Source organism: Melopsittacus undulatus, chromosome 6, assembly GCF_012275295.1.
Source record: "Melopsittacus undulatus isolate bMelUnd1 chromosome 6, bMelUnd1.mat.Z, whole genome shotgun sequence".
In the NCBI taxonomy this organism is placed as follows: domain Eukaryota; kingdom Metazoa; phylum Chordata; class Aves; order Psittaciformes; family Psittaculidae; genus Melopsittacus; species Melopsittacus undulatus.
This window is the reverse complement of record NC_047532.1, coordinates 15,541,258-15,594,843: the sequence shown is the minus strand read 5'-3', so window position 1 is coordinate 15,594,843 and position 53,586 is coordinate 15,541,258. Positions and strand designations below refer to the sequence as shown.

The window sequence follows — 53,586 nt, the reverse complement described above, 5'->3', positions numbered from 1 at the left end:
CACCTAATCCAATTGATCTTTCATTAAAAGAAAATAGGCAAAAAGATTTGGGTTCACTTAGGCAAGTGTATTAAAACCTAGAACTACTGTCACAAAAGGATCATGGCAGGGGAGTTGGACTAGATGATCTTAAGGTCCTTTCCAACCCTAACTATTCTATGATTCTATGATCAAAAGACATGTGGAAAATGTTGCTGGAACTCCTAAACACTAAGCACTCTGTGACATGAAGGAGACATCATGCTGACAGACATATTTAAGAATCCTATATGCTGGGTTAAAGTTCTCTTAAGCCCTGTATGTTGACAGCAGCCAGTAGAGGTGACTGCATAGCTTCACAGATAAATCTTAAGTACCTGCTCTGTAACCCTTGTGCAGGCAAAAATCCTTGGACAAGAGTAGCCTGAGTTTTCTTTGAAGCTGCCACAACTCCTAATGGAGGAAGTGTCAGCTGGGATTTAGTGTGCACTTCAGCTAACTCAACATTCAGGCAACTCCTTCCTCTGCCAATTTACTCACTCACATCAGACTACAATCTGAACACTTTATATTGTTTGCATGACATTTATATGTTGTTTCACGGCTAACAGCACCATTTTGACAAAACAGGCAAACAGTTCACGCTTCTGTACTTAAACTTTATTTCTTCATAATTACAGGCTATTGTTAGAATTTTTAACCAAAAGGGAAGTCTATAAATAGAGGCTAATCCCACCTGAACAAGGTTTTCCTTTAAAAAAAACAACAGTTAAAACTTCATAAAGTAATGCCATTTAGCTCACAGCAGTGGTTTGTTGGTAGTCTGAGTAAAAGTACTATAGTCAGAGTCAGTAACATGAAATGTAACATCAAATGACTCAAAACTTTAAATTCCGTAAAGGAAAGCAGGAATATATATATAATATATACATATAATATTGTGTTGGTCCACTGAGTATACATTTTTTTAACAAAAGATAAGAAACTATGTAATCCAGTTAAGCATATGATTTGCAAGATTAGTGTACACTCATTACAAAGATGTATAGATAAGTTATAACTATTTAATACTTGCAAAAATTTAAGTTATTTTTCTGAGCAGGTGTTTAAATGCTCATTTCCCAGTGCAAAAAGAAAGAAAAAATCTCAGTCACGTTACCCATTTTTCCTGAAAAATTGAAAATTACCCTCAAATTCAAGCAACAGCAGCATTGACAGGTAATGGGAAGAGCTTAAATATACTGAAGCATGGTTGAGTTCTCCCCCTTCACCCAGTGTTGTGTGTTGAAAAGCTTCAACTTCCTCAACAGAAATACTACAGGCTGAAAGTGCAAGGAAAAAGACCCATAAACTTCTTGATGTTTATGCTGCTGTCATCCATTTTTCTTGGGGCAAAAGATTATTTTGGGGGCAATTACTTTAATGAAACTGATTCTTTCAATAGAGTTCTTTCAAAATGAACAATAAGTTATTTTCTTTAAGTTATTTTCATTAACATTCTATCAATCCTACTCTTGACTCAGTGACCATTCAGAAATCATTCAGTTTAAGGTGCAACTATCAGTTGGCATTCAATAAATTACATATACAGAAAACAACTGTGGTAAAAATAAAATAAAAATCAGACTACCTGTTTTCTTTCCTATTCTCAATCCTATTTTCAAATTGAACTTCATAATTTGCCAGTTCAGCTGCATATTTCACAGGCAAAAGTGGCTCAAATAGCAGTGGGGGTCTCCCAGTCTGACAGTCATCTTGGCCAACAGCAAACGCACATGAATCAACAACTCAACTGCTTTATAAAACAAAATAACAAGTCTGTCTTAAAACCTATGACCATGCAAGAAAAGCATTAAAGGTTTCAGAAAGACATACTCTTTCTGACTTACACTCCATGAAGATTGTTATTTCAAATCCAAACATAGAATCCTCAATGAAGTGAAAATCTATATGCATACATTAAAAAATAAAGCACTTCACAATGCTGGCATTACTAAAATCTCTTAAGAAGGATAAAATGTTTTGAATTACTAACTGCTTGATGGGAAACAGTCAGCCATGACAGAATAATTGTGGTGATCACTTTATGCTCAATTACCAACTGCTGACAGATTACAGCCAAACTACAATCTCACTATCTTCATTTTAAACTGATTCGGTTACAGCTGGGAAAAGAACTTTGTTCTCCTGAAAACTTGAGAGAAATTGAATGCTAAACTTAATAGTTATTCAAACAATAACCAAAAGGATTGAATTTAGCAGAAACATTCACATCACTTTCAGAAGTTTAAAACCTTTTGTGGTTTCTTGTATATATGTACTTTCTGATTAACATTAAAATAGGTTAGGTATTCAGGAAAAGGGACAAAACAGTTGACGTAAGACAGCATCTTATTCTAAACTTCATGCTTCTGATATTTCAGATTTACTGAGTGCAATAGCCAGTTCCAAGTCTTCTTGCTCTTGCTGTTTTAGTCTTGCCAATCTTTCTTTCTCTTCTCTCTCACTTTCTCTCTTAGCCCATTCAATCATGTCTTCCTCAGTAGAATACTGCATTTTCAAAAGACAAAAGGAACCAGATTAATAATACAATGATAACTACTACTGTCCAAGTCCTTGCTTTAAGTCACAATTAGGTTTTTTAAACAAAATACGTATTCTAGTCTTCAAATATTACTTGCTTTTTAATTTTAATATGCTTAAGATTAGCTTAGCCTAAGGTTTAACTATGAAGAACTGCACAAAAGCTATCCAACTGATGTTGTTTTAAGCAGTGTTTCAAAGTTCAGTATTAAGCTTCAAAAAAATTGTTAGCAGAAAGTGCCGTAATTCAAATTCAACCATATTTTGGACAAAAGTCTATACAAGAAAAATTTGGAATAAATAAGAACATTTTGCAGAATACATCCCTATCCACACTGGGGGACATCTCGATTTACCCTACTCACATCCAAAATGATTTTTCCCCCAGGTGACAATGACTGCAACAATTAGATGTAGAATGACTGTTTAATTGTGCAGATGAGAAATACTTCTGCCAAGAAGCAGCAAAATAATAAGGTAACCATACAGTCAGAAGCCAAGTAGTAATACAAAGAAAGGTCAGTGTGATACAAGAGATAAAAAAAAAGAATATATTCTTTCCACGTATATTGATGTGAACAGAATGTGAACTAAATTTCTGTGGCACAATGATTATAAATCAGAGACAGTTAAGGGTATTATCTTAAATAAAATACAAAAGGTTATGCTAAAGTTTGTTTCTAGTCAGCATGCAGAAAAACAAAGAGGTAGTTGAAGCCCATGTCTTCATGAATGTCCCAGTGTTACGTCTGAAAGGATTATCATAATATACTCCAGCTAGTTTCTGCTTTGGGTTGCCTCTTTGGGAAATAAATGTAGAAAAGTTTGATTTTTCTCCATAATTCACTTAGTATTTTCAGTAATTGTAGCTGGTAAAGAATACTTTTTTCCCTTCACAAAGATAACAAAGATTTTTGCATTCTCCTCCACATTTCACATTCTCTCCTCCAAAGTGGCTTCTCAGTCCCTCTAACAACTGTGATCACTAAAAGCATTTCAGAAATCATCATGCTACAAGACACATCAACCAGTGCAAGTCAACTTTAAGAGCCTGTCAAAACTCAGTTTACTTCAATCAAGCACATAGTTTATTAGGTCTGAAAATAAAATAAAGCAGTATGATCAAGATACTGTAAATGCAAACTGCATTTGACAGGTATCAAGCTTGCCAGTGAGATGATGCCTTTCAAAACTCCTGTGTGCAAAAGCTCAGAAGGAAAAAAACCCAAACTATATAAGCATGCACAAACCTTTATATTTGCTTCTACTGCTTGGACACCACGCCTTCTATGAAATGGATTCTGGTTATAAAGAGACACTTACTACTTTATATTTCATTGTACATATGACCGGAATTTACCAGCTATTCCAAACTCACCACACAACTGACATTAACATACACTGTGATGAGGCTGTTCATCAATATTTCTGGACATTGGAATTATGGCCAAACAGTTCAGTGACAGCTAAATTAAAATCACATCTTTTAACTGGATAGCTAACAGTGTGCCTGTTAGCCATATATAATTTAAATCTGCTACATGCCCTGATAAAATGGATAATCCCCAGAACAGAGAGATTTTGAAAGTCCTATTTTCTAAATAGCTAAGAGGCTTCCATGAAAAGAAAAAAATCACAAACCCAATGCAATTTAAACAGTAACTACAACATTTTGCAGTATTTTATGTTAGGACAGCCTCAGCTGTAAATGAAATGTAAATACTGTTACAACTGGAAGCGATATCCCTTCTGTACAGGGGATATGTTTTAATGTTTTAAATTAGACTGAAGACTTCAGTATGAACAATTCAAAGCTGTCATTATACTGAAACAAACGTAAAAAGGGTTTACTCACAGTACTGAAGTTTGCAAAATTGTTGGGGTCAGTCTCCTTACTGATGCTGGTGGGAGCAAATGGATCACTGAATAGATCTGCTTCTTGTTCTTTGGGAATGTCTGGGGTGGGGAAAGGCTGAAATGGATCGCTCGGTTTAAAGGAATCTGAAGAGTCTATTTGATTGATAGGTCTTTTCCCTTAGATTAAAATGAATTTAAAATGAATTTAAGATAGCAAGTAATAACATGCTAAAATAGCAAAAAAATAAGAACAAATTCAAAAGCTACTTGGAATGCAGTCTCTTGTAGTAAACTAGTGGAGTTTCAGTGACTTTAGAGGAAGGATTGCCGATTTCAAAACTGAGGGTACAGACCATAGTTTCTTAAAGGGTAATCAGGTAAAAAGGAGCACATATATGTTAATGATTCAAGAACACAGTCATAGAACCATAGAATAGTTAGGGTTGGAAAGAACTTTAAGATGGACCATGGGCAGGGACGCCTCACAGCAGACCATGTTGCCCAAGGCTCTGTCCAACCCAACCCTGAACACTGACGGGGATGGAGCATTCACAACTTCTTTGGTCAACCCATTCCAGTGCCTCATCACCCTCACAGTAAAGAACTTCTTCCTTCTATTTAACCTGAACTTCCCCTGTTTCAGTTTGAACCCATTATCCCTTGTCCTATCGCTACAGTCCATAATGAAGAGTCCCTCTCTGGCATCCCTGTAGGCCCCCTTCAGATACTGCAAGGCTGCTATGAAGTGTTCACGGAGCCTTCTCTTCTCTAGGCTGAACAGACCCAACTTATGTACTAATTAACTATTCTGAGAACAGTTTTGAGCCCCTACTCTATCAACACATTAGTTTTGTCTTCTGCTTCTCAACTGTCCCTGATCATTCCAACAAGACTCTTTCATTATTTGTTTGGAACAAGTTCGCACAGGTTTTGTTAGAGACCAGGCAAAACACCATGTCCTCTCACTATGCTAATACCAGGAATTTCTGGAGTTTTTAAACTAACAAAATGAAGGCGTATGATAACAAGCAGTCACAGGTTTAACTATTTTGTTAATCCTTGCCTTAGTAGCTGCAGACATAACAGAATCAGACACAAGCCCCCACTTATCTTGTTTGGTTTTTTAAAGCTTAATTCCAGTCAGCTTTTAACACCTTTGAGGACATTAACCCAAATATTTTCTGAACAGGTGAGCTGAATTTAATCCCACCATTCTCTCCATATGTTACTGCTTACAGAAAAGGTTTCATGGCAGCTTCTTGAATTCAACTAGTGGGTTCTGCAAGTGGCTCAACACTTAGAATGGTTGCATTTTAAAACTTGCTTCTGTTGTCATTTTAGCTTAAAACTGCAGAATTGAACCAGAGTGCTGATTATTCTGTAAATCAGCCTAAAAACTCTTTCACAGACCAAAAGAGATTCTAATTTGGCACTGAATCAGAAAATGCCCTCTTGGAAATATATGATTTAGACACTTCCAAGATAAGCTTGCCATGGCAGCTCTCCCTCATTGATGATGATCTACTGGCAAACAACGAGTGCCTATTTCTTGACTAATGTGGGAGAAGCACCTTCAAATGACATCCAGAAAATCTTATTTCTGCATGGGAAGGATTAGTAATTTTAAGACTTCCCACTTCCCATTATATTCCCATGTAACACCACACTTATGCAAGGCATAAGCATGAAATATACAATCTCCAATCTACCCCAAAAATCATGTAATGGGGGTGCTTATCAGCATCTAGAAAAGCAGTGGGTTTCAGAGGTAAGCAAACAGCCCTGCTGAATGCTTGCCAGTAATGTGAAGAATTAAAAGGAAGATTTGGGGGCATTTACTTGAAAAAGCACTCCATTGTTCTGGATCAGATCAAGGGAGTCATTAAAACCGAATACACTTAAGTATCCCTATTTATTATTTCTCTAAAGAAAATGATCTATTGGGAATGGTGATGAAGATAACCGCAGCACCATTTTTGAATACGTGAAAAACAAGCCAGGCTACTTCTAACTAGTCACCTATTGATAAGGATGCTCCTGTTTCGCCAACCAGAAGCATGCATTCTAAAAGCAGATCTGTGCACCACATCATAGCCACTCCCATACAGCGAAGTTGCTAATCCTTCTTCGTTTTAGATAAGGACCACCAATAAGATGAAACACTATCAAGCTTTAAAATTATCATTGTTCCTATCAGCTGTTTTAATGCTATTCACAATGAAACTGATTATTTGCAAGGCACTCACATCAATGTTAAACAGCTGAGTTTAAATTTTAGTATTAATACACCTGCATTTACAGTGTTCCCCTTCTTTTGAGGAAAATGATGAATACATGTTTAAGTTTTGTTCTACAGTTTTCCAAATCCCCTTCAGATTAATCCATAGTGTAATAGTGAAAAAGTGATGCAGTAGAATTTTTAAAGAAAGTGAAACAAAGGACAGAAACCAGAAATATTAGTGATATATTTTCCAAGCTATGCAAAAAAATTGAGAATGAGAAGTCTCTTGTAACATGGGCTTGTTGCAACCACAGAAGGAGGTGTTATCTTTGATAATCATGGCCTTATCTGGAAAGCAGGGACACCTTCCACTAGATCAAGTTGCTCCAAGCCCCAACCAATCTGACTTTGAACACTGCAGGGATGGGGTAGCCACAGCTTCTCTGGGCAACCTGTGCCAGAGTCTCACCACCTTCACAGTAAAAAACCTCTTTATGCCTAATCTGAATCTCCCCTCTTCAGTTTAAAGCCATTCCCCTTTTGTTCTATCTCTACATACACTGTAAAACTGTCCTTGCCATGGGGAATACCAGAGGATTCAGCTATCACTGAAGAGAAAATAGCATAGGAAACCTGCATGTATTACCATTACACTGGATAGGTTTACTGCCACAGGCCTCTGGCAAAGCCACCTGGAAGAAGTTAATCTAAAAACCTGAGGCAGTCATCTAACCCAGTTTAATTCATTTTGCATTAAACCCAGAGATTTGCAATGGAAGAAAACACACTAAATTCTCACTTTGTGCACAATTTAATGCAAGTTTCACAATGTATCACATCGGTAACCATTTAACTTGCAGCCATACCATGTTCTTGCAGATCCTTGTAATAACCCGATTTTTTCCTGCTTTCTAAAGCCTTTCTCTCACTGATCCCAAGCACCATGCAACATTTAATTCCAAAGAAAACACCAAATATCAGGAACAGACTTGTTTCACATCCTGCTTATTAAGTCTCAATTCAGACACTTCACCATTCCCTCATACTGTCCCACTGCAGTATTAGCAGCTAATTGCTAACAACATCTCAGCATTGGCTCTTACCAGGGGGTGGTGGACATGGCCTTGTAGGAGTTCCAGTTTTAGGGGGCAGTGCAGGAGGAGCATCCTCACTTTTAGCTGGTGATTCATCAAATAAGTTTTTAGTTATGGTCACACTGTTGACAGAACCTGATGTGGAAGAGCTAAAGGGATCCTCGTTGTTGGCCTTTAACAAAGAAAACAGCAACACACACATCATCAGTGCAATTCCTCTATACTTGCCCCTTCTTGTCAGTAATGCAGTATTTATTTAGAACTGAAAGTTTGGACTAAGGCAGAAAGAAAATATTTTTGTTTGGTTTTATACATATCATCCACACACTCCGGGATACTGCAAAAAACCAAGAAAAATCAGGAATGTTTTGTGTGTACAGCAGTATAAAGTTGAGTGCAGTCAAACATGCAAAAGTAGTATTTGTGCTGTTAAACTCAGTGAATTAACAAATTATGCCAGTGCAAATATAGTGAAAATCCTTATAAACCCACAAAGATTACATTGCGTTCTTTGCAGTGGGCAATTTACTATAAAGGCCTCTTTTTTGAGTCAGTCAACCATTGTAAATTTTTAGTGGTGGCAAAACTGTAATGAAACTGTTAGAAGAGAGGGTAAACGGTGTCTTGTCACTGCAGAGTACGAGTAGCAGTAGCTTCACATTACCTTTGACAGCGTGCTAAAGTCAGCAAAGCCACTTCCAAAGGAGTCATTTCCAAACAGAGAGGCAAAGGGGTCTGTAGCTAAATACACATAAAACAAGAAAACAGAATGAGATTAAAAGTTAGCCACGAAAGAGACTGGAAAAAGTTCCTCAACAAACAAGTAACCATTGCATATTTTGCAGCATAGACTAATTCAAGCAAAATATTTTGAGGTGGGCACTTTAAGTAGCTTTTACAAAAGCTCGTAAACTTCAACTGACAATTAAGAATAATGCTTCTAAACAGGGAGTAATTAAGAAATCCTGGTATTCTGGTTTCCTACATAAAAAAAGTGGAATTTACCACTGAAAGTATCAAATAACCATTCTGCTGGATGTTCTGCTGAGCTACATGTCTACAAAGGTATTTTTGTGTGCATACACCCACAAATACATAAACACAGACATATACATATGTATATATGTAAATATGAAATGCCCACTGTGGAATAAAGTATCTAAATCTCATATAATCTCAATCTAATTCAACAGTACCCTTTCATTCTTATGCACCTGAACAACATCTCAAACCTGCTATTCTACTGTAAAGAAAGAATTGCACTGTCTTTACCAATAGTCACTTCTACATCTCTTGAAAATCACGTATTTTCCCTAAAATTACACAGGCTTACAATATGAAACCCCACATAGATACATGTTTTGGATTACCACTTGTCAATGCAACTTGGGAAAACAGGAGATTAGAGTCTTCCCTAACACATCTTTAGCCCTCAGATGTGAAAAGGTCACAGCAAAACAAAAGGAGCAAGCTTTAGCAGTAAAAATTCCTGATGAAGAAGTTACTCTATCCCACAGCTTTCTACTCCAAGAGGAGATATCTTGTATGTTATTTACAAAGTAACATAGAATCTCTACCAAAAAAACCCTAAATGGGAAGAGGTACAAACCATTCAAATAGTCCAAACACTTAGATTAGGACTTTTAACCAGTTTTAGGTAAGGCAGAGGAACATTCTTGTGGATATATACTACAGATAATGAGACAGTTTTGGTTTATAAAAATACCCTCCTGTAAACTTGCACCTTATTGCATACTTTATAGGAAAATCCAGAAAACACAGAAAATGTCTAAAATGCTTCATCACAAATTCAGTTCAAAGACTAGAAACAAAAGTAATAAAAAAGGCAAATAAAACTCAGAGTAGTTTGATGTATATAACTTGTTTTTACCTGGATCATTCAATGCCGTAACAGTTGTTCCACCGGGAGCAAAAGGGTCATTCTTCTTTGATATCTCTGTCTAAAATAAAACAATCCTTGAGGGAAATTTGTTTTTCAGCTTAAAAGACTCCTCATTCTAAAAGCAGGACCATGATTTGTTTTAGTTTAGAGGTTTTAAGATAAAATGTTTTGGAAATAGCTTTTACGAGCATCAGCAAACAAGTCTGTTAACAGAAACTCCTCCTCAAAACAGTGATTAGTACTCTCAAAGGACAGAAAAAAAGGTACAATATGTGCAACCATACTTGGTCACCACTAATACAAAATTTAACAGTATCTGCTACTTATTTTAAGTCTTGCATTTCTGCAACCAGAGCCACTTCATGAAGATGTATCTACAAGATATCAATACTGCAGGCTTAAATTTCAAACTCCGACCAACTTTTATGGTAACAACACTAATAATCTGTGGTAAAACTCTTATTATCAGCCTGCAATATGGCCAAGAACTGGTTATATTAGAGTACCAAGACTGCAAAAAGGATAGCTAAGCATTGAAGATTGTAGAGTTGGAGGACTGAAAGTTGGAGTTGTAGGCTGTGGTGTGCAATATGACCCTGAGAGCAGTGTAACATGTACACCATACGGAAGGACACCACCACCATTAGGTGCAGTGATGTCTCACTCTTTTGTTTTGGGTTTGCCTCAGACACACTCTACAGCCACTAATCCGCACATATCGTTAATATTTATGTATGTATATGCATATTTTATACACACAAAAAATTGTGAGGCATGAACAGAAGCAGCACTGGAGAGGAAAGAAGATGGCAAAAGGATGGAGACAAACTTACAGCATGAGAAGAGTTTCAGCTTCTTAGACTGTCTGCCTATCAGCCCTAAATATTACCTCATCTTCATCAAGTTCTATGCAACATCAGAGAATGTTTCATACCCAACTCTACCTTTTAATAGGCTCAAGACTAATCAGTAACTGCTCAGTTATAATGTGAACTGCTAAAAGTTACACCAAAGTACTCCTGAAAGAGGTAAAGGGATACATTCAGTAAGAAACTCCACATTATGAGAGGGCTTCAGTGACTCCTACTGAAAAAAATAAACCAAACCCAAACAACATACAACTATAGAACAATTTTGCTTTTCAGAGGGGAAACGGCATACCATCTTTCAAATAAGATATAGAACATCCTTACTGATCCTATAAGCTTTGGAGGCAAAAGTGCCTCAACATAACTTGGTGAGATTAACCTTGGGTTTCTTTCAATGTTTGTAAGTTTCACCAGCTACCAACATTGCTCCTGTGGAGCAATGAAACATCTTAAAAATGGTGGGCTTTTTGGTTTTTACTTCTATTTCATCTGTGGCTATTTCTAGGAAATAGGAAACAAAGAAAGGACAAAAGGGAGCCATGGGGTAAGAGGTAACCATTTATCTGTATGATTTCCAAATATCAGCTTTTCAAGGCATGTCTGAATGTATGAAAAAGGTTATTTTGTCCAAATGACAGAGAGAAGGAAATAAAATGTATGCTGCCAAACTTACTGTGATATTACTGTTGTCTGCAGTGCTAAATGGATCAGTGCCAGCAGCTGCAAATGGATCAGTGGAGGACTGTTTGAAAAAACAGTCACTTGCAAAAGGATCTGAGCCTTTGAAGGGATCACCACCAAAGGGATCTAAAAATAAACATCTCATTAGCATTTCTGCCAGCTTTACTTAGCTTGATAGCTTAAAAACTAAACATTATATTTCTTTCTTGCATACTGCAATGCGGCCATACTTCATTGAAGACCAAGTATAAAATTCACCTGCAAATCATTTGTGTTCTGTGATTCAGAATTAGACAAGCCAACATTTTCTGAGCATCATAGAAACTTTGGATGGTACCAGTGCTTTGGTTCTAGAACCATGTATCTGAGCATACAGTTTTTTTAAACAAACTCCCTAAAATGAAGCATTTTACAAAATCTGATGTTTCCCGTAACTGTCCTCCACTCTCCACCAGACAGAATTGATGTTTCTTATTTGGCACTTGGCGCTCAACACTATTTTTCCATGGGCTTCCTACTGGCCCTTTTACTTTGTTGTTAACTGTAACTTTATCAGGACCAAGCAAAAAAATGCAATGACATTGCCTGTACAGCCAGTCTAAATAAAGACTTCGCCCCTTTTTCAGTACTTAGGCCTAAAGAAAATCAGTGAATTAAGAGCCTTTGAAAGAGCACAATCCTACTTCTTTGAATACAAAGCAGGCAACAAGCTTGGGGGTTTCTGTCCACCACCTTCACATGCTTAAATCCCAACTGAAGATACTTCCAACAAGACGGAAGTTCACTGGCAATGGGCTTCTCTGTAAAGCTTTAACACAAGTGGCCACCTGCTACCACCATATATTTATCTATCCTGTGGTGACTTTTTGGGTCATTTCCACCTTTTGTGTACTGAAAGTGCTCACACTTTTCCTCACATACTCTTCTAGTAGGAACCATTTAGAAAAACAAACATATTAGAGGGTACAAAGTTACTTACCAATTTTCCCAAAAGGGTCATCTTTGAAAGGATCACCTGTTAAAAAACCCAAAGTAACATGTTCTCAGATGGAGTCTTCTCAATACAAACTCACTCCTACATTTAGAATTTAAACAGCTCTCACTCAGAGGAATAGTTGCACTATTTTCAATAGAACCACAAGAACTAGCATTAGATGAAGCTAATTAGACATAGCTCATTACCATCATGAAACGCATAAAAGCAGCCATCTCAAATATGCATTTTAGTTGGCTATTGTCCATAAACACCCACATTATGCAGTATCTACCACCAGAGTAATCCAGGCTAGCCACAGGTAGAAGTATAGTCTCAGTTCTTTTTAATTCTCACAGGCACCATGATGGTAGCTCCTAAGTGCTCATTTCTGTACCAGATGCATAGTCCCAATTGCATTAGTTCTAATCCCTTATCTACATCTGAAAGAAATAGATAGACTGTCTCCTAGCTGTAGGTATCTACCCCTGAACATACAGAGCACACAAAGCCTAGAAAGTTGGCTGCTAACACGTCTTTCTCCTCTGAAAGAAAGGCTTTGACAAGTGCTCTAAGTAGAACCATTTCAATATGAACAAAAATCAAGCAATATCTACCCAGAAACCAGTCAAGCTGTTTTCAATTAAGTTTCATTTACTAATTAAAAGTATTAAATCTGCATCGACATTCTTTCCGAAGCCAAGCAACCAGAAACAAACTTAGCTTATTTTCCTTTTGAAGCAATACCAGCTAAATTGATCAGACCACACTGATTCTGAAAGCATGTAAAATCATATTAATGTTGCTGAAAACATCCACTTCAGCAGTTAATCCGAATTAACTCCCCTTCTCCAAGTGGCTCCATATAGACAGATCATTTCTTCCAAAAGAGAAGAAACATAAAAGCAGAGCAGCAGCATTCGAAGTGGCAAAGTTCTTAAAATAAAGCATAGCACTTCCACAAGACGAACAGATGGTACAGTTCCACATTACCTTTCTGTGAGTGCCAAACTCACCATAAGTAGGGCACAGCCATTCATTCTCAACCACCCACACCCTCCCCACGCCACAGTTCACTGAACCCTCAGCTGACCCGTTTGTGGATCTGTGCTGCGAATTAGATTAGTGACACCCCATGTATCACAACTATGCCCACACCCTTAAGACCAAAATGCAACCAAAGGGTGGGTGGGGTGTAAGAGAAGTACTCAGGAAGAGCAATGAGGGAAATGTGCAATTGTCACAGCCCCTTAGAAGGTCCAGCTGTAGGAAGGAGAAACACCCTGTACCTCTCATCTCTGTAATTTCTATTTTCATAATGCTATTGGCTCCACACTCCTGTCACTCAAACATAGAATCATAGAATCCAACTTAGGGTTGGAAAGCACCTTAAGATCATCTAGTTCCAACCCCCCTGCCATGGGCAGGGACACTTCACACTAAACCAAGGCTTCACCCAACCTGCCCTTGAACAATGCCAGGGATGGAGCATTCACAACCTCCCTGGGCAACCCATTCCAGTACCTCACCACCCTCACAGTAAAGAATTTCTTCCTTATAACCAATCTAAACCTCTGCTGTTTAAGTTTCAACCCGTTACCCCTTGTCCTATCACTACAGTCCCTAATGAAGAGTCCCTCACCAGCATCCCTGTAGGCCCCCTTCAGATCCTGGAAGGCTGCTGTGAGATTTGTTGCATATAGAACATTTCCAAGATTAAAAGTAGTCTGAGATGTGTTCATACAAGACCCGTTTCTGCAAATCCGTACTTAGAAAAGTTTACTTACTGCCAACAAAAGGGTCAGACTGGAAGAACTCTAAGCTGGTTTCAGAAACTATATCAGGCAACGAATGAGATTCGGCATCAAATGGGTCTTCCTGGGCAATGCAAAACAAGTAGAGAAAGGTATTACATTTTTTATGACATGCAGGATGGAAAACACCTATGTTGTCCTGGTTACCATTTAGTAGTTTTTTAAAGCTGGGGCTTTCTATCAGCTGAAAGAGAGCTAGAATTCTACATAATTCATCAATGGAGATCCAAAATATTTTTCAGCTACAACCTGTTATACGAGATTAAATGTTTTTATGACATCACACTCTAAATAAAAACAATACAGAGTAACAACTTGATTTCCCTGTTGTCCTATGAGCATGGTACAAGTGACGCAAAGCCGGGCTGAAACACTTTAACCAGGATTTAATTTGCCTTTTCCTCCCCCAGATTTGAACAAACTCACTTTTTTGGTAACAGTGACAGCTGGGGTCTCTTTCTCTTCTTCTACAACACAGGCTGTTGTTTCAGGACTATTCCTTATCTATATAAAAATAAAAGCAATTCACTATAAGTAAGTAAATAGAAGACTACACAATATAAGGTATTAAACAGCTAAAAGAACATACAAAAGGATACTTTAAAGGTTCATACCTATTATAGAACATACTGAAGTGTTCTGTAAACCCTGAGAAAGTTAAAAAAATATATCAAGAATCTACTGGGACATAAGTAGACATCTTTAGATGTTCTGTACCATTCCTTGTTCCACACTTGTTGCTCCAACTGGAGACAGCTGTTCTCCTTCAATGTTAATTCTACTATTCAATTTATGATATTTTGCTTTGGAAACAAATACAGACAAATTTTTATTGCCATATCCCATCCATATGAAAATTGCCTCCTTCCCTGCTTATCAACTTCCAGATTGTGGAAGCACAGTCCCTCAGAATAACACTCTGAAATGTCACTTGTGCAAGTGTTTAACAACATAATCAATCTTGATACATTCTTAACTTATTCCAACTTCACAGCTGCATTGCATGATGATCAAGCAGGCAAAACACTACTCACTGGAGACACACTGTTTGCTTGTTCATCTTCTGCTATACTTTCCCCTTCAGCATTCTCATTCAGGTTAGCAGTTTCACTGCTGCTGTTGCTAAGACTAGAATGATCCACAGTTCCATTAACAAGTGTAGTATGTGGCTGAGAGTGCCAACTAAACTGGTTATTTTCCAATTCTTTCAGCTCAAGAAGTTTTGTCTGTACCTGTAAACAGAAATAAACATATATGCATCAGCATGACATGACATAGAATACAGTATATGACCATGCCCTCTTAAATATAAGATGGAAGATGTATGTCTGAAATTCTTAATTTCAAAAGCAAATATAACCAAACCGTGTTATTTCAAAGGGTGACATTTGGGAGACGAGCACAAATCTGATTTGGAGGAGGTGCAATGTGGTTGAAGGACAGACCTGAGAGCCTTCTCCTGCCAAGGAAGCAGACTGCATCACTGGCAACATCAAGGCTTGATGCTTTTTTCCTATTCAAACTCATGAGTTGCAAAGCTTTCAGGATTTGATTTATTTAGTTTGTTGGGCTTTTTGAGGGATGGGGGTTCTTCTCATTTAAATTACGCATTAGCCTTAAACTCTAAATTACAGATGCTGCTTTACTGCAATTCTCATCTTTCAAAAAGGACAAATTCATCTTCTCCCTCATGACTTTTGAAGTCTACAAAATCCACAGTCTGTCTTCATAAGGAGACAGTTATATTGACATGTTATTATTTCACCAATATGCTTAATGCAGTGCCTCACAGCAAACATTTACAATCAACATGCCAGTTATGAAGGAATTACTGGATTTAGTAGATTACACAGAAGGTTGGACAGAGCCTTAGGCGACCTAGTCTAGGGTGAGGCACCCCTGCCAATGACAGAGGGGTTGGAATCAGATGAGCTGAAGGTCCTTTCCAACCCAAACTATTCCATGATTCTACAATGACCATAGTTCAGATATTTAGCTGCTTAAATCCCGCTGACTCCTGCTAGGTCAGTCACATAACAGAGGCTTCGTTGACTTGCACATGTCACAAGTCAGGTGGCAAAGACAACACCAGATGTCTTTCAAATACAGACCTCAGACCAAGCATTAGCTAATCTTGCCTAAAGCAGCAAAACATTGTTCAAGAGCAATAAAATCAGGAGTACTAATATAAAACCTTTGAAAAAAGTCTGTAGTACAGTCAAGCATAACCACTTATTTATCAGCTTCAAATCTGTTCATTGAAAATACGACTTGCTAGCATATTAATATTGAAATAGGACAATTTTCCCTCTACCTCTGTGGAAACAATGGAAAATCCATTTGTTTTCTTATCAGTTTCTAAACCTCAAACTTAAAAGTTACAAATACATCATAAGGCTTTTCAGCAGAAGAAAGTGTTTTGCTGAACAGTGGAAGTCTTAAGAACAAAAAAAATGAAAGTGTTAATAGGTTAGAGACATGAAATGCCTCTAATTGTGTGAAACGACCAACCCAAAAGCCAGCCATTTCTCGGGTTCAAAGTTAACAGGAAGGCTCTTCATTTTGTTTTTAACTTGAGAATGATGTGAGTCTGGCTAATATATTAGCTGGTAAGTCAGAGGAGGTGAAGAATAATGAGGAAAGGCTGTGCTAGCTTGCACATCCCTGAAGTAAAAATAAATCACTGATCACAGAGAGATGCTAAGTGTTCCTTTAGCATAAAAGCAGACACTTCAAAGCACAGTGCTTAAAAACAGTGCAGACATATCTCTGCTTCTCAGTATCTAATCTCAAATCAAATTTATTCTTACATCCACCTTATTTTCCCACTTCAACAATGCACTAAGTAAATGTTATTAGTAATTTTGTCCTGATTTCACAACCTTTAAAGAGTAGTAAAAGCATGCCTCAAGCCATAGCAGAGGAAAAAAGCTTAAATCACTGGACATAAAGAATTCACACATGCATTATCCATTTTTCATTCATTACATTTAGACAAATTATTTATGAAGTACAATAAATTAATCCCTTTTATTAACAGAACTTGGACAAAATCATGAGGTATTCTTGAGCCAGCCTCCAAGAACCCTAACAAGCACAGAGCACATGTATAAGCAACTGAAGACATGAGCAAATGGTGAAGAGAAAAAAGAGAACAACTCCTTCCCCTTAAGAAAAACCACACTAAAGGTTGTCAGCTAAAAAAAGCTTTTTTTGGGGGCCTTACTGAATTAATTTCCTGTTGTGAATCCTGCAGATGTTGCTGAAGAGGTCCCAGCTGTGCTTTCCCAGACTCAATGCAATGCTCAAGCTCTGCAGTTTCTTGCTGTAGGCGACTCAGCTCCTCTTGAGCTTTGGTCAGTTCATCTTCATATGCTGAAATCTTTGATTCTTGGCTTGTTATTTCAGCCTTCAGCATAGCAATCTACAACAATATTTCAAAGCCAAATTATAAATGAAAAAAATCACAACACTTCCAAATATATCCAAATACCAACATTTATCACCAGAAGAAGTAAACCACTCACAGCTAGTGCAGAGATTATAGATCATACCTGAATGAGAGGTTACTTCCCAATTGGTCTCAATAGGATCATAATATTCTAGCTGTTTTCCTGACTGTAGTGGCTTTAAACTAGAAGTAGGTAGATTTAGATTAGATATTAAGAAGTTCTTTACTGTGAAGGTAGTGAGGCACTGCACAGGTTGCCCACAGAAGCTGTGGCAGCGTTCAAGGCCAGGATGGACAGGGCTTGGAGCAACCTGGTCTAGTGGAAGGTGTCCCTGCATATGGCAGGGATTTCGAACAGCTTTAAGGTCCTTTCCAACCCAAACCATTCCATGATTCTATGATTTTAGACCCTTAAGAAATACCATAGCTTTATATTCGCAAAAAACTCTACATAACCACAACATATAACTGCTAAGAAATCCGTCCCATAATTAGTGCTTCTAATTACACTTATATTGCATTCTAATTTTGCACTATCTGCTTGCACTTAACCTTATTTATGTGCAAGTGTATCTCAGGATGTTTGTTCACACTGATACTAAATTAGGAGGTCACTGGAATGACATATTTCCTATTCTCTATTGGTCACAAAATCTTGACACTCAGGCTGTTTATTTGTTAAAGTTCCCCTCCCCCCCCCCCCAACAGCTGTTATGCTGCAAGGCTGAGTTCTTCATAATGAGAAATTTACTCTTTCAAGGGCCTTAGGAACTAGACCTTACCAAATGGGCTTCCTCTGCACATTTCTGCCTGATATCATTAAGCTGCTCTTCCAACTTGGCCTTCTGCTCATCAAGATCATTAAGGATTTCTTGTGCTTCCTGTTTCTGAGCTTGCAGCTTTTGCAGGTTACTGCTCTCCTGCTTTACTTCATCTTGTAGATCCTGTAATGAAACAGATTAGCTCTGCATGTTCCCTCTCTCCTAACCACTAAATCCCCCAATACAGACTGCAGTACTAACTTGGATTTCAAAGGATCAACAAATTATCTTTCAGAAGCCAGCATTCGCGACATGTTACATAAACAAGTGCCCTCAAATTCTAATTCTGAGACATAAAAAAGAATCTCACTGAAATACTGAAGATTGTGCATCAACACAGAGATTAACTCTTTTACTCACAGGGAGGTTATGGTTTCATTCTGAATTTAGAAGTTGTCTTTATTCAGGCCACTCCATTGTCTGTCTCTATGCTTTAGCAATATGTTTTACCGAGTTCCATAGTAATAGAAAGTCTTTATTCTGCTCCTTCCCCCTTCAAAAGCACATGGCTGAAAATAGGAACCTGTTCTAGCAACACATTACATGACCAAACTGGTACATTAACAGCTCAAATGCACTCCCTTCTAGAGCATCCCTGCTTTTCCTTCTGTGAAAAACAACCAAAACCATATTTTCCATGTAACAGTACTGTGAAAAGTGCACATTCCATACACAGCAATATGGCATATTTTAATTTATGAAACAGCAGGACATCTTGTGTTCCCAGTACATTAAGTAGCACCATATGATAACTAGTTCATTCCTGAGCAACAAGAATGGTTCTACTTCAACAAACTGCATAGATGACATTGATATAATGTCAAGAAAAGAAATTAGGAAGAAGAAAGAACTGCTAAAGTCAAGAGGAAGTGATAATACAGGGAGATCAAAAAGGATTAATACAAAAGGAAAAGTATTAGATGAAAAGAGAAGATCGCAGCCTTGCCGAGGAAATATGGTAATTGAAGGAAGAATCATGAACAACAGTAAAAAAAACGAATAGAGAAAAGATTGAGGAGGGTAAGAAAACAAGCAGATGTGAATTTCTGATTAGAGCATATATTCATGTGCTGCTCTAGGCTATGATCCTGACATCCTTTTTTAGGGATGTTCTGTTTGGGGGTATTTTTGGTGAGGGAGAGCATCCATATGTGCCAACACCTCCAGAAAATCAGGACAAAAAAGCCAGACTGAAATAGAAAGGTATATGGTGCAGCAGTCAGATGCTAGGGGAATAAGTAACCTCGAGACAACTGGAAAACTACCTAAAGAAATATCATAGATGCTTGTACAGAAAACACCCAAGCAAAACACAACCCCCAAAAAGCCCCACACAAGCCCCCAAATCATATTTGAACTTTAGTAAGGGTTGCATGACTGCTGTACCGCAGTTAGACTAGGTGAATCACTGGGTGTTCGAATCTATGAAAGACAAGCCAGCACACACAAAAAAGTCTCTTACAGCAGCTACTGACTTGGATAATTGGGACACTCTTGATCCACTCGTTTTTCACGTCACTTTGAAAAGCAAGTATCAGCTGATACCCAACGCAAGCAACGGGGGAAAAAATAACAGCTTGAAGAGATTTCAGTCTCTTTTCTCTAAAAGGAAGCGAGAATTCACAGCCACGAAAGCTAAACATAGATCATCTCCACTCTTGCTGTTGTTCCTTGAATGCCAGTGTTGGAACTAAGCACAGGAGTAAAGGAGCACTGAGGAGACCTACGTCTGATGGCTCCCAGAAGAGAAAAGAAAAAAACCCCAATCAAAACTAAAATCCAAGCATGTCCACGTAACTATTCCAAAATTAAAGGCTGAAGTAGATACAATACACAGAACTGGGGATACTACTCAGATACATCTTCATGTATCCTGAATACTCAGATACATCTTCATGCGGTAAACCAGGCTCCAGTGAAACTTGAATTTCAAAGAACACCCTCAGCAGAGAAGCAATACCTCAATGTTCAAGCACTCAGGGAGATCATATATGAAAACCACTAGCATATTTGAGGTGGTACAAGCCAGTGTTTTTACATCCTTGCATTAGATTTGCAATCATAACTCTCCATGTTAATGTACTGTAGGACAAGGGAAGTCTAGAGATGTGTATTTCCATAGATGGACAGGAGATTTAATAACATTTTGGTGTGTACTTCACCAAATGATTAATGCACTATCAAGAACTATGAAGCCTGCAATAGCATGGAAAAGTTAAACTTCACTGACTTCCTAACAGCTTGGGTGCCCTGCAACTAAGAAAGAACAGAGAAAACCCAGTGTTGAGTGGGATACCCAGAGCATAAATCTATTTAAGAAAACTCAGGCCAACAAGGAGATCAAAAGGCTGGAAGAGAAGGCCAGAAGCATTCCAGACTGCTTAGAGGGCCACAATCCCAAGATATCTTTCACTTTTCTCCCCTGAAGCAGTCTCATATGCAGTTATACTTTTCAACCCCCAATTACATGAACACTTATTAAGTTTTTTTCAGGAGTTACATGCATTTGTCCTAAAAATTCCTTTACAAAGTTTGAAGTGTCCTGTTTTATTGACTTCACATCAATGAAATCCCAGGGAACATGTAACTGTTGGGAAAGCCAGGAGAATTACAACTTATTTCAGAGTCTTAGCAGGTAGACTGGCAAACCATGCCCATACATGTGAAGTACTAGATAGAATACGAGAGTCTTGTGGATGTGGCCAAAGCCCCACTGCTTGAGGCAGTGTCCAGCTGCTGAAAACCACTGTAGTCCATTATCTGTGTCTACAAGAGAGGGCTGGTGATGACAGTGCAAGGGGACAGCCAGGTAAAGGCATTTTCTGATGTCACTTGGTATGGGGTCAAAACCTAATGTTTTTGTGACACACTAATGCTGTAAAACAAAGGTCTCTACTGCCAAGAGGAACATTTAATATCTGAGTTTATTACTCCTGTATTTATAAGAAAAGGTTAATCCAATCACAGAATAAGGAAATTATGCTGTAGAAGTTTCTTATCTTTCTTATTCTGCCCATAATTTTTTAAGTAAAAACACTCGTATTCTTTGCTACTGAAGAGCTGATATTTTAACAAGCAAAAACCCATTAAGGGTTCTTTCTAACTCTTTCTGTCTTGGTTTTTTAATAGCTATCTACATAGAAGTTATTTTATAGAGAAAAAGCATCTGTCATTCTTTCCTTCCACCCATAAAAACCAGTTCAACACATCACAGACCCCAACTATATTTGAGATTATAATTTGTGCCCATGGAACTAATTCTTATATCAGAACCATGGAGCGTGATGCCACAAAACTGGCTTGATCCAAGGCGGCAGATGAGAACACACTGGTTTTGTACACCATCTTTAGAAATGTCACCAGTAGAATATATCCAGACGAAAAGCAGCACGATGTAAAGATATTCTTAGTCTGTCACCACTGTTCTTTGAAGCTCTAGAAAGTTTCCTGAAACATGCAGGTCCTCCCACGTTCAGGAGCAAGGAAGGGACCAGAGATAAAGGGCCACCGGCTTAAATAAATGCTGCAGCCATTTCCTGTTTGATCCCAATGGTTTCCCATTTTTTCTGAGAAGCCAGTAATAGACTGCTCCTTCTCTGCAAACTGACTGAACTCTATAACTCTATATTTAACAAGGGACAAAGAGCTTGTGTGATCACAAAGAGGTTAAAGACCTGAGACAGTCGCTTCCAACATTACTGCTCTAGATACGATGCTTTAATTGATTCTGTAATGCTGCTGACTTCAAAACACTGAACACATGCAAATGACAAGAATACTATAACATTAAAGGTAAGGGTTTTATTTAGGCTTTGCACCTTTTGTGCAAAGGCACCAGAGAACTCAACCTTCACATGAGCACGCACACAGATTCCGTAACACACTAACAAAAAACATCCTGGCTACAAAACCAGGAATAGCCATAGGAATTTTTAACTGTGAAAAGGCAATCTGCAGAGTGGGAGTGGGGGCAGTGACCACTGCATGCATGGACAGAATCACAGACATGGGCAACTTCTGTATGCATTCCTGCAGCTGCCCTATCTGGCTGCCATCGTGACTAACAGGCTAGCATCTGATTATATTCTGAAAGGTCAGACTATTAATTATCAGCTAAGCTTTAAGGATATTAAACAATCAAGCACAAAATTCACAACTGTTGTAACACATCGGCTCTTTTTCTGCCCCGATACAAAGTAAGGTGCAGAAATCTGGCATAATTTGCTTTTAATCCAATATTTAAACTAAAGAGTCCTAAAATAAATGTAGAAATAAATGTCAGTGGTCAGGTATCACATGGAAGTTTTTATCTTAAGCAGCAGCTCCAACTGCTTTTACAGCTTAAAATCTAACTGAAATATTGCTTTGCAGCATTTAATTTGGAGCTGGGCTAGACTGTTAACACCCTGAGCACTGATGCTGACTGGATCATTTTTAGTCCTTGTAAGCCACTTGCAAAATTTATATTTCCCAATAATCTGGAAATTCAGTCTCAGCCTTTTAAATAAAAATCAGACAGATTATTGTTTTAATTCACTCATATTAGGCAAAATTAACTAGAGTCAACGTTCCACCCAAGCTGGTAATTACTGCGACTCTTAAGAAGCAGCCTCGTATACAAACCCTTTTAATTCAGCCACTTCAGTTTATTAATTTGCAGTGCTACAGTATCTTCTTTAGCTTTAATTACACATCAGAAAGCCTTGCTAAAACCAAAACAAGGAAAACCACACAGGGAATCTATTCTCTTCTAATATTTTTGATACTCCATAGAGGCAACATATCATCAAAGCTCACACATTTCTATAAATACACACACCAACACCAACCCACATGCAGATAGAAAATACACCTCAAAGTATCTGCTTTTTCTTAGCCACCAATTTTAATTCCTTTCACTGACTCAGTAATCCCACTGCTATTAAAGCACCCCATGGTGCAGTATCAAGCATCCGAACAATAATTGTGTGTCTTATTTACCTGGACCTCACTTGTCCTCTGCTTGATGGAATCTTCTTTCTCCTTCAGGTCTTGCTCTACATTATTCTTTTCCCTAGAAGACCAGCAAACAATGCAAGAATACTTCAGAACATCAGCTACAGCAGGTACAGTTATCCAGCCCCCTAAGCCTGTATCTCTCTTTAAATACATTGTGAAACATTAAACACAAAAGATGTAAGGGATTTCTGCTTTCCAAATTATTTACAAGACAGAAGCCCACATAAGTGTTCTGCATAAAAACCCCGTCTTTTCCCCCAACTGCACTTCAGTGATAAGAATGGCTCAAAAATGGAAGGGGGCGGGAGGGAGAAATCAATGAAATACTGTCTCCAGTGATCTCACTGTTGCTATGGAGCACTTGTCTAATGAAAACTGCTGGGAAAAGTGGGAGGGATTGCATCAGATTCCATCTGTTAACCCCTGCAAACGCAGTAATTCCTATGCTAGCAGCAGCTAGAAAACATTTCCAGCAGGCCAATCTAGCTGATAAATGAACTTTGCCTATCCGATTGTAGATGTAGCTGTTAGCAATCTCAGTCAGAAGAAGAAATGTTAGCTTGCTGTAATCACTCCCTGCTCAGAAACTCCACGTGTAGTTATTTGCTGTGTCATATCAAGTCTGTTTCTACAGACATTTATTCAAGTTGAAAAGTGACTATTTATGACATCAATAAATCCCTGACAGTCACACATACCAATAGCTCAAAAATACACTCAGAAAGTGTTATTGTTTTAAAAAAGATCATGTTTAGATAGTATATGGAATCATTAAGCTTCACAGTTTTAACACTATCTTTTGTATACAGATATTTACCTTCGTAACGATTCTGTTAACAGATTAGCACACACATTAGAAGTTGGAATTTGAACAATGATAAAACTAACATTTCTAAATGAAACACCATAGTGAAAAGTACCAAATTACATCACTAGTCCATACTGAAATTAAGGTAACTTCATACAGCAGATGGGCAATTAATCTAAAACTATTAATCTTATTGTTTACTCTTTCCTAATACAAAAGAAAGCATTTCTGTCTCCAAAGTAAGGCAGGTTTACTCTATGTCTATTCACTCAAGCTGAGGAGCTCCTGTTTACTGCTAAACAACATATAGTGAAAGATACAAATAACACCCCTCCAAATGTCACAGATCTTAAATGAACATTTGCTTTGAGAAATAATTACAATAAGTTGTATTCTGCTGTTATTTATCTCAGTATCTGACTGAAGAACAACTTGCTGATTGTGCCCAAAGGGAAGGTTTAAATGGAAGGGAGAGAAAAGATGTGGAAAGAGGAACTTTGAAGAACAAGGTTAGATATTCTGTTAAGTGTTAACCTTCAAGATTTATAAAACTCATTTTCTACTCATCAGAAAAAAGTATTATGGAAATTCTAAGCAAATCTTTGCCATTTATACCTAAGCTATAGCACACTCCTCTAGCTCAATAAATTAGCATTTGTAGCATAGCTGCTCTTAGGTATTTAAAGCATTGCAACACAAGGTTGAAAGCTCTGTTGATTTTGCCTTCCTTACCTTTCCTTGAACAAAGGGTCTCAAACTCAGTAAAACAATTAATTCCACACATCCAAATACAAGTCAGGCTGAAGCCCTCAGACACCCATCAAACACAGCAAACATTCAGGCATATTATTCCTTATTGAAGATAAAAGAGAATAATTGACTAGGTAAACATGTACTTGTTATTCTGCCTGACTGGGAATGAAGTCAGGAAGTACAACGGCAAGCAGATACATATGCTTTAATATACAGCCTTTCTACATTACTGTCATGGATACGCCTAAGAGACTGTCAGAGATGAAGGAAGAACACTTCCCTTTTTTTTCCAACAGAAGCCAGGCACCTAAACCTTGCAATCTGGACTATGCTAAGCAAGTGACAGGATACAATACCCACCCACAGGCAGCTTACACTGGCCAAACCACAACACAAACAAGGAATTGGAAAAAATCAAGTGAAAGAAGTATTGTCAGGCAGAACAAGAAAAGCTTAGGCAGCAGTCTTAGGCAAAGGAAAACAAGCTGAGTGTATGTAGCCTACACATCACACATCCCCTCCTCCCCCCCAAGTAATGCCTCTTTGTTTCAGAAAGAAAAAGACAACACAGACCTACTTAATTCACTAATTCTTCTGAATGCTTCCATTTCTTTTACAAACTATCTGGTATGCCCCTGTAGAAATGCCTAGCAAATGAAAGAACCAAAAACAAGTAACAAAATTGATTTATTGGATATGACAGATTTCCTGAATCATAAAGGCCCTTACCACATCAGTACTTGGGAAAAAACCCCAAGCCAAACCAAAAACCAACCCAACAAAGAACTGCAGTCTTGCCAATAAAAGACAGTTGTAACAAACTCAAGTGAATTTATCAAAGCAATACTATTTCCCTACGCATTCGACAGCAGTCGGGTCAGGAGAACCTCTCCTTGATGAAACTAAAAGCAATGATTTTAAAAAAGCCCTTCACTAATAGATGGTTTATCCAGTGCAGATACTTCATGATTTACAATCACATGTTCTTAGTAAATCTGTAAGCTTTATATTCATTTGTGAATGGAGTACTTTATAAATGGGAGCCAGCTCACTGCAGATAACTCACTACAGCTGACAACCGCAGCTCCTATGTCAGCAGAGGCATTCAAGCCAAGCATGAAACAACCCTGGCCAGGCTTTTCAATGGCCACTTAGAACCACTTTCACTACAAAAGCAAAAAATCATAGTTCCATTTCCCACAGTAAGTGACAGACGCGTACGCACAGGGCTGGTAGCATTATCTACAGGCACAGTTGCCCAACATTCCCTATTTCCACAAACATCTGTAATTTTGGCAACTCCTAGTGCAGTGGCACTTCAGTTTGGCAATGCTAGAAAAAATGCTGAGGGTTTGCCTTGTTTCCTCTCCCATTTGTTCCCCCAACCTCTTCAGCTGCAACAGCTCAGTTACTTCCAAGACAAAGGTTAGAAGAAGTAACCTAGCCCATGTTAAAACTCTCAACATTTCTTTGCTAAGAAGCTGTAGATCTCTGAACTTTGAAACTAAGACTTGATGCCATTACAGGGCAGGGAGAAGTTGCCCCGGTTTTCTGGGAATATTTTGCTGTTTGCCTGCTTTGAAGAGACCAACTTACCAGCTTTACGGTCCTTTTAACCTGATTCATATTCAATCAGCATAACTGTTCCTGTCCAACATATGTGAAGTATGGCACCTTTGTTGAGGTACCCTAAATAAAGCTCAACTACTTATCATGCTTAGAGAGGAACGTCATATTGTCAAAGCGCAAAGAAATCCCACGAATCTGTGGGCCGTAGATAGCTCTGAATGCACGAAAGCAAAGCAGGGATTGCTGGGGAAGTAAAAGGTTTTATGGCACAAAAAGGAATATTAAGAACATCTGGTCTACCCTCCCACAATGCTGATCAAAAAAAGCTCCAAATAGCTTTCTAAAAATATAGTGCATCTGAAACAGAACTTGTAGGCAGCAGTGCTGACAGGCTAAAAATGATGCACATTCCACATCTCATGCAGATTCAACGTCCCTAGGCAAATCATCCCCCTACCAGGGAGGAATTATCTTCACTAATAAGTGCTCTGTATTTTATTCTTCATCTGATCCTCAGCCTCCACCATCCAGAATTATTGAATTAAATTAAAAAGCTTTTGGGTACCAGATCTCTCTCCCACACAAACTGTTGAGCTACAAATGTATCACCTCTGTGTTTTTTGCTCAGTCTTTCAAAATGCTATATGTTTTCCACACATTGTCATTCTTTTGGGTATTTCCTCTGCTGCTTTTATCAGAGTGCATTTCAAAAACAGATTCAGTTTCTGTTACTGCGCCTCAGAAATGCAGCTCTCATGGATACTCCTCAATGGAATCATGGTCTAGAATTACTGCATATTGAGTCCAACAGCTGAACAATATAGAATGATAGAATAGTTAGGGTCGGAAAAGACAAGATCATCTAGTTCCAACCCCCCCTGCCATGGGCAGGAACACCTCACACTAAACCATATCACCCAAGGCTTCATCCAACCTGGTCTATCAACACTGCCAGGGATAGAGCATTCACAACCTCCCTGGGCAACCCATTCCAGTACCTCACCACCCTCACAGTAAGGAATTTCTTCCTTATATCCAATCTAAACCTCTGCTGTTTAAGTTTCAACCTGTTACCCCTTGTCCTATCACTACAGTCCCTAATGAAGAGTGCCTCCTCAGCATCCCTATAGGCCCCCTTCAGATCCTGGAAGGCTGCTATGAGGTCTCCACACAGCCTTCTCTTCTCCAGGCTGAACAGCCCCAACTTTCTCAGCCTGTCTTCATATGGGAGGTGCTCCAGTCCCCTGATCATCCTCGTGGCCTCCTCTGGACTTGTTCCAACAGTTCCATGTCCTTTTTATGTTGAGGACACCAGAACTGAACACAATACTCCAAGTGAGGTCTCATGAGAGCAGAGTAGAGGGGCAGGATCACCTCCTTTGACCTGCTGGTCATGCTCCTTTGGATGCAGCCCAGGATGCGGTTGGCTTTCTGGGCTGTGAGTGCACACTGAAGCTGGCTCATGTTCATTTTCTCATCAACCAACACCCCCACGTCCTTCTCCGCAGGGCTGCTCTGAATTTCCTTTTTGCCCAGCCTGTAGCTGTGCCTGGGATTGCTCCCACCCAGGTGTAGGACCTTGCACTTGTCATGGTTAAACTTCATGAGGTTGGCATCAGCCCACCTCCCAAGTGTGTCAAGGTCCCTCTGGATGGCATTCCTTCCCTCTAGCGTATCAACAGAACCACACAGTTTGGTGTCATCGGCAAACTTGCTGAGGGTGCACTCAATTCCATTGTCCATGTCAGCAACAAAGATGTTAAACAAGACCATTCCCAACACTGATCCCTGAGGGACACCACTCGTTACTGGTCTCCAGCCAGACTTTGAACCATTGACCACAACTCTTTGCATGCAGCCATCCAGCCAGTTCTTTATCCACCGGGTGGTCCACCTATCAAACTGATGTCTCTCCAATTTAGAGACAAGGATGTCATGTGGGACAGTGTCGAACGCTTTGCACAAGTCCAGGTAGAAATACTTAATACGCCTTGTTTAATAATGAACAAAACTAACTTAAGTTTAAATTTCATTTTTGTATGGTAACTCTCAAGACTGAAAATGTCACCAGTTGTAACAGAAATGTAGATTTGCCAAAGATGAAAAAGTTTCCTGTGTTTACCCGAGATTAATCTGTTGCCTCAGCCACCTGTGCTGAGGAAAGGTACAGGAGAGTAACAGTTCCTCTGCTACAGAAAATAACTCCTCTACAGTGACTAAAGCATTTTCAAGTACTAAAAACCCTTAACTTGCCTTAAAAGAAAATAAAGATGAAAACAATTTACATGAGCCACAATGTATTTTAGAACATTGAGAGTCTGATAGCTGTTCTCAGCGTAACCATACAACCCTCTATTATACCTCAGCTTGATGAAATAGACCTAAGCCTCTGATCATTAATCCGGTTCTGTTCTGGACATTAAAAATCATATCAAAGTAAATTTCTACTCTCTAAACAGAAATAATACACAGTTGCCCCCACCATATCTTCAACAATCTAATATCATTCAAACATGTCTTAAATAACTGCCCAAGTATATTTGCCACTGAAGAAATGGAAGCAATAACTTTCCAAAGGCAATGTATCCTTCACACCTCACAGTAATAAAAGAAAACAAGACATACACAGAACAGCTTGCATGTTAGGCTGCAAGTTCACCTACTGAAAACCAACTTCATCTACAAATTCATGCTGGTGAACAATTTATTTCTCTCTAAGATGCCAACAGCAAATATACAGGATTGCAAATCACATTTCACGTTAATAAATGTCAAAATCCAAAACTGGAATTAATATAACCTAAAGAACAGCTGAGGAAAGCATAGCAGGGAGAAGTGAGGAGGCAGTGGGAGTAGTAAGAGGGAGAACAAGCAGCTGAAGTGAAAAAACATTTATGTATTTAGGAAACAGACTGTGCTTTGACACACTGCCAAATTAAATCATTCCTGCAAGTGACATGAAGACGACAGGCAGATTCCATCAACACAAAGCTCTCTCACTTAGAAAATAGTAGAATTTACTGTTCTTAATAGAATTTTCGGTAGATTCATGACAGTACCAAAAACAAAAAAAGCCACCCAAAACCAAAGAAAAATATCTGCTAAGTCTGGAGACTATACATATATATACAATATATATGAACTTGATTTTCGTAGTCAACTGAAGTCATTATCTTAATTAGATTAGAAATAATTACTGGAACCCAAGGGTCTGCAGACCTCAAAGTAAAACAATTCTTAGTGCATCAGTTGATTTTACTGAACAGAAGAGATGCATGTCCGTCTTTAGCACCATCAAATCCCTACAGAGGCCCATATACAAATTGCCACCTTCCAACTCTCTTTCCCACCTAATTTTCTTACTGCCACTAGAAAAGAGTCCTCAGAATTCTCTCCGCAATTCAAAGACAACTAATACCAATTCGTATCATGATTCCAGCATCCTAAAGATCCATTCTCATCTGCCAGTAAAGCTGAGCAAGAAAGAACGTTTCTATCTCAGGATGGGAAACAATCTATTTCCGTCCCAGGATAGGAAAAATACCCATAAGGCAGCATGGATAGACCTTTCACAGTCTTGCTGTTATTAAATACACTCATCTGAGTGAATAAGAAGTGTTAAAACAGCATTACAGACATGCTAACCATTTATTTTTAGCAAAGCAGACTATTGCCACCTGGGTTTCTCTTATGCATTGAACTGGTTTTAAAAAGAAAACACAAAACAACAAACCCAGTAAGTAGCACAACTGAATCTAAGGCAACTATGACTATTCCTTCTTCACCTACCTCTGCAGGTCTACTATTTCATTGTTTAATGTGTCAAGTTCTTTAATTGCAGAAAAATCTGCTACCAAATTTGTTCCTTGAGTACTCTGAAAGATAAAAAATACATACTGTTAGTTTATAGTTTATGCTGTCCAACAACTATATTCACTTTACTTTCTGTGATAGTATGAGCTATCCTCTTTTAACAATGGTTGGTAGCATTGTATCTCATATCTTCACACTTGGTTCAAACAAAAGCACAGTCAGTCCAGATGCTATATTAACAGAACACAACATACATCCAATGTATCTAGTAATTCAAACAGAGTTTCTCTCCTGTAATCCCTTGAAGTCATCATCCACAAAGCACAGGACCACCTGATCATACAGAGAAATCTAGTTCTAAAATTAACAATTAAATGAATTCTAAAATTAATGTTTAGCTGGTTTCCTAGCATTCATTTAAGAGTTGTTTGGTTTGTTTAGGACTTTCATATCTCGTCACCTTGGTGATCCTCCTGTTGCAGAGTATAGATACTTTGTAATGCTTTAAGTGATATGGAGCTAGTTTAATGTGAACCTTCAGTGTACTGAATGTAACTTTGGTAAAACAAAGTCAAGTTATGCCCATGAGTTCCCATTTACTTAGTGTCTTTATAAGACAATTACTATAATACAAATTATTCAGTTCAAAAAAAGACTAGAGAACAATGGCTAAAGACACAAATTAGCAAATACTGTAATTATTCTACTATGCCTTATGGCAACAAGAACATGTTCAGGAAGCCATAGTCACTGTGACTACCTTCTATAAATACATCACTTCCTTCAAGTGGAAGTGGAATAAAGTCATCCAGAGCAAAAACAAAGTTCAGAGGAAAAGAATATACATATAATTAAAAAAGGCAGTGATACTCCCAAAATAACAACAAAGGTTTTAAATGCCAAAGTTTCTCTAAAGATAAATCAAGGTGTTATTAACTATGTTATTTATTCAAGCTTATACTCTGGAGAAAAACAAAACAAAAAGCAAACAAAAGCCATGAAAAGACCTAAACAGTAAATCTGGGCACACTGGCAGAAAGCATTATTCAGCAGAACTATAGGTTATTCATGCATATTTTACTAGAACAAGTATCATGAACTGAGAATAAAAAAAGCCATACAGCTATTCTTAAACTGGTTAGCGTACAGCTTCTCAAATGACTATGACGTTCAGTCCTGTTCTAAAGGAATTACACAAGAGGTTTGTGGAGCTGCTCATGGTGTTCTAGTGAGAAAGATTTTACTTCTCCTAGCAAAGAGACAGAAGGAGAACATGGAGCTATTAGTTACAAGCTCAAAGTCTTTCCAGGCCTCCTCCTCTCATCAGTTATTCTGCACACTGACGCCAGTGTCAAGCTTGAACAAGATGTAGTTCAATCTTATTTGCAATTTTTCAGGAGAACTGGTGTGAAGGAGGAACATAAAAGCCATTTTTAGCTTCAATATACAAGTTAACAAAGACATAAATTAAAGCTATTTGCTGCCATCTACTACACTGCAACAAGCATGCAAACAATGGTTTGAGTCTTTAAACTCAAAACAGTAATAAAAGCAAATCCCTGGCAGAATTCTTTAAGAGGAACCTGCATGTAAGTTTTATGGCTGGTAATGCAAGTACAATTTAGCAACCTCAAGAGTTCTAAGTAAAGAAACACAGCAACAAGTACTAGCCTGCTGCTGTATCCCATTCATGTGATCCCATGGGATCTCATTCAAGCCTCGAAATAGACGTTACACTACCATGGCCTTAAAACTCTCTAAGGAAACCGAACATCAGATAACAGCAATATACATACATATACATTCTGAGTATCTAGCAAGAAGGGTCACAAGTTAATTTTCCCTATTTTAAAAACATAATGGTTTGCCATTATACTTACTGATATGTCTGCTACTACCTGTATATTGGTCAATGCAGAAGATGAAGCCTAAGGTGGGGTTTTGGGGGTAAGTCTGGGTCTTGTCCCCCCCCAGTGTAAGCCATGCCACTTCAAGAAAACCAGCAAAAAGCCTATTTCTGTCTATTGCTTTTATCCTTTGAGTTCAATTCTCAAACAATAATCTTGGACAAGCAGGTTATTTCGTATCAACAAGACAACATCTCTTTTGAAAAGCTCAAAATAAGCCGAAGGTTCAGCTCAATCTAGTAAAATAAATTCTTGGTGACAATTTACAAACCTAACTAAAGCTAACTTACTTTCTTTCACAATATTCATATTTTTATCATTTATGTTAATGCAAAAAACACACAAAACAGCACACTAACATCCTTGAGAGTTCTATTAAAACAATTCACACACACAGAAGAGCAGTAACCAACACTGATCTCGTCTAAAATGTTCTGATCACTAAATTTTATGTAATATAATCAGTAAATGACAACTGCAAACTATTACCTTGGCCTACTGCTCTGTCACCACTTCCTCAGTCATTTCAACAGGGTAAGATGCAGCATTAGGATAAGCAGCAAGTATTACCAAAAGGTAACAGACACAGAGGTCTGCGTCCAAGGAAGAACCTTGGAGTTCTGCCAGATGAACAACACTGGAAATCAGCAATAATTCAAGATTGCAAGGTACTGTGACACTTCAGAGAAGTGCTGTGCTATTGCAATGAACATGTAAGAGTCTTAGAAGGATGTTCAGCATTAAACCAACAGACAGTAAATATTAGAAAAGCAAAGATTCTCTAACCTTGAGAAAGCAGAGTTAACAAACTGACAGAATAATAAGGATGAAAAGCAGAGTGGTGCAGAATGGAAAAAACAGTCCAAACTAGAAAAGAGACATAGAAAGGAAAGCAAACATACAAAAAAGATTAGTAGAGTTGCAAATAAAGCAATTACTTTTTAAAAACAGAATGTAAAAAGGAATTAGATACCAGCTACAGAAACTCAAAAAAGTAGTGCCAAATTTTGAGTTTCATCTTTTTTTCCAGGTAGGAATTTTTCATTCTGTTTAAGAAAGTTGTAGAATTAGGGCAATGTTTTGCACAACCAAGAAAAGGTAACTCACATCAGACTTCATGATGTGTAAAACAGGTAAGAATTTGTGACGAGCTCTACCATTCTGATAAATACAGCTTGAACTGCTTGAGGTACAGTCTACTGCTGGATTAAGATAGATGGTAGTCAACAGACCATGAAGACGTTTAAAGTGTGAAGTATAAGATGGAGGAGCATTTGCTTTTTAAACTTTGACTACATAGTTCTAAACTTTATTTAGTTCACATTGTTTCCAGACTTCTTCGAGAAGATCAATATGAAAAGAAGTAACCATGAATACATTAGGAGAAAAACACTGAACTTGGGAGTGTTATTTCAGATGCAACCTAAAATTTCTTTAGATAGGCAGTAGAAGGATTATTCTTTCAAAAAAGAAATTAATGCTTTCCCCAACATAAGATCTCTGCTTGGTTGGCAGGCATAATAAATGACAGCTCCAATTTGAAACATGGATGGAACAGGTTTTTGTCAAGTCTTTGCACCCAAGACTTGTTTTGTTCCTGATATTATGATAAATTTAAGATAAGCCAGTATTTGAGATGCTTTTTGTGAGGCCTTTTAAATTAACATTCTTTGTTTGAGATGGATACTAAAAATGCCAAACCCATCCTTACCTTCTGTAAACTGACACCCCTGTCTGAAGGCGGGATCATCTCTGGAGTCAGAGCCTGAGGCGGATCAATGCCCTTTGTTAACTTCTGATTAATTAAATAGAAAGCCAAAGCAAACTGTTCCTTTGACAGCTTTCCACAGCCCTTCATGTCACAGAGAGACCTGCACAGAGACGCACATTAAATAAATCAAACCCTCATTTCTGCAGGTACAACCTTGTTTATTGTACTCGTCATTTTAACATGTCAAAATTACTGGTGCGTATCACTTCTAAAATAATGCAATATAGAAGTAAAGCATGGTAATAAACAGGAAACACTACTCAAACATACACAGCCACTTTCTTTTTGCATGCTAAAGTCCACAGCTCTGTTACAGTAAGTTCTGATCTGGTGAAAGGCAGAATCAGGGCCATAAGTCACTAACACCACCCTGAGTACCTGTAACTGAGGTGCCTTCTAAATTAAAGAACTACAAACTTTCCACAGCCAATATGAGTCTACCTAAATTCTCCTAAATTAGAGGCTGTGTTAACCATACCTTGGAAAGCTTTTCCTATCAAGAGTGCCCTAGGACAGCTTATAGTGGGGCAAGAATTAAAAGAGCAGTGTATCACTACAATCTGCAGTGACAGATGAGTAAGTTATAGACTGAGATGGGCAGTAAGTTTCACATGCTGAGAATTTTATACAGATAATTCTCTTTACCAGTATATGGACAGTATCAAAGTTTAGATACACAGCAACACTACAATGCTTTAAATACACAAGTTTAGCTCAACAGCAGTATTTGTAACAATCTGTGTTTAGGTGCTTTATCTCCTCCTCTAAGATAGGATGAACAGCATAAACTCATTTCCCCCCCATTTCTGTCCCAAAGTAGAATGAAGTAAGTTATCACTATTTATACAAAGGCCATGCTATTACATAAAAAAACCCAACTTACACTTCCCAGAAATGTCAACATAGCACTTTTCCTTAAGTGCTAGGAAGGAGCGAGAACCACGGCATCATCTAAACAGCTGTCATGGGGAAAAAAAACCTACCAGATCTGTGCAAGAAGAGCAGAAGGCAGTCCTGTCTTCAAGAATAGTTCTTTGGCTTCCACACCTGACACAAACCCATCCATGTCCTTGTCAGTTTTCAGAAAGATCTCATCATACTTAATTTTGTCTGCAGGCGACACAACCCACTGAAGGGGGTGGGGATATGAGGGGAAAAAAAGAAATCAAACCCACAGTGCTGAGATATAGGCAGGTCTCTTTTCAGACAGTTCCTTTCAGGGTTACATAAGTCAAGGACTACAACACAGATTTAGAAAGTTATATCAGTGCCTAGGTTCATGAACCAGTGTTATCCTCCAAATCAGACATCCACAATCAAGTCCAAAAGCAGAAGCAAAGTATTTACATGAGTGAAGCACCAAGTCTGGCTGGTACTAATCTGCCTCTTTGCCTGGGCATTAAAAGCATTCCCTGAAGCCCAGATCTCCTCCCAGCATGGGGTTGTGCCCTCATCACTGTGCTCAGTCACAGTCCTGCTTACTGTCTGGCTCTATCAATTCTATTTCTCTTTCCACAGCTGGACAGCTTTAGACAGCTGGTCTGCTCAAGCCAGACTTTTAACAGTTGGCACATTTTAAATTGTAGAATTTACCTCCAATCAAGGTAAAGATAGAAATTGAAAACATTTTCTTCAGCAATTTTTCCAAACACTAAGGTCTAATAAAAATGTTTGGCTTGGTTTTTGAGTGAAAGTGGTTTCAAGTGCATGCTTATGAATGCTAATTAGTTTCAGCATACAAGGACATTCAACAGATGAATCCCAAATGGTGCTGTACACAAAACACACATTGAGACACTCACCCAGAATGGCACTGCTTTGTAACACATACAGAAAGACTTACCATCAGTCAAGTAAACTGCCAGATGAAAACCCTGGCACCTCCAGTTAGTTATCGATTACTCAAATGTGAAAGCAGCACCTTATGCATTATGTGCTACAGTTCTTAACTTAGATCACTTTCTCAAGTTTTTCTTATACTGAATAGAACAAATTACAATCTACCTGGAAAGACATCTTTCCAAATTCTGGACTCTGAAATGACCAGGATTAAATAAGATGCTCAGCAGGGTGGGAGGCATCAAACTCATTAATAATCACATTCAGAACAAATACCAAATCTCATGTGTTTAGGTGGATATGCCAGACCTTTTGTTTCTTTTTCCCACTGCTTGTACTTATCTTTTCCTCTTTCAATAATGTCCTCTTCAAACTGCATGCATGCATGCATGCACACACACACAACTGCACATATGTGCCTGTCACAACTGGTTTTAAAACCTTGTCCATATTCAAATCAGTTTTCAGCCAGAGATTTATGTTCTGCATATATGTACAAATACTACATTTTTAAACCATTTTCTTAATATTATAACTTGGGGTTGAGCTTGACACCTTGAAATAATTCCTTTGAAAATTATCTTTAAATTCCTTACTAAATAACGTTGTTTTACGCAACTGTTTATATCTGAAGACATCCAGAAAATGCAGAACGAGATAAATTTCATGCCACCTGGTCTTCCCATCTGCCTCTTAAAATTCATCAACCAGACAAGAAGGAAACTAAAAACCTGTGTCAAGACTCTTCATACAGGCAGTCTCCAATGCACAGTATAAGAACAGAAGTCATCTAACCCCACCTAACTTCAGACTATACCTGTGTTAATGGTGTTTTGGCAGCCAAAATGCCTACAGGTGGCAAGGACTGATGAGACTCTTTGGTAGATGTTGAAGATGGAATTAATGGCATTGTTCCTGGAACACTAACAGGTTTCCTCTTTGATGGTGGCACCAAAGCTGCAGGCAAGGACATTGGCACTGGTTCTTTCTCCAAAGCACAGTACACCAAAAACATGGCCTAAATAGAAAACAAGGCGTGTGCATGTAAATATATAACAAGCGTATATAGAGAGAGAAATTAAAAGAACAGTTAAGAAATAACTCTGTAGCTTTTTTTCATTGTTTCTCCTTTACAAGCCCTCCTCTACTGAATTGCAGGTTCTTGCCTTCTAACCTGTGTTTTTCATTACTCCTTTCTTTTGAGGCAGAGTGCTTAGTAAATGCAGCTCAATATATTTTAGAACACTAAAGTTCATCTAAATACTACCAAGCTTGTACCACCACTTGTGGAATTTTATTTGAGAAAACACCTCATACACTTATTTTTAATATATTGACCATTTCTCCAGGAATCACTCTACTTAGCATCTATTCCTTTATTGTAGTGGTATGTTTTGAATATATAGTAGTACTATATATATATATCCACTACATGATGGTATTATGACTGTTGTTCAACACATAGAACTGCATTTTAAAGATACTATAAATTAAATTGATAATCTCTAAAGTATTATAGTTCAGAAGTTTCCCTGCAGCATATCAATCCTCTGATTTCAAAGGTGGAAATCTGAAGAATTACAACATAAACACAGGAAATCAAATATAGTGACAATTAACTACTAGGCTCTTAAATTACTTGCTTTCAAAAGCAACTGAAGCATAAAGAAGCTTGAAAATGACTAGAACAATAGTCAAGCAAAACCATTTTTACACTTTTATCCTTTCTCAAAAATATACATGACAGCAGGAAAAGGTAAATTAATCACATTTATATTATGAAGAAACAAAGCAAGTTTTGACGTTGCCCATAACATCAATTCTTGGCAATTAAACAGGTATTAATTTTCTTTTTACATAAACACTGAAGGTGAAGGTAAAACCTCCTCAGTGAAAACAGTCTCACATGGGACACACATCACAGGTTCTTAATGGCTCATTTAGCCCACAAAGGAAATTATTGCTGTGTATTGACAGACATTCAAACTGACAGAAACATTAAATAGTACTAAAACTTGATTAAGGTCTCTGACTAAAGGCAATAAACGAACCACACAAACAGTCAAAAATTAATATACAACACATCTATTTTAAATCACAGTCATTAGGCTTTCAAAACCCCAACAGGAAAAAGATACTTACAACTGCAAACTCATCTCGATCCAACATTCCATCACGGTCAATATCACTCAATTCCCACACCTACCAAGAAAAAGCAGAATATAGGGATGATTGTCTGAACTGCAGCAGTTTCCTATTTAGAACCTCATTAAAACCAAATATGGACGGTCTCCCTCCACCATAACCTAAGTTCTATTAAGATTAACAGCAGAAGTTTTCCCTGAGCAACATACATTCACATAGATCATGCAAAAGAAGAGAGATATTTAAACTGGAGACAGAGCGCGCTAACGGCATGCTGCGCTAAACCAAGTCTTAAAGAGTACACATAACTGATAAACTGTAGTAAGAGGCAATCTATCAAAGTATCAAAAGAGTATTTTATATACTTTTTTACAGTTTAGTAGTTACACATGTGGCCACTCCACGAGAGAGTATTTAATAGTTAGGCTCATTCCTACAAACCTTCTATTTGAAGAATTGATATTGCTGAATGCACTACAGTTACTATTTGTGAAATAACAATTAATAGGAAGGTGGTCTTACTCGTCCCAAAATATCCACAGGCAGTTTTGAGTTAAGGAGTACAGGCTTCACTTTGTCACCCGACAACAATCCATTCACAGGATTTAGGCTGTCAAAAATAGCATCATACTTGGCTTTGTCTTCCAGCTGAGGGGCAGAAGAAAAATATTACTCGTGGCAACAGTCACACTCATAGCCTAAGAAGCAGCTGTTAGTTCAAAATTATTAACTTTTTGCTTTAGTTGGTTGGCACGAGGGTGACCAGGGGACTGGAGCACCTCCTGTATGAAGACAGGCTGAGAAAGTTGGGGCTGTTCAGCCTGGAGAAGAGAAGGCTGCGTGGAGACCTCATAGCAGCCTTCCAGTATCTGAAGGGGGCCTACAGGGATGCTGAGGAGGGACTCTTCATTAGGGACTGTAGTGACAGGACAAGGGGTAATGGGTTGAAACTTTAACAGGGGAAGTTTAGATTGGATATAAGGAAGAAATTCTGTACTGTAAAGGTGGTGAGGTACTGGAATGGGTTGCCCAGGGAGATTGTGAATGCTCCATCCCTGGCAGTGTTCAAGGTCAGGTTGGACAAAGCCTTGGGTGACATGGTTTAGTGTGAGGTGTCCCTGCCCATGGCAGGGGGTTGGAATTGGATGATCTTAAGGTCCTTTCCAACCCTAACTATTCTATGATTCTATGAAACACACATACATTGCATTTCCTGATGCCTAAAAGACAGTATGAAAAAGGTATTATTTCTAAATCAGCTAGAGACTCATCTAAAATCCAGTGAGATTTATTCTTCTATTACTTGCATGGCTTCAAATAACTATTCCCCTTTTTCCTGCAAAATTTCTAAACATTAAGAGATTTCCCAATGGTCAAGTGTTTTTATCAAATTAGGTCTACCAGCCTAATTACAGATTTGACACGAACGGTAAGTTATCATACTTTACCAGTTATAGCTACAAGCAGCATTATATTTTTCTTAGACTTATGTTTTCTGAAAAACCACATCAGAGTTCTAGGTAACAGCCCAATCTCTAGTTTACCTTAACAGCCCATGGTACATCACTTGGTGTTGTTCCACTGAGTAGCAAAGGACTACTGGTATCGGTCTAAGGAAAAACAGGCAAAAACCCAAACACATTAAAAAAGACATGGTTCTGACCTTGCAAAACCACTGCCATATTTGTAAAGGTGCTCCTTCACAGAACTGCATTTTATTCATTCATACCTTAATTAAGGATACCAAAATTCAGAGTAAGAAATTTAACATGTTTCTTCCATTAAGGACAACACTAATAGAACAAATGCCATATGTGTAGTCAAATTATACACAACTTTATATCCAAATCCCCATTAGAATATATAGCACCTTATTCTTATTCGACATGGCTTAATTGTCCCCTGTTGTAGGGCAATAGGGCCCTACTGTCAGAAGTGCTTGGTATTTATACCAAAGCTTCCCAATTGTTCACTTAAAAGCAGCTCTTATTAATGAGTTGATATGTTCAATTAAAAAAGAAATCTTACAAATCTTGGTGGAGGAACAGGCAAATTAAGACTACTCAGGGAAACATCCAATCCATTCTGTGCACATGCTACAAGTCGTAAAGCCACAAAAAATTCCTAGAGGAGAAATTAAATTTGAAAGGATTTATTATATGAAAATATTAAAATTTCAGAAGAATTAAGAGTTTTTCTAGTACTGCTATATATACAAAGTGTTGCAAATGGGTTCAAAGGAGATCAGAAAGTGACACAAAGCAGCAGTCAGCAACTACTGAATTCACCCAGTGAGGCAAAGTTTGTACTTCCTAGCTCCAAGGATTTAGTAAGTTCCTGGCTAGTGTAGTTAGTTCTTAAAACTCAGCAGGTTCTATGGCAGAGCAGTGAAAATTTAAAGTTCATCTGTTCATCTTGGAGGAACTGAGTTGATCCCAAAGGTGGCAGTTGATGGACAAGGAAGACAAAGATATAGCACATGAGAAAAAGCAATCAGAGGAAATCTGGGAAAAAAAATGTTTGGTAGATGTTTCCAGCTCCTCCTTCTCCTACCATGGGATGAAAGCAGCTCACTCTCCAAAGGTTGTTATTAAAGTAACTATACCTCAAACCAAACATGAGAGTACATAGAGCTTTCCCATGGCACTGATACTCCAGTGTGACTGCCATGCCCGTTCATCATTACAGCTTTGGAAGAACAACTCCAAACAGAACATACTGATGTCCACTAAAATTAGATAATTAAGAGTTTTGAAACTAGGATTTTAATTTCTGCATTAAATTTCTTCCAAGATTAAGAAGAAAGTCACCTTTTTAGTAAATGCACTACATTAACCCTTAAATAACTTCTCAGCATATTGTACTGCACAACTACACAGAAGTTCATTTTATGACTTGAAGAAAAACTGATGAAGCAGCTGAAGGCTGCTTAACTTCTTGTAGCTTACACTGAAATAGGAAGAACATAGCTAGATACAATTAGAAAAATCTGAAAAAATCAGTTAGAAAACCTGTTTTATCTTATTTCAAGGCTTGCTAATGTTAGAGTAACCTCATACATCACATAAATAATCATACCTGTTTGCTCAGGATACCTTTGCCATCAGTATCAGCTAGGTCCCAAATCTAAAAAACAATAAACACAAAGTGTTCCACAGCACTGAGAGGAAACTGGCAACTTCCCAGTCCATTTAACAATACATTCTTGGATCAAAGTTCAGGTCTTGACTTTCATGATAGCACTCACTTGTGACACATTTAAGCAGTTTTATTTTCCACTACCACCTACATACGTAGTAGAACAAGCAAGGCTAATGAAGTTGGAGACTATTAGACAGCACAACTGAAAACACATTAGGGAAAAATCACATATCCTTTTAGTACCACTAAGCATTTTAATTTACACAGGTTACTAACTGAAGCAAGAGACAAGATAATTACATGATTGCCATTAAATACCTTTCCAAGTACCAAATCTGTCAATCCAGACTTTTTCAAGAAAACAGCTGCATCTGAAGCCAACACTCTTCCAGCATTAGCAGAATCAACCTGGGGGGGATAAAAAAATCCCTCACATGACAATCTGCCTTTTGAATTGATGCCATCTCTTTCATGTATGCTCTCAAAAAGCTAGCAAAGAAAAAATGCTCAAGTTAACATCATCAGTTTCAGACCAATCTTCAGACTTCTGAAGAGTAATTTAAATATTCAATAAATGTTTATTAAATATTACAATAAAAGCTCCCTTTCATCAAAAATCATGTTATATTAGAATGAAGACATTTTGAGCTAGCTGCTTCAGATTAAATATCAATAGACAAGCTTTGGAAATTGATAGCTTAAACTACCACTAACAGATTTAAGATATATTATGCATATGTATCTAAGCATCCTTCACACTCTCATATGTTTTACAGTGTTCCAGAAAAATACACTATTATTCCCATATTCTGTACACAACTAAGACCCAGGTAGGTAAGAATTTTGCCTAGATGACCCAGTCTGGGACAGAAAGCAAGGAAGGTAACCCAGGTCTCCCAAGTCACAAGCTGGCACCCCAGCACAAGACACTCTTATAGGTCAGCAATAAAGATTTAGATTAATTCCACTTGAAAATTGAGGAAAACTCACTGATACATAAGCAAACAATCAAATGTCCACAGCTGTAAGGTTGTAAGCATTGATTATGCCTGGATTTCAAAGTCTCGAGTAGTATGTTTCAAGTATAGACAAAGCCCCAAGAATTTCTCAAGTTACATAGCAGACAGGGAAGCTTATTCACATTAGACCATCATCTGAACCTATCTAGTTAGCCCTTTATAATCACAGGATTTTCTCACTGATGCCTGCAAAGCATTTGATTTGTAAGGACAGAGAAGCCCCAGAGTTTGATTACATTTAATTGTCCAGCTAGAAATTCACTTCTGGTATGTTCTGAAAAACAAGGCTTTGCTTGAAGATACCTCCAACCACCCTAGAAAGGGAAATGCTTACTCCCTCAAGTGAAACTTATTTGCGCAACAAAAAATTTCATGACAGTTTGAGCAGAATATCAACCAGCATGAATTTCTACCTAGATTAATGGGGAGATCATTAATATAATCATTATTCAAGATCCTAAGTGAAAACATTACCTCAGTTATACCTTCAAGTGGAAGAAGCAAGCAGTTAAAGTTACATCAGCACAAGGGAAATAGAGGAAAAGCTGTGAGTCTTGGGGACCTTATGGTTGCAAGAGGATGCCTAAAAAGGACAGAGTATAAGAGGACTAAGGGTACCTAATGAATTCAACCTGTCAGGTTTACTGGATCAGACATGTACCATCGTTTGTCCTACAAGATCTAGAGATCAAGTATGTTATATATTATACATAAAAATACATATAATATTGTCTTCAAAAATAGTCTTCCCATCTATGATCAGCTGAGATGACCTGAAACTGTAGTTCGTGACATAAACATTTCAAAGGACAGGAAAGAAGCAAGAGAGGTCAATTACTTTCCATACTTCCTGGAGAGAAAAGAAAGAACCAAAACTGAAATTGTGCAAATAAATGAGCATGCATGCAAAACCGAAGTACTTGCACAGAAAGAGTAATGTGATGCTACCATCAGATTTCCCAGTGTGCACTTTTGAAGATCAATGCTTTCTGAGCACTTGCTGAACAGAGTCATCATGGCTTGGAAGCAGCCTGAGAATGCCTAGTGAAAACTAGTGCTTCAGACAGAACAGAAAGGCAAAACACTAGGTGATGATGATGATGCTGCATTGCATCATTTACAGTCTCATAGATTTGTGTTTAAAAAAAGGCTATATTCAATAGCTTGTTTGGAATGTAAGACCAATCTTCCATGTTCACAGGTGCAACACACAGAAGCTGCCCGAAGCAAACAGCTCCCAGAGATGGACTTAGTAGTACTAGCTAGTGAAAGACTGTGGAGAATGAATCTAAGGGACTAGGGTAAGCTAGGGATCAGGTTAGGAAAGCTAAGGCTCACTTAGAATTAAACATGGCTAGGGATGTGGAAGATAACAGGAGGGAATCCTATAGTTACATTGCAAATAAAAGACAGACTAGAGACAACGTGGGCCCCCTCCAGAAGCTATTGGGAAAATTGGCTACCCTCAATTTGGAGAAGGCTGAGGCTCTTAATGACTTCTTTGCCTCAGTCTCCACTGGCAAATGCTGCGATCACACCACCCAAGTCTTGGAAGGCAGATGCAGGGACTGTGAGAATGAAGACCTTAGGCCCACTGTAGGAGAGGATCTGGTTTGAGACCATCTTAAGGACCTGAGCGTACACAAGTCCATGGGCCCTGATGATATCCATCTGCAGGTCCTGAAGGAGCTGGTGAATGAAATTGCAAAGCCACTGGCCATCATATTTGAAAAATCATGGCAGACAGGTGAAGTTCCTGACGACTGGAAAAAGGGAAATATAACTCCCATTTTCAAGAAGGGGAAAATGGATGACCCAGGGAATTACAGACCAGTCAGCCTCACCTCTGTGCCTGGCAAAATCTGGGAGCAGATTTTCTTGGAAGGCATGCTAGGGCACATGAAAAACAACAAGGTGCTTGGTGACAGCCAGCAGGGCTTCACTAAGGAGAAATCCTGCCTGACCAATTTGGTGGCCTGAAAGGTTGAAAGGTTGATTTCAATCACATTCCAAGTATAACGCCCAGGATTTAAACCCATTTAACGACACATTATGCCAGATGAATTACTTTGTGATAGAACTGGAAGTGTTCTATGCATCGGAGTTATTTCAGGTGACGGATTTATTCTCAAATTGCATGGAATGTTCTAAGTGCTTCTGGTATAAAAGAATAAAAAACATGCTCTACCAGCACCACAAGACAAGGTCAGAAATGTCTTTCTAACATTTTTATTCTTAAAGTTGATATCTCCTTGTCTCAGGGAGGGAAGGAAAAAGTTATCCAATGCAACTGAAAGGCTTCAGACACAGTACATTTGAAAGTTATTCTTTAGGACAAATGCTTGCAGAAAAGAGTTTGGCTGAGCAACTCAGAAAACTAATCCTCTGGAAAGCAAATCCTTTGGCACAACCTCATGAACAGTAACATCATGTTCATGTATATAGCTGAGACTTCTGGAGAACAAATAGTGCTCCAGTTTCACTAGGCTACATATTCTAATGAATGCAAGGTGCTAAGGGACTTAGGAACCAGTAACACATTTGTGCTAAAATTCAGTTTATCCAGCTTTCTGCTTCACACTTCAGTGGTTTAGCAATTGCAGTCAGGAGGAAGAGACAAGCACGTGCCAAAGATCATACATGACAGTGATAGTCAGTAGTATTGAGCTAGGAAACCTAAGGTACAAAAAAATTAGTTCCTTGCCTTTTCTTGTGATTTTATAATGTTCCACATAATACGGGATTCCCTAAGGCTTTTAATCTAATGCCCAGATATAGACAGTGGGTTTGTGCATCACTGAAGAAAACCTTTGTGAGGGTTTTACTATCTCCTTTAGCCTTCAGGAGCAATCCAAGTTTAGATTAAGGTAAACTCGCTTCTCATTTAGCAATTTCAAATCTGCTCCTCTCCTGTAGTGGAGAAAACCCCTGTCAAAGTAAAATAGAAAGCTCTAACTTCTCAGGCATTATAGGTTTATACACTTTGAGTAACTTTGATAAAACTGCTGGTTTAGGCACTTGATAATGGGACTAGTCCTCTAAGCACAATTCAAAATTAGAGCTGGATAGAAGTCATGGTCTTCTCTCCCCCAGTAGAAAAGCTCACATTCCAATGTTGATGCCCAGAAGTTCCTAAACAAAGGTGTCATATACATTATACCCTGCCTTAGGACAGACAGACAGGAACATTACAGTCACACAAAGGAAAATACACTCATACAAGGTTGGTTTTTTTTTACAGACTCATCAGGTCTTTCTATCAAAAAAAAAATCTTTTTAATTGTTTTATACAGCCATTCACTCAGTTTACATTTCCCTGGAAGTTTTCATGTTATCTATGTTTGTACAATAATACAAATGTTATGCACATGATACAAAATATTCCTATTATGGAATTGCTATTATAGATGAAACAGTCAGTTTTCAAAAAAGCTGTATTTATAGCAATGAATACACCTTATTTTTGCAGGGCCTAAAGACAAAACAGGTGATGCATAAACTTTGTATTATTTATATATAATTTTATTTTTATATTATAAAGTCAAAAGACTTGTATCTGTTGAGTGAAGCTGCAAGAACTACATGTGTTCTTTTGGCATTGACGGGCCTTCTATCCAAATCTCACTATTGCTGGGTATTCTCAGAGATGCAAGTCTTACATGACTCTAACTGCACTACAAACATAAGAAATTCAGCTTTGCTTGTGAAAAGGATCAAAGACCACATCAATACAGTATTATGAAAGGATTTACTCCATTCAAACAGCTAACAGTCTAACTGTAAAGTGAGGTATGTCATACATACCTCGCAGCTCCCTAGCAAATTAGTCATCTTACAGTCAATGTAAAACTCTTACTGATATAATTCAGACCCAAGTGTTAGTTACTATACAAATATATTTTAAAGCTGAGTAATTTTCCTTGAACTTTTACTGTTTACACACAGCTGGCCATTCTGAAGTCCATAGGTAAAGAATATTCTTTGGTTTAAATACAAAATAAAGTTTGTTCTCTCAAGAACATTCATACCTGTCGATAGAATTTCTCATACACAGGATTTGCACTCGATAGCTGTAAAAGAGAAAGAGTGAGAGAAAATTAACCATAATTAACAATAATCCATATTTCAATTGTTCCTCTCTGAATAAATAAACACATAAAACACTTTACTGCTCCTCAAAGAAACATTAAGCACTCATATAATTCTATTTATTCTGTAAAATGATGAGGATGATGAGAGCTCTTCATGCTGTAACCTTTAGAAGACTAACTTCTTGTTTTGAAGCCAGTGATAGTAACCACTATCAGATTGCTATCAGGTCACCAGGTTAGGCAGTGTGAAATGAGTTCTTAAGCAAGATCATCTATAGGCAAAAAAAGAAACCTGAAACGACACAGGCTAGGAAGTGTTCCCTGATGAGTGCAAAGCAGTATTATTTTATTTTACTATCCCTGCATCATTCTTTAGAATTTAGTGCCCTATACAACCAGTCTATAAAATTTCCTGATATTCAAGTTAGCTCATGGATTCACAACTAAATCCACAGCATTGGTACCAAATTAAGAGAGAGTAATATTTAAACTTTGGCTTTTGCAACCTGAATCCTTGCCAGAGATAGCGTCTGCCTTAATCCACTGCCACCTACCAGACATTCAGTGCTTACCTAAACTTAGGTGGACAAAGATAAAACAGCTTCTTGGTCCCTTCATCAATTTATTTTTAAACCATTCTTAGCAGCTCTAAAAAGGCCCAAGGCCTGGAACCATGCAAAACTTAAGATCTTGGCTTGCCCAAGAGATGTATTCATAGCATCACAGAATGGTTGGGGTTGGAAAGGACCTTTAAAGATCATTTAGCTCCAGTACTGTTAGGTTTTCCCCTTTTCCCAGAGATACAATCAGGCACAAAAATCAGATACTGGTTTGATGAAGTGCATGGTGCCTGAACCAAAGACTGTGTGCATGACCCCATGCATTTATGCAGAGGTTAACACTAGATTATCACAATGTGTTGCCCTCATAAACCCAGCTGCAACAGCTGAGCATAATACAGTAACACACAACACTGAAAAAAAACCCTAAACCACTTAACTTTAAATATCATCCAAAATCAGAATTCTCCCCTTAAAAGAAATATGATCTTAAACCCCAGGATTTACAGACCTTTGTATAACCTGAATCCAGCAAGGTAGCTTCTTCAGCTTTAAAATTTAGCAGTTTGTATTGAAATATGGAAACTAACAGTATTCTAGATGTCATCAATCATAGTTGTAGAAAACACTTTCTATAGTGCACACAAATGGTGGCAGCTTAAATAAGACTACATACATTTTTCTATAGCAAACAGCTAACACAGTTGCTCTTTTGGCTAAGCACTTACATGTTCATAGGTGCCAATTATCAAAGAATGCTAAGAGGGAATGGTTGGCTGGTAGAAATCAGGGGTTTAGTGTGATCCTTTTAACTAGAAAAGAGTGCAGGATCACCAAAACACCCTGAAAGATAAATTACAGAGCACAGCTAGAAATGACAGGAGAACTTTCACTGAGACCCTGACATCTGCTTATTCAGCAAGTACACTGCCACAGTGACACTCCGTTTCCGCTAAGGGCCACATGGCATTACTGATTCTCTAGCTGTTTTGGGGGGGTTTGGGGGGGCTTTCTTGGGGGAGCAGACTTTTTCTTTGTTGGGAGGTGGGTAGGAAATACTTCTCACATAGCCAGACATTAAAAATTACATATGCTGCCAAACCATCAGTGGTATTCAATCCAATACCTCCATTTATATAGCTTAACCTTGCTCTGGTACCCAAAGACTTTCAGTATCTCAGCCATCAACTAAGCAGGCTTTCCCACATCACTTAAAATAGCCTGATGAAACATAGTCAAAGTTTTGTCAGACCTCTGACTACCATAAAACCAATGGCACATTTCCCATCACTTTCCAGCATGCTCCAAAGCATCCTATATTCAGCTACACTTTGAAATCCAGCCTAGAGGGCCAGTTCTCCTAAACATTCAAGTATCTTACTAAGTATTAGTTCAGTATGATGTAAAAGTACAGGCACAGAATCAAATTTAAGCCATAAGCAGAAGACTAGAACAGAGTTGGCCAGCACTGAAAGTATCAGTCTTCACACATCATCCCTCTTGCCCAATATCACTCTTTGTTCAGCCAAATGTTTCATTATTACAGCCAAACTGATCGTTGTCACTCCTGGACAGGAAACATTGTGTTGAAGTCCTGCAATGAAAACACTAAGTGGAAAACAATCTTTTCATTCAGTACCTAGAGCATAAGCCAATAATTCTTATTTATTTCACTGGCGTTTCCAATATTCAGTTTAACACCAGTATCACTGCAGTAACTGGAATTTCCTGTGACGCCAACAAGAGTAATAGTAGTAAAAATGTTTTGTAGGCTATCTTACTAGTAACAGACTTGGTTTTCCTTCAAGGATACCTCAAATAAAACAACAGACACAAATATTCTTCTGGGATCAGAAGAAAAGTACTGCTCAACATCTTTCAAAGTGCCGGGGTAGAATCTACCCGGCAGAATTCTTTTCATGGGATTTCTAACAACTAATTGCAGAGAGGAAATTCCACTCGTTTTCAATGCAAAAAGGAGGGAAGGAGAAAAGGTCAGATTCAACAGCATACAAAAATAGAAATAAACTTTTAAATGGAATCATCATAACGTATTGCTTCATAAGAGCAACATCCGATCCAGCAATTACCACCTTTGTTACAAACCTATGAACATTAGAATACTAACCTAGGAAATAAAAACACCTTCAGGGACACGCTTCTTTTAAATCTTCTGTTGTCAGTCAAGCCTTTATAACCCCATGTTTTCACCCCTCTGGCACACTTGCATTTAGGTGTAGTAAGATACCACTACCAGTCTGTCCACGCCATCCACCCACAGTCTTCCTTCCCACAAAAAGGTTTTAAAACAAACAAACAAGCTGTCCATTGAGAAAAACAAAGTAGTTTTCCCCTCCAACCCAAATAAGAAACAGGAGAAACAAGCAAGTCTATCTTGATGAAAATCCGAAGTACTGTATCCTAGCATGATGCAAAGATACAGGATTAATTTTGAGTTTCCAGGCCAAACAACACCATCTGGTTGTAAATGTTCTTCCCACAGTCAGCCAGCTAAAAATCAGGTAAGCTTAAGGGTAGCTGGTTTTCTTACAATGCCCTTTCTAAACAATAATCAGCTTGTCTCTTTTTCCCCTATTGCTTTACTCTCTTATCTGAAGTGTTTTCATGGCAAAGCTTTCCACTATATAACCAAGCACATCTCCTGCAGCAGTAACAAAAGTAAAGAAAATATTTACTATAAATTTATGCACAAATATTACCACACACTTCTAAATCCAGCACTTTCATTCCCACTGACAGCTGAAGCATGCACAAAAACTCTGCTGACTTCCTCTCTGTGTAAATGTCTGTCACTGCATAATTGAGAATGGTTCGATTGAATTTTCAAATCACTACAGGAAAGCTCCACCATCTTCTAATCAGTACTGAACAAAGGCTGTGTAATATGAAAGAGGATCTCCACTGCCCCTCTAGATGCAGCCACTCTCTAACATGGTTGATACAATTATCAGTCCAAAATGGTGAAGTTCTATGTTTAGCAGTCAGCTGCCTCTATAAGCAAGTTTAAACACACACCTGCATACTCTTCTTCCTCTTTCATGGAAGACAGAAAGAGGAACAACAGATCTCTCACTCCAGTAAGAAGGACAAATTCAAATCTTAATTTTACCGTTTTGTCATTTACATGGCAAACTGGTCTCGGGAACTCAAAAACTCTGGTTCTACACTAAATATAACATACATACTACTATGAGAGCATCACTCCTATCCTAAATACTTAAATCCTATGTATTCTAGTAACAAGACATTAACCCTGGTAATACATGCATTAGGTATCTATCTAGCTTAGCCTAGTAGTAACATTTGAGCTTCCCTTCAACACGACCCTGTGACACAACACTGAAGTTATAAATTGAGACTTGCAACTAATGGGGATACAAACTGGTATTACATGACTTTGTTTTAAAGCAGTTATGACCTACTACAGTAAACAAGACAGCGACCACATTTTCCACAAAAAGCCTTCTATGACATCAGGAAGACAAACACAAGAAGTTACCTTCCTGTTCTCCCTGAACATTTCTCTACAGGCCTTCCCCCCATCACACAGGGGGTTTTCAGAATAAACCACATGTTCAGTTTTCAAGGAGTTTTTGAGTGCCAGTATTACACCAGCTTTCAACAAGCAGATCTTCCTCACTTTCAACATGAATTTTCCGCATCTTTGCTTTTCGCCCTCCCTAAATTCCCTAAATGCCCTAAATGAAATAGGGCAGATTAACAATCATCCTTGAAAGATCAAAAATACAACTCTTCACGTTGCCTATAGCTTAACTTCAGTTTTCCAACAACTGTCGGTGAGACAGGAGCCCTTCCTTCTCACTGATGTTGCTAGCTTGTTTCCAAACTAAAGGCAACCACAACAAAACATTCACATGGTAGGAGTTTCCTTAGAAGCTCCATATCAAATTCACAGCTATGCTCAGACAATGACGCTGACTGAGCAAATGCAAGAGGCAACAAGATGTTGTGGAATGGGTTCAAAATGGGGAGGTAAAATATACTTCAGATCATGGCTAAACTGGGGGGGATGAGGATGAGATAATCACCATTGGTTTGCAAATAAGTGTCGTGGGTATCATAAATTTCACTACATCTGCATGGCCCTGAAATATTGTTACTCTTTAGCCAACAGAACACAATCGGCACCCAAAAGTTTCCCATTACTTAAACAGCTTTGATGGTCAAATAAAGGATGTCCAGCTCTCAGACATTGCAGCTGCAAAGTCATCTGAAAATACCCCAGCCCCATGTGGAAACAACCCACTTCCCATCCATGTTCAATCACCAAAGTCAAACCAAACATGGGAAGGGGAAAAGAAACCTGACACAGTCATGAGCTTTGCTGCAGGTCAATACGCCTCTTATTCTCTGCACAGGGTCTGCAGCAGAAAGTACTGATCTGTGTGCTTTTCATTGCTTGTTTTAGTAACTGACCTCACTGCAGCCAGCAACCGTATCCCCCACCCCCTACAGTGGTATTTTCACTTCCTCATACTCATCTACACACATTTAGAACACTTAATTTGTTGTGACTTTTCATAACCCTGAAATTCCAGAAATTAGAACCCACATTGCAGTAATCACCTTTATGCTTGCTTGATCAAGATGATTTTTATGCAGTGCAAGAAGAAAAACACAAACAAAACCCTAACCAAACAGAAAGGAGATCCCCACACAAGTGGTCAACAACAACAGTTTCCTCAATCTAAGCACTGATGCACACTGCAGGCACAATGGTTTTAAGGATTGTGGTGATTTTTCTGCTTCTGTCAACATTATCGCATTTGTATTTAGTTCCACTGCCATGTGACCAACAAAGTAAATAAATCCTGCAATGAAAGGACTGCACAGCCTCTAGCAATACTGTCTTGCTATAGAACACACCAGAGGAGACACTGCTGCCCTCTCCCCAGACAGAGCCAGAACAGCCCATGCCTTTAGACCACCACAAATCAGGCTGCTGGTCTATAAAAACTTCTTTTCTCTCTTCAGTAAGGAGATGTTTTAAACTTGCCTTTTGCATGAAGACTGTTGAAAAAGAGACACAGAAAAGGCTAAGCTAAGGCTTTTTAATACCAAAGCAAGCTCTCATAGAAGGCACTATATTCCACACCTATGTATCTTTACACCTGTAAAGACACAGCTATTTTCTCCACTAAAACCACAGAACACCAGGTTGGAAGGGACCTCACTGTTTCACTGAACTGTCGTTTCTTTCCTTGAAATAACTGATGATTTCCTCAAAAATCAACTAGATAAGTGAGTAACACAAACTGAGTAGCCTTGCAGCCAACTTCTGAAGTTCACTTCTATGTGCTTAAGTGATTCACACTTATTTACCAGTTTACAGTAAACATGGCAACTGAGCATCAGATTGAAGCACCCCAAGCCAGGAGCGTGTGCACCAACAGGCCCACCTCAGGCTAGGAATGCAAATTTCTCATGTCACTGCTAAATGAAACAGAAAAGTACCATAAAGCACAGTTTATTCGGTGTCGGCTCTCTGGTGAGTAAGATGCAACCCTAACTACACTACAGTAGTGTGTAGAATAGAACATTCTAACTAGAGTAAGTTGTATGAAGTGATTCTACTACTGTCACAAAAAAGACACAAAGGTTCCAGCAAAGTGGGATCACCTGAGCATGAAACAGAGCAAAGATTCTCCGAGTTTTGAGACCATCACCTGCAGAACTCTTCTCTGTTAGGCACCTGTATAGGCAGTATACAAAACCGGGGTCCCCACACCACGGGGCCCACCAAACACAAGCTAAAATGACTTCAGAGAGTATCTTCGGAGTTTAAACCTGAATTTACGCTCTCCCAAGCTACCCTCTCGCACACCGCCCGTTACAGCGCTGACACCTCTGTCTCCGGACCCTGCTTCTGTCCTGCTGCCGGCTGCGGAGCGCCGAGAGGCCGCGCTGGCACCGGCCGCGGCACGGCTACCTGACCCGCAGCTATCGCCTTTCAGAGCCGCGGCCAGCACTCTCTCTCCCGCCTCCCAGCTCGCCACCTGCCTCCGAATTGACGAGGCACGTTCTGTTTTCTGCTGTTGTTAAAGCAGGCGCCCTATACCTTTATGAGACAAAAGACCGGCCGCGGCTACAGACCTCAGCGCGCTGCCCCCCCCGGGAGGCCGCTCCCCGGCCGCGCTGCCCCCTCAGCCCCGGGCACCGGCACCTGCCCCGGGTGGGATCCGGTTTCACGGCACAGGGTCGCGGCTGCCCGTCCCTCAGACACACCGCAGCCCCCACCGCCACCTGACAGCGGCCGTTACCGCGGCGGGGCAGGGCTGAGGGGCGGCGGCGGGCACACAAAGCCGCCCCGCCGCGGGGCCCTCCGGGGAGCGCCGAGCCACTCCCCAGCGGCATCCAGACGGCCCCAACACCCCCCTCAGCGGCGCAGGAGGGGCTCAGCGCCAGGCCCCGCTCCTGTCCCGGACCCCCCCGTACCGCACACGGGAGGCGCCAGGCCCCGGAGCGCGGCGGCGGAGGGAGCCCGTTGGAGGTACCTGTGTCAGGGAGAGGTGCGCAGCCATGCTGCTTCCATCATGCACCGGCCCGCCCGCAGGAAGGACGCGCCGCGGGCCCGGCACTCGCGGGCCAACTTCGGCAACTTCCCCGGCCGGCCCGGCCAAAACCCGGCACCGGATCCCCGCCCGTCCAACGGACGGAGCCGGAGCCTCCTCCGCCCGCACACGGCAGCGGCGGACGCGAGCAAAACCGGGCGCCGGAGTCTGCTCAGCGGAGCCGGAGCCTTCCCGAGGCAGCTGCAGCAAAAACCCGGAGCCGGAGTTTTTGCCCTAATGCGGTGGCCAACATCCCGCTCCCAGCCCTTCCCATACCTCCTCTACGGGTCCTGCTTCTTCTGGAGCTGCTTCAAGCATTTTGAACGGCCAAAG

The 53,586-nt window shown here is 38.9% G+C and overlaps 1 protein-coding gene across 2 annotated transcripts; it reads right to left on the bottom strand.

Annotated features, from left to right (window-relative positions):
• Positions 1-617: 617 nt before the first annotated feature.
• On the bottom strand, positions 618-53,343 carry EPS15 (epidermal growth factor receptor pathway substrate 15). Of its 2 annotated transcripts, XM_005151118.3 has the most exons (25): positions 53,197-53,342; positions 46,038-46,079; positions 41,309-41,398; positions 40,928-40,975; positions 39,878-39,973; positions 39,394-39,459; positions 38,372-38,497; positions 37,847-37,906; positions 36,522-36,722; positions 34,849-34,994; positions 33,806-33,965; positions 30,164-30,249; positions 23,227-23,299; positions 18,208-18,369; positions 17,201-17,398; positions 15,009-15,206; positions 14,401-14,478; positions 13,948-14,038; positions 12,167-12,202; positions 11,180-11,313; positions 9,626-9,695; positions 8,399-8,475; positions 7,744-7,906; positions 4,418-4,596; positions 618-2,529 (listed from the first exon to the last, which is right to left on the bottom strand). In XM_005151118.3, exons 1-25 carry the CDS (start codon positions 53,221-53,223, stop codon positions 2,383-2,385), a joined length of 2,754 nt encoding a protein of 917 aa, XP_005151175.2. In that variant the 5' UTR covers positions 53,224-53,342; the 3' UTR covers positions 618-2,382. The 2 variants fall into 2 exon arrangements, with proteins under 2 accessions (XP_005151175.2, XP_030906585.1); XM_031050725.2 differs by lacking the exon at positions 4,418-4,596 and having other exon boundaries at positions 53,197-53,343.
• Between the last annotated feature and the right edge of the window lie 243 nt (positions 53,344-53,586).

Excerpts from the sequence above, each read along its gene's own strand:
- EPS15 (XM_005151118.3), bottom strand. The coding sequence starts at position 53,223 with ATGGCTGCGCACCTCTCCCTGACACAG. Across the intron at positions 41,399-46,037 it reads ATGAGAAATTCTATCGACAG|GTTGATTCTGCTAATGCTGG; the intron begins GTATGAATGTTC and ends TATCCCCCCCAG. Across the intron at positions 9,696-11,179 it reads CAGACAACAGTAATATCACA|ACAGAGATATCAAAGAAGAA; the intron begins GTAAGTTTGGCA and ends GTTTTATTTTAG.